The 72,089-nt window shown below is 41.0% G+C and overlaps 1 protein-coding gene across 1 annotated transcript; it reads right to left on the minus strand.

Annotated features, from left to right (window-relative positions):
• Nucleotides 1-35,133: 35,133 nt before the first annotated feature.
• Nucleotides 35,134-50,845, minus strand: GDF6 (growth differentiation factor 6). The gene is made up of 2 exons (XM_075272090.1): nucleotides 50,491-50,845; nucleotides 35,134-36,328 (listed from the first exon to the last, which is right to left on the minus strand). Exons 1-2 carry the CDS (start codon nucleotides 50,843-50,845, stop codon nucleotides 35,454-35,456), a joined length of 1,230 nt encoding a protein of 409 aa, XP_075128191.1. The 3' UTR covers nucleotides 35,134-35,453.
• Between the last annotated feature and the right edge of the window lie 21,244 nt (nucleotides 50,846-72,089).

The raw sequence follows: 72,089 nt of genomic DNA on the forward strand, positions 1-72,089 counted from the left end.
CCGCACCCAAAAACCATTTTAATTTTTGAAATTTTCCAGCAGCTGCTGCATTTCCCCCCTCGGCTTATACTTGAGTCAATAAGTTTTCCCAGTTTTTTGTGGTAAAATTAGGAGGGTCGGCTTATACTTGGGTCGGCTTATACTCGAGTATATATGATATATTGAATGTGGTTCTAAAAAATAAATAGATTTTATATATTTTTATCTCCAGTTGGAAGTGATATCCAAAGTAGCTTTTTATAGCATGCTCCTGGCCTATTTGTTACCAATAAAAGTGGAGAGTGTAGCTGGGATATGAAAATTATTAGACATGTGTCTTTTAAGAAATCAGGCATAGTTCCAATTGTAAACCTTGTAAAGAAAGATAGAATAAATATAAGAATTTTTCTTACATCTTCTCACCCTAATGTCTTCCATCTATAACCATTGGATCTATTAGACATGCTTTGAAAATAAAGGATCTGACAGTGGTATGATCGAATATTGGCAGCCATAGTTCATAGATTATGGATATTATGTTAATATAAGGGTTTCCCTGTAATATTCTTTAAACAAATGCTCAGACTGGAATAAGAAAAGAAATTAAGTGATCCGCACCCCACCAATCCCCACCAAATGTGTTGCAAATTTTCCCAAACATCTCAGCTTCAATTAAACCTGAAATTTTTGGAGATCGCCAGCCATGGGTCTTTATTATACTCTAGGGCAGGGGTCAGCAACTGGCTCTCCAGCTGCTGTGAAACTACAACTCCCAAAATGCTCCATTCACTTCCACGGGAGTTCCAAGAACAGCAGTACAAGTATGCATGCTGGGAGTTGTAGTTTTACAACAGCTGGAGTGCCGAAGGTTGCCTACCCTGATATAGGGTCTCTTTGGTCCCTGGAGTATAATATGTGGTGGCCCAGTGCTGATACCGCCCTTCTCTCACCTCTTCTGGGCTCCCTTGCATGTCCAGTGCTACTTCATGGGTGTCTTGACGTCTGTGTACCACACCCGATCACTAAGATGATACCCATGTGTCGTCCATGCCCTTCACGGACCCATTTAATGTACTGAGCCTGCAGCAATCCAATGGAGTCAATCCAGAGGATGGGATTAGTGGCAAAAACAAATGCTAGGTCCACACTAGCGTTCAGGTTTCCATTCTTTGGATCCACTTGGGGACCCAAAAACAGAAACCCTACCTGTTTAAAAAGTAGCAAGCTTAGTCCTCAAAATGGACATGAGTAGGACCTGTCCTGAGTTTTATACTCGGGCTCACGGAACCCTACTTGGACCCTTGATAATACACAGGCAGACAAAACAATGGGTCAGGGTACAAGCTGTGTTTTTAACGTTCATTAGGGTTGAGCAATCGGGATTGGGAAAGATCGGATCCCGACCTGCGATCGAGCAAATTTCATGATCATGATCAGGATCGGCTGGAAAATTATTGGAAAAAGGATTTCAAAATCTCAAGATCCCTAAACGTGAAAATCTCAACCCTAAAAGTGACTTTTCCCATAGAGAAGCATTGACTAGTGTTGAGCGATCGGGATTGGGATAGATCGGATCCCAATTGGTGATTGAGCAAATTTCACGATCGGGATCGGATGAAAAATGATCGGAAATCGGATTTTAAAATCAATCCTGAAATATCAAGATCGGCTCAACCCTAACGGTCATATGAATGGAGCCTTAGGCTGAGGCACACATTGCGAAAAAAAAAGCATTTTTTTATTGCATTTTTTTTAAGGCAAAGCCATCCTTTTTGAAGCTACACAAGATGCTGCTTTTATAGGTGTATTATGGTGAGACATAAAAACATGTCAGATAGTATTACCAAACCACAGAACACATGTACGAGATCCGCACACTCTCGAGCTCTCCATTCTGCCCATTGAGATGAATTACTGATATTACCTTCACCTTTTCATTCACATGTGCAGGTAATAAAACCTAATAGTATGAGAAACTAGGCCAGTGGACTGAAGCCAAGACAATATATTACAATGAAGACCACTACGGGGTAATTTATAACGCTAACGTGTCTTCTACTATCTATATTATCTTGCTAAGGACGTGTTATGATAAGTTACTTAAGATTCTTAGACTCCCAGAAGGTTCTACATCAATATTATTGGATAAAGGATATCATCGACTATCATACCTTAAGTATTCTAAACATGAGAAGTCTTTTTGTTTCTGTGATGTCATTGAACCTGTCTATGATTATGAGGTTAGAAGGATTTGCTGATATCTCCTCAACTCCTAGAGACTTAAAACCTCAGGATCCCTACATAGGAACCTGCCTCATTGAGGTGTTAGATAAATTATGTTACATTATACTAAATCCATCAACAGGTAAAATGATATTAAAAACAAAAACCCAAAAGTTTTCCATCTTTAGGTTGTGATATTATAACTTAATATAAATTGAAATTAATTTTTTTTTCATGTTTATAAAAGTTTCACCAAAAAAAGTCTTGTTTTGTAATTGAAGTTTATAGGATACTAGCTGTTAGCCACACCTTCGTCCACGGAACCCCAACCCCCTGTGGGACCCACCTGGAGCGGTGCGCAGGCTTGTTACTTTGCCTTGTGTTTGCAGCAGGCCCTTCCTACACCTGTGGGTCCATGGCTCTCGGGGCCCACCCTGCGGCCCGCTGGAACTGTTTACCTCCTCTCCCTCCTGGCGCCCACCACCCCCCTTTCTCCCTACCCGCCTCCCCATGTGGTCACTCCTTCCTTCTACCCTGTTCCCCTTTGGCCCCCAGGAACGTGCCCCCTTCCCCCCCTAACCCCATGCCCCCTTCTCCCGTGTTACCTACTCCGTGCCCCCTTTGTCCCCTTCCCCCATGCCCCCCACCCTGCGGCCCGCTGGAACTCTTTACCTGGTCTCCCTCCTGGCACCCGCCATCCCCCTTTGTCCCTACCCGCTTCCCAATGTGGTCACTCCTTCCTCCTACCAAATTCCCCCTTCCCCCGTCTTACCTACCCCGTGCCCCCTTTTCCCCCCACCAGACCCTGGCGACCGTGTGTCCCCTTTCCCCCTACCAACCTGTGGCCCCGTCCTCACCAAACCCTGGGCTTCCCGTGCACCGATGTTCTGACTTGTAGTGTCCAGAGACGGCAGACGCTGAAGGACAGCTGGCCGAACCGGCATTCCAGAGCATGTGCAGGGGACCCCCTGTCCGGCCGCGGCAGAGTACTGCGGTCCCGTGGTGAGGCCACACAGGTGGGGCAGCATATGGACTTGTCGCTGCCCCAGAGTAGAGGACCTTGTGCAGGACGCTCCGGACCTTTTAGAGACGCCATGTTGGTGTGGACGGCGGCCGGACGATAACTCAGCCCACATAGCGAAGCGGCACCCAATGAGGTGAGCTGCTAAAAGGCCAGGTCCTGCAGCGAATTTAACCGTGAGAAGCACCGGGCATGGGAGTGAATTGCGGTGGTGTACAGGAATTCCATGTAGCCTATCGTTCAATCCGGGACCCAAGGTATGTATGTGCGCATTTTCAGACAAATCCGTTCGCCCGTGTAGGTGTGATTGAGGAACAAACATCCAAACACACATTCTTTCACCTTTATAATATTAGTAGGAAACATATTTTTACAGAATTTTTTTTAAAGGGATTCTACCATTAAAATCGAATTTTTTGTCCCTAACACATAGGAATAGCCTTAAGAAAGGCCATTCGTCTCCTACCTTTAGATGTCTTCTCCGCGCCGCCGTTCCGTAGAAATCCCAGTTTTCACCGGTATGCAAATGAGTTCCCTTGCAGCACTGGGGGTATCCCCAATGCTGCGAGAGAACTCTCCAGTGCCGTCTCCATCTTCTTCAGGAATGGGTCTTCTTCAGGGGGTTGGTTTCAAACTTTTTAGGCTACCTTGACATGGGGGTCTTCACATGGCAAATCTACCAAGCAACACCGCCATACTGAATATCATGTACTCATATATGCTCATAAGTTTGGTTTTAGTTTTGAGTTTTTTAGATTTTGGTATTGGCTTTATTAATAGTGATGATTTCCCATTGACATCTTGTTCATTCCTTGCAGAAAAAAATAAGTAGATGGAAAAAAAGTTTTAAAAAAATCAACAAAAACAAATTTTCCTAAAGTATTCCTTTCTGCTAAGACTTCAAGGAAACTTGTCAATGTTAATCTGTTTTGCGAACCCAATTATAATGAACCATGCCCTTCTAAGTGCTTTACGCTAGTCACATGGTGTCTTTTAGGACTAGCAGGTTTCTCATCACCTGTGTATATTACCCATCACGTACTGCTGTGATTCAGAATTTTTTATGGTTAGAAGTTAAAATATTTCCATTTTTATGACTTACCCAATTGGAAAAGTTTACAAATTCCCAGTTTGCTTTGTCCATTCACTTATCTACGACATTATCTTCAACACGGTAATTCAGAAAATCCAGAGGAAAATTGTGCCAAAAACAGATTCCATAATTTTCTACCATTTGGTACAGCACTTGTGAGAGACGGTGCTGGGCCAGTCCATGAACCATATTCTAAAAAAGTTACCAGAAGCAATTTTCTTTCTAGTTTCTTACCGATTGGGGTTAGTGTCTGTAAGATCTGATGGATGGTGGGTGACTCCATTCTCCCATCAGTTTTCCTCTGTACAATGGAGGTGGTGTACATATGTGAACATTCCCTGACTTTGCTATAGAGATGTCTCATTCAGAATTTTTGATAGAACCAACCTCATTGATCAACTGACTGTTTCCTGTGATGAAATCTTGAAATCACTGCAAGAACTTGAATCTGGCCATAGATTTCCTCTACAGAGACCACTACAGGCCAAATGTAAAATTACATACAGGTCATGTCCATCAGAACTACAGTGCCTCTTTTTTGTTAGCAACCCTCGGCTTTAGCTATCTCAGTGGACTTTTGGAAGTGTACCCCCTTTCTTTATGACCTTTAGGCGCCATTCACACAACAGACTTCCATCTCAACTTCCTCTCTATATTTTGACCATTGGCTTCCCCCAGTCGAGATTTGGCTTTCTGCTGATAATGTCAGAAATGAATTGAGCTCAGATGAATGGGAGTGGGTTCCGTGGGAAGATCACCTGTGGAATCCATGGTAAGAGTGAGCAGGACACCTAATTTTCAGCTTCCTCCTTTGATCCAGATCCAGATCCAAGGTGGGATTTGGTGCTGATTGAGGCAAATGTCATCAAATTGTGTGAAAATACCCCAAATCCGAATAGTTACTGGATGGGGCTTAGCTTTATAACATCACCTCCTCTAATATTTCCAAATGTTTGGGAAGAAAATACTAAAATAATATAAGGAATAGGATCGTAGAGTTGACCTAAGGTGACGATCCACTTGGACCAGTTGGGGAAAGGATGTTCTACTGGTCTAAGAAAATGCTTTACTGACATATAAACACAATTGTAAAATGATGACTTATAACTTTGCGTTACAATGTGCCCTTAAATTTTCAAAACTGAACCCAAATAGAGAGACAACAGTCATTAGGTACCAGCTGACATGTGCTTATTGTTTTAAGGAGCTCTTGACATACATTTTACTATACAAAACACTCCGTTCCTTAGATGTGACGTTTGCAACATACATATATCAAAATGTTTATAGAAAGTATATTTTCTAAAATATCTCTGCAGAATAAAGCAACGCGCTGGAGCTAAGAGACCTTTAAATTGGAACATATGTCTATTGTAAATCACAGTTGTGACCACATGTTTAACAGGAGGAAATGGGTAGGGCTTTGTCAAAGCCGTAGAAAATACTAAGTATATTTTAATTATCTGGACTCCGCAAAGAAAGTTTGGGGATGTGACAGTATGCAAGTAGGGCCGGAATAACTCACCTATGTACTAGGAGATACTCCGATGGGTTTGGGTTCCAAGGGTCCATAGGAGCTGACTCTGCCACCAATTGATTCTAAGGGGACTATTTCTTATGGAATGATTCACAATTATGTAGTGTTGGGTGGACCATGAGAGATTCATCTCGCAAATATTCTCAAGGTTCATGGGGCAGTTTGGCTCAGTTCAAACCGGAACTGCCATCATGGTGTCAGCACTCATTGGTCCCATCACAAACCTCAGTGGTTCCCTGGAGAAGCTGACACCATTCCGGAGACCAGAAGAGCCCAAAAGTGGACACCAAGAGACCACCAGATGCCAGGAAGGGTGAGTAAGACTATTTGTTATGTTTACTCACCTCCCCATGGTCTCTACTTAGGAGTCAAAAGAGACCGCGGAGTATAATAATAATTTGAGGTAGGTTAACCCCAAAGATATTGGGTTCAAGTGAACCCAAGATTTTTGGGAAATTTGTAAGTAATCCAGCTTGTTACTAAACAGTTCACTCATCCTTACAAATAATCTATCGGACCTTATTGACATGTGTACAATACCAGGCAACCTTAGGTCATCAATAGTATGCTGGAAAATTCCTTTAAACTGGGGTCATACAGGGATCAATCACGGCAGGTTGTCAGGGTATATTCCCCTGTGTTATACAGTACCATAATACCAATATTTCTTCCAGATACTGTAATGAAAATCCACTTTGCAAAGTGACCTGTCAAGAATTGCTGCAGGTTTTACCCACTGCTTTCAACCTTTGCAATAAAAATCCTGTAGGTAGGTCACACCAAAAAATCAACCCATTTCTGGTAGTTTTTTCCCAAATGGCTTTCAGATGAACAGTTTTCTGAATTTTCTTCATGGAAATTCAGCAGTGTTCCTGTCCTGTTTGGCTCCAGTATTCACCACAATCTATAAAATGCAATAATCCACAGTCTGCTGCCGACTGTTCCAGTTTTCATCAGTTTAATGTTCTACTCTAGTTGTCCCTATTTTAATGTCCTCCTCCAAATACCACTGGTTTAATGTCCCCTTCCATCTGCTCCTAGTATAATGTCCCCTCCATCTGTCCCCATTTTAATGACCTTCTTCATCTGCCTCCACAGTTTAATGCCCCCTCCATCTGCCCTCAGTTTAATATCCTTCTTCCTCTGTCCCATGCCTGTTGCTCCCCTTTATCTGCCCCCAAAGTTTAATGTCTCCCTCATGCCCCCCAGTTTAATGTCCCTCTTCATGTGCCCCCAATTTAGTATCCCCCTTCATATGGCCCCCAATTTAATGTCCCCCTCATATGTCCCCCAGTTTATTCTCCCCCTCTCCATCTGCCCCCACAGTTTAATGTCCCTCTTCATCTGCCAAAGTTTAACATAAAAAACTCTGATATTTACTTCACCTCGCTCCCCTGCTGCGTAGTCTGCAGTCTCTTGTCCTTGAGTGTTCAGGGAGCTGCAAGCATGATGTGAGTGATGTCATCACATCGCGCCTACAGCTCACGGAGCTGGAGCATAAAGGGCGGCAGCTGTCCTCTCCTGTTTCAACACTGCATTCAACTCATCTGCATCCTCTCTAGATGCAGATGAGTTTAATCTGGGACATACCTCCTACTGACCGGGACTTTGGGACAGAACCCGAAATCCGGGACTGTCCTGCTGAAACCAGGATGGTTGGGAGCAGTGCCGCACCTCCCATGAGGCGACCTGAAGCGAGCGCTTCAGGCGGCACTATGCCAGGGCCTCAGGGAGGGCGGCATTTTTGCTTCCCTAAGCCAGTCCAGGACAAGCTGTCCTGGACTGGCTTATCACTGAGCGGTGGTTTGGGGAGGCCACTGGAGCAGCGCTGCTCCAGCAGCCTCCCCTCACGCTCAGGCAGAGAGCAGGCAGTCTCCGGGCCTACTCTCTGCCGGCGAACGGCGCTAAGCACCGCCCCTTCACTCGTCTACGCCCCCGACTCACAGGCCACGCCCCCGATCCGCCCCCTACTCCCGGCGGGGGGGGGGGGGCAGCTTTCTGCAGTTAGCCTCGGGCGGCGAAAGGAGCAGGCTCACCCCTGGTTGGGAGGTATGCATTACTCTGTATTTTCCCCGATGCAGGTTCTATCTGTAGTTTTCTTTTCTCCCTGAGCAGTTGGGTGGATACTATCTTCCATATACTGATCACAGTGATCAGAACATGCTGCATAACAGTCCCCAGATGATGCAGGACATATATAGAGCAGTACTAACATGTACTGATGTGGATAAAGCACTTTGATTGTGACTTAAAGCTCCAGTTTAGCTCCAGAATCAGACTTAACCTGTGTTTTTGCAGCTTTCTCTTTCTCTTTGCTCACTCCTCTCCCCTCTCCTCTGCATATACTTCTATAGACATGTGCAAACCGAATGTGTGAACTTCAGTCATAGGAGCTTTTCAGAGTGAATGTCAGTTTAGCAGTATGAGGGGGTCAAGAAACAGTTAGAGGAGAAAGAAGCATTTTTCTCTGATGAGATATATTACAAAGTTTCTTATAATCGCCTGTAATATTGATTTCTGAAAAGTTTGTGACCATTTCAATACAATTGATAAACCATTCCAGAGGAAGTAAACTCTTATACAGATTCATCTGCCTTACGTCTGCATAGGATAGTCTTCTTACTACATTTGCACAGTAATGTATGTTTCCACTTAAAAACCTTCTTCGAGATATTGATCCGGAACATGTGTGATGAATATTAGAGTTATCAAAGTGATTTCGACCCATTTTTTTGGCTGCAAGACGTGAAATTTGTAGACACAACACAGAGAATTGAACAGCTGTGAGAAGGTTATTATATATTACAGGGACATAGCCTTATGTTCTGTTTTCAGACGATACTGTAGAATGTATAGCTGCTGGTGCCAAGACGTGGACGAGATGTCCTTCACAAATTAAAGAAGATGCATTAACCATCGCTGTGGGGATATCACACACCCCAATCTGGCATGGAGTCTTATTGATTGGAATATCAATCAGAGCCAAGGTGGAATGTCCAATATCTGCTGGCTCAGCCGGTAACCCTGTAGAGAGGAACGCTCAAAGATACCTCCATCTACCATGAGGTTTAATCTTCTCATTTGTACACAATCTTGCTAAGTATAAGCAATGTGTTGGACAGTAAGTGCAATAAACATTACCCCCTGTGAGTACGCTCTAAAAACATTAGAACACCAAATGGAAGAGGATTTTTTTTCGTAATATGGACCTGAAATGAAAATTATCGCCCAAGGAAAATCTGTCCAACTGGTGAATCATAGGATGGATTTAGCTAAACCATTGCAGATAATTGCTCTGAGACTATAATGCTGACTATTGGTCAGCTTACTCCAATTATACAAGGACTTATGTGTCCTAATAAGTAGATGGGCTCATACTCAACTAGTTCAACCTTCAATGGAAAAGCTGAAATGTATCAACTCAGCCCTGAAGATAGATAGGTTAGGGTCATCTGAATCCAAGTGTTTTCCCCAGGGAATCGGTGGATCCCTTGCCAAGATATCCCCAATTTTGTCAATATGAAAATGAGCTCTTTGGAGGAACAAGAGTGTTGCTGCAGAATGACAAAAACAGCCATCAGAAACGCCCTTCTGACACTTCTATGGTACCGGCACCGATAGCTCTTCACCGGGGAGACCGAATGGGAAAGCCAATAGTGCACTAAATGCAAAGTAGAACAAATTTAAAATGGTGTGAACTGAATTTTGGTGCATGGGCAGTGGAGACAGATATTTTGTAACCTTGAAAAAAACAAGCCAGAATTTTAGTACATGGGATAGTGAGTCAGACTTTTGTCATGCCAGAAAGCAAGACAGATTTACAACAGATTTATAAATATGTCTAACACTGCAAACAGGATACACAGCTTTAGGCCGGGTCCCATGTTGCATAGAATGCAGTATTTGACAGTACCTGCAAAATGGATGGAATTCTGGCTAATCCCATCCACACACTGCAGAAAAATATCAACAATGGAAATGCTGTGATTTCAAAAAACGTTGCATTTTTGTAAATCGTAGCATGCCAATTATATCTAAGGAAACACTGGCGTTCTCCTATAGTCATAATAGAAGCAGAAAGACCCCAGAGGAAACCTCTCCTTCCTATGAAAAGTGCTGCGGGAAAGGCTATGTTGCGTTTCCATCGTGATCTTTTCATGGTGTTTTTTGGCAGCAATTCGCTATGTGGGGTTCTAGCCTTAGACAGTATTGATAAATGTGATCTATGGAAAAATCTGGTGCCACATGGGATGCAAAGTGGCCAAGAATTAGATATGATTGTGTTAATAAAGCCAAAGTATGAACACTAAGGCCTCCTTCACATCTGCGTTCGGTATTCCATCTGGGGGAGCCTGCATAAGGACCCCCCCCCGAACAGAATACCGAACGCAACTGCAAGCAGTGTGCCGGTGAAAGCACACGGACCCCATAAACTATAATGGGGTCCATGTGCTTGCTGCAGGAAAGTAGTTCACAATCTACTTTCCTGTCCGTATGATTCGTGTGGGCAGCGTGCGGCCAGCACGCAGACCCCATTATAGTCTATGGGGTTCGTGTGCTTTTACTGCACACCACTTGCAGTTGCGTTCGGTATTCTGTTTCGGAGGTCCTCATGCGGATTCCCCAAACGGAATACCGAACGAAGATGTGAATGAAGGGTAAGACTAGAGCTACAAAGTAACTTTGACCTGCGCTCAGAGGACCAAAGACCACAACCAAAGATCCCCAGTGATGTGACATTTTTTGACTATCCTGTAGTGATTATACTGTGGTACCAATTGGGCAAGGACAACATGGTGGTCTTGGCACATGGCCAAAGGTCACAGTGTCTCCCTCTATGAGATGCATGCAGGATAGCTCTGTGGTGTTTGGATTTGACCTATTCACCGGCCATTCACTGTCATTCTCGCCTTAGTGTTCGTACTTTGACTTCATTAAGTCTTAGTTGATTCGCATCCCACCAATGGTCAGAAACCTCCATCGAAGTGGCACGTCTTATTCTAGGTCTGTAATGGCCCAAACCTTTTAATAATACTGGTTCCATATCATACAGGACCTTAGATCCCCCACATCCACCAGGGCGCAGGTGCAACTGATACATCTACATTAGAGATGAGCGAGTACTGTTCGGATCAGCCGATCCGAACAGCACGCTCCATAGAAATGAATGGAAGCACCTGGTACTTCCGCTTTGACGGCGGCCGGCCGCTTAACCCCCCGCGTGCCGGCTACGTCCATTCATTTCTATACGAGCGTACTGTTCGGATCGGCTGATCCGAACAATACTCGCTCATCTCTAATCTACATCTCTTATCTCTATTTTCCTGGGCATGAAGCCCCCGCTTGTTTCCTAGCCGCTCCCTTCCACCACTGAGACTACCGTAACACATCTCAGACCAACAAGTCTACATATGAAGTGACATGGATGCGGTCATGAATTCGGAGTGAGTTCATTGCATTCCCCTGGCTTCAGATGAGAGGAGCAGCACGTTACTTCTAACACGAAACCATTTTATACATCACCGTCCAAGTGTGAACTCAGCCTGGGCCGATTCATGACTTGCTAGAGATCAATGATAGAGGCTGAACTACTGAGGTAATCCGGCCGCCCTACTTTCAGGGGTGTAGTTCTCCTTTAATTCGTTTCGAATGTTCCGTCTCAACAATCTCAGGAACATATTTCTTTGTACTTGCAAAGGAAGGGGAAAAATAGTTTATGTCTCCTTAGTCATATCTGCTTAATGTTCAGATTCCTAAACCAGGTTGTGTCAGTGATCTCTTTGCTTCATTGTTTAGCTGCAGACCACACACACGGGCTGCGTTTAGATAGAGCCGGTTATGGAGGCCTGTGGGACGCAAACCTTTGCAATTGAAAGGGACGTTGATTGATCTTTACCTAGGAAAGGGTTAGTAATATGTCAACCCCTATTAATGATATTGAAAGCTTGGAGGACGCCTGCATTTCCCAGGATCGACTTTTTTCAAGACCTGAATTCAGAATGTATCACGTTCCAGCCCCTACTATAATATATTATTAGGGATAGGGTTATGCCTCTGCCTTTACGTATTTACAGTGAGTGGCGATCATCTATGGAGGGACAGGCATGGGTTTCTAGTTTTCCTCTTAATTGTCAAACTACAGGTAACAAAGTGATTTACATATGCTGTAGCTAAGATTTTTTTCATCTAAGGCAACCATTCAGATTGCTGCCTGAGCCCAAGGGTATATGGAGTTCAGAGGTCACAGATACAATCAGTTGTTGGTGTATCAGAGTGATATTCTGCCATCTAGTCGGTATTATAAATGGTACATGATACCTTCGAGTTCAGTACTTTGCACCTGTTAATACATGTTTCCAGCACAGTTGGAATTTTCTCTCTAGTCCCCGCCATTCCTGAGCAACAAGCTTGGCTATCATGTAGTGATTATAGTACCAATTGGGCAAATATACCGCAGTTAGTTTTGGTGCCTAATGTGCTATTTAAGCTCTGTAATGTCAGAAGGGCAGTGTCAGGCAGGGGGTGTGATTCAGAGCTCCAATCAGAGGCAGCCATTATCAGAGCTCAGAATCACAGCCCTTGTCTGCTCCTGCCTGACACCGCTCACCTGACATTACAGAGACTATATAGTATATAACAGCAAAACTAACAGCACTAATTGCTCATGAATTGCTCAGAAAAAAATCCAACTGTACCAGGATCAGTGGAGCAGTGACTATCCAATGATGTAAAGAACTGGAATTGGAGCTGGTCAAAGGGCCTCTTTAAGTCTCTGCTGTAGACCATTATTTTAACACCTTGGTGTAGTCATATATCTTAAAAACTAAAGTGGTTTGCTGACACTAGCACCCTTGGCATCTAAGATGCCAGTCTCAACACACATCAGCACCTCAGTTGTTGACTATTACTTGTACTGTCATATCTTTGTCTCTTCTCAGGCCTGACCTTGCCTGCCTAAATATCAGACTATGAAGCCCCAGCCCATCTCTGACCAGTACCAAGCAAGACACATACAAAGAAAAATAAGTAAAAGAAAAAAGCAACTTTTGGTATAAAATACAGTATTGAGCCAAAAATTGAAACCGAAGAATTTCCCCTACAGTGAATACTGAATTCCCTTCATGCTTTGGAATTACCAACTCACATACAAGGACCAGCTGTAACTGTGGACTAAGTCTAAGGGGAAATGGATCCTTAGTAGAGATGAGCGAACACTATTCAAAACGGCCGTTTCGAATAGCACTGCTCTACATTATTATATTAATCCCATGGTGCTGTACATTATTATATTATTTCCATGGTGCTCTGTACATTATTATATTAATTCCATGGTGCTGTACATTATTATATTAATTCCATGGTGCTGTACATTATTATATTAATTCCATGGTGCTGTACATTATTATATTAATCCCATGGTGCTGTACATTATTATATTATTTCCATGGTGCTGTACATTATTATATTATTTCCATTGTGCTCTGTACATTATTATATTAATTCCATAATGCTGTAAATTATTATATGAATTTCATGGTGCTGGACGTTATTGTATTATTTCCATGTGCTTTACATTATTATATTAATTAAATGGCACTCTGTACATTATTATTGTAATTCCATTGTCCTAGATATTATAATATTAATTCCATGGTGCTATGAATTATTATAAGAATTTCATGGTGCTGGACGTTATTATATTATTTCCATGGTGCTGTACATTAATATATTAATTCCATGGTGCTCTGCACATTATTATATTAATTCCATGGTGCTGTACATTATTATATTATTTCCATGGTGCTGTACATTATTATATTAATTCCATGGTGCTCTGCACATTATTATATTAATTCTGTATATTATTATATTAATTCCATGGTGCTGTACATTATTGTATTAATTCCATAGTGCTGTATATTAGTATATTAATTCCATGGTGCTGTACATTATTGTATTAACGCCATGGTGCTCTGTACATTATTGTATTAATTCCATAGTGCTGTATATTATTATATTAATTCCATGGTGCTGTACATTATTGTATTAACGCCATGGTGCTCTGTACATTATTGTATTAATTCCATGGTGCTGTACATTTGAGTATTTACATAGAGTACACAAAATATGCAAAACAGGTACAATACTAACAGTGACCACATCATAAAACATCACAGTGAACATCACAGATTGCTACATTGTTGCCAGACATGGAACATAAGAGGACTAATGCCTTTTTCAGATGACTTGATCACCCATGCGCTGTTTTTTTATGGATCAAAATCAAAATAGATCCAAGGCCAACACTCCCTTGGCCCCATGAATATAACCTTATAAAGAGCCACCAATAGTAGACCTCAATACCAAGGCACCATCTCCTAGCACCTGCACTGTCACCACCTTAAACATTCCCATTTGCACTTTCCCAGGGTCTCTTATTCATTCTCTAGTTATGTATTTTGCATACTTCTGCCATTAGTCATTTTGACAATAAGGAAATATAAACCCAGATGTGAAAACAGATAGTGTAGACTTGCATGTGTTGATATTCTTCAAGGCTTATGATAAAATAGAATGCCAAATGATCTGGTTTACTTGGAACCAGTCACAATGAAGAATTTAGGTTTGATGCGGTGCCCATCCTAAGCTGGCCATACACGGATATCGCTGTTACAGCTCGTTCTCCCATTCCTCCTATAAATGGTCCAGATATGCATATTTGTTTCAACAAGGACAGAGGAATAAAGCTGACCATACACTAGAGATAGCTGTCAGCCGGCTTCACTATAAACACTAAGGTTCAGCTCAATGGACTTGAATGTTTCTACAATGATGAAAGGGTAATAAGTTACTGCCAGATTCTGGCTTATTTCAACATGCCTGATCTTACGTATCCCCAACATCTACCTTCAGCCATATCATCACTTCCAGGATCACACCAAATATTGATGGGATTTACATTTCTCTTTTCTTCAGTCACTTCATTTTGTTAATTGACAAAAATAAACTATTAACCCTTCTATTTCTGATTTTTTTTTTACATCTATATAAAACTCGATCTATTGACCAGCTAACCAGGTTCAGGTTGTTTAATACATCTGACCTTTCACATAACTATAAGTTAGAAGTCATAATCACATATACTGCAAATAGTAGGTATGATACCGACATGCAAACATTATTAGTCAGGGCAAACATACACATAAAAATACAAGAGTCAATAGAACGGCTTACAAACCATGGTATATTGTTCCCATTGTTCCTAAATAAATGTTTGATCCAAGGGTCATTGCAGGACCACCACCTGTAATCACACCCTTAGGTTCCCTATAGAAGTAGAGGAAGCATGTTTCATAGGAGAACATCATGATATACCATAAGGCTAGATATGAGGATAGTTTCATACAAACAAGCAGCATTTTCCTTTTCACAGGAACATGAAAACATTTATATTTGTAGACAATTAAAAGTTAACATTTTTGTAAATATTTAAAAATATGCAGAATTTTAAAGATTTCCTCTAACCATCTTACTGGGGACATCTTTTGTTTTGATCAGTTTTCAATGGATATGACCATGAACGCAGGAACTTTTTATGGTCTGGGACCCAGCCATGATGTCCTTATTGTGTCCGGGTTATCTTCTCATACATATAGTGTCCTCCTGATAACCAGACATGATGTCCTTATTGTGGTCGGATTATCTTCTCATACATGTAGTGTCCTCCTGGTAACCAGCCATGATGTCCTTATGTGGTCGGGTTATCTTCTCATACATGTAGTGTCCTCCCGCTAACCAGCCATGATGTCCTTATTGAGGTTGGGTTATCTTCTCATACATGCGGTGTCCTCCCGATAACCAGACATGATGTCCTTATTGTGTCCGGGTTATCTCCTCATATATGTAGTGTCCTCGTGATAACCAGCCAAGATGTCCTTATTGTGGTCTGGTTATCTTCTCATACATGTAGTGTCCTCTTGATAACCAGCCATGATGTCCTTATTGTGTCCGGGTTATCTTCTCATACATGTAGTGACCTCCTGATAACCAGCCATGATATCCTTATTGTGTCCGGGTTATATTCTCATACATTGTAGTGTCCTCCTGATAACCAGCCATGATGTCCTTATTGTGTCCGGGTTATCTTCTCATACATGTAGTGACCTCCTGATAACCAGCCATGATGTCCTTATTGTGGTCGGGTTATCTTCTCATACATGTAGTGTCCTCCTGATAACCAGCTATGATGTCCTTATTGTGGTCAGGTTATCTTCTCATACATGTAGTGTCCTCCTGATAACCAGCCATGATGTCCTTATTGTGGTCGGGTTATCTTCTCATACATGTAGTGTCCTACTGATAACCAGCTATGAGGTCCTTATTGACTTTTCCTATAGAGAAGTATTGACTGGGGTTGAGTGATCAGGATTGAGAAAGATCGGATCCAAGTCGGTGATTGAGCAAATTTCACGATTGGAATCGGGATCGGCTGGAAAATGATCGGAAATCGGATTTTAAAATCAATCCTGAAATCTCAAGATCGGCTCAATCCTAGAAAACACAGAGGTTAATAATCTATAATCTATCAATAAATGGCTTCAACCAACCACTAACCATGATTGGAGAAAAAGTTTGTGTTATTCATATTCTCTGAAAAAAGGCCAAAAAAACTAAAATTGTGCAGGAGTTTGTAAAATTTTTAGCACAACTGTACTTAGAGATTTTCACCAAATTTTCCAATATGGTTCAATTTGATCCAAATTCACTTAGGCTGCAAAAGATTCCTATTGGCACCCTCAATCTCTCCCTATGGGGAGTTTCAAGGGGGACATGCAGCATGGCGGGACCCCTTGAATGCCACGGTCATGTTGCTGTGCTCCAACCAGGGATTATGCTCCCGATGCTGTGGGCGGTCGTGAAGGTGTTAAATGGCTGTGACATCACATGGCTGGCTGGCTGCTGATTGGCTGCACGCATAGCATTGTGGGTGATCTCACATTCCCAGAGTTCCTTGCCTCATGTCCTAACAAATGTAGCAGTCATTTTATGAAAAAATGACTTTTGTTACCACGAAGCATGAGGAAATCGGATTCAATGCAAATCGACTATCTCCTGAAATTCTGTTCGAATTCCACTTCGTCAGCTTTGATTCGCTCATCATTAGCCATATCCTATGGCAACAGATCACGACAACAGATGTCGCCACTAAGATGGTTAGAGAAAATCTTTAGAACTCTGCAAAATATTTATAATGATTTTATAATTGCAAAAATATTTAACTTTTAATTGTTTACAAATGTATCTATGGTCCTGTTCCCTGGAAAATCCCTTTGAGGGCGGGTTCACACCTACGCCCGGTCTCCGCTGTGCAGGTTTCCGTCTTCTTCCTGAGAAACTGGACAGGAGATGGAAACCGGCAGTCAATTTTCAAACCCATTCACTTGAAGAGCGTCCTCTGCCTCTCCGTGATGAAACCGTTCGTTTTGACCGGACAAAAAGTCGGACATGCAGGACTTTGTGTCCGGTTAAAAAAAAACGGTTTAGCCGCGGAGATCAGAAGACGCTCACGGGCACTTACGGGCGGACACTGACTGCCAGGTTTCCGTCTCCTTTTCAGTTTCTCGGGCAGAAGACGGAAACCCAAAAAGCGGAAACCAGGTGCAGATGTGAACCCACCCTAAGGCTGGAGCCCCACGAGCCGGCAACGCTGGGTGGAAATAAAGCGGATAAAATCACAGCTTTTTACAGTAGCTGCAAAGCAGATGGGATTTCTGCGAATCCCATGCCAACTTTGCAGTAAAAAATAGAGATGAGCGAACACTAAAATGTCCGAGGTTTGAAATCCGATTCGAACAGCCGCACACTGTTCGACTGTTCGAACGGATTTCGAACCCCATTATAGTCTATGGGGGGAAATGCTCGTTTCAGGAGTAGGCAAAATTCAATAAAATTATACTTACCAAGTCCGCGAGTGACGGACCGGGCTGGATTCTCCTTGAAGTCTTCTCCCGGGGCAGCGCCCCCGCGTCTTTTTCCGACTGGAATTCACTCTGCTTAAGCATAGGGGCCTAGGCAGAGCCGACTGCGCATGCGCGGTCGGCTTTGCCCGGCCCGACGCCTGAGCAGAGCTGACTGCACATGCGATTGCATGCCTGCGCATGCGCAGTCGGCTCTGCCTAGGCCGGATGCCTAGCAGAGTGAATTCCAGCCAGAAGACGCCGCGGGGACGCTGCACGGAGAAGACTTCTAAAGGTAATAGAAGAACCAGCGCTGATTGGCAGAATGTGTAGCATTCCGCCAATCAACGCTGCTTCTGCATCGAACCTTAAAGGGGCTCTATCAGCAAAATCATGCTGCTAGAGCCCCACATATGCGTGCATAGCCTTTAAAAAGGCTATTCAGGCAGCGGTAAAGTTATATTAAACTACCCCCCCGTTTTAAAATAATAACCTAAAAAAGAATGTGCTCTACTTACGGATCGTGCACGCTGGGCGGGCATTCAGGGTGTATCTTCATCTTCTTCCACTCTTCTTCTTCCTCCGATGTCCTCCGGTCCTGTCTTCCTCCAGCGCTCGCAAACGGACAGTGATAGCCTGGGCGCATGCGCAGTAGCTGTAGTAGAAGCCGCATGCTACTGCGCATGCGCCCAGGCCGTTCTTTTATTTCAGTGTCCGCGAGCGCGCGCCGGGGGAGGACGGGACCGGAGGACATCGGAGGAAGAAGATGAAGACACACCCTGAATGCCCGCCCAGCCTGCACGATCCGTAAGTAGATAACATTCTTTTTTAGGTTATTATTTTAAAACGGGGAGGTAGTTTAATATAACTTTTACGGTGCCTGAATAGCCTTTTTAAAGGCTATTCACGCATATGTGGGGCTCTAGCAGCATGATTTTGCTGATAGAGCCCCTTTAAACTTCGAACAGCTAGTAGTGTTCGATCGAGTACGAGTATTTAGAATACCGTAGTATTCGATCGAACACCTACTCGATCGAACACTACCCGCTCATCTCTAGTAAAATACGCTGTTGGACACACTGCGATTTCCCAAACCAATGCGGTTTTGTAAATCACAGCATGTCAATTAAATCTACGGAACGCAGACGTCTTCCCCATAGATAATATAGTTGTAATAGAAAGTCCGCGGAGGAAAACTGTGCGAACTTTCTATTTAAAGCTCAATGTATTTCCGCCGCGTTTTTTCCCGCAGAGCTTTATAGCTGCAAATCGTCCTGTGGGGCCTTAGCCTAAATGTCTATGTTATTCCATAAATTAAGAAAATTCTAAGGCCGCTAACAGGCCACCAAGGAGTTGTGGGCCGTTTATAAATGTAAGTCAGTAAAATACGGCTTTCTATATAAGTATCATTTCCTGCAGATTCTAAATGATTCCCATGGCCATGTTAATAGTTTACTCTCTCCATATTGATTATGAACATAGAAAGCCAAGTCATGTGCGTTTTGTAATAAATGTACCTATGTAAACCACGGCTTCAATTCAAGTTACATAATTTCGAGATGACCCAATATGGAGATTGACTAATCTGAACAAAGCACACAGTGTCATCGAGCTGCTCAAAATATTGAGACCATCTGCAAACATCCCTTAAGAAATGTGTAGACTGGAGGAAAGCTGCAGGGTGTGGTTCCCTGAAATTGTAATATGCTCTGGCACAGATCGGCCCATCTGGCAGAATTTACTCCGTGAAAAAAATCTGTGCACTGAATACAGCAACAGGTCACAATTCAGGTGCACGGACAGATACATTGTAGTCGTGTTGGAACATCTGTTTCGCCTGTGCTCGACTGACCAAGATTATTTGCCTACAAGAGTTACAACTTTTTAAGTGTACCCTAGAGAGTCAAATATTCTGGGGATATAGAATACAAAAACATACTGTACGGAATATCAAATTCTATCAGCTATTTGATTCAAAAGCTGACAGATCAGTATTTTCTCATCCCCCAGGCTAGGTCAAGTTCACCAATAAACATCTTACGCACATAACAAAAACTTTCCAACATTTGCCAAAAATAAATATTTCCAGTACGAATCATGCAGTTGAGGACTCACTTGGAGAATGTTAGATTTTGATCGATATAAATTTTGTTTTCAGCTTCTCATGTTTGTCAGCGCACCTGTGAACCACGCAAAGTTGTGTTTTTAGTCTTACTTAGCCTTAGGCAAGGTTACATGTAAAACATAACCGATCGGTTGGGACAATAAATCGAACCCAACATTTTTCCAAAAAATTTATGAAAACACAGAGATCAAGGTGAAAATATTGAGATGTAATTTTATCGATACTCCGACTGCTTGATCGTCTGTTATAATGCCCATCTGACAGATATTGAAGAACATCCGATGTCCGACACCTTCTCCACCTTCACACCTGAGTGAGTAAAGTTCTACCCAAATTTTAACCATGGATTGAAAATTTGTTTCTTGTATCTCCTCCAATAATCAGGAAGGAGATTTCTCTCCCTGGTAGTCAACAACAATGTTGACCTTGACGGGTCTCCCAAGATATGGATGCTAGGCAGGTCCGTATGGGTGAAATTTACTGATAATGTTACCCAAAATAATTATACTTAAAGATAAAAAGCCCAATGACATACATCATCTGATCGGGGCTGTCACCATGGGCATTTTGGTGTTTAGTTTATCTAAATCTGTTCAGCCGTTCCAAAGATATAAGCCCTTTTAGTGTTAATGTGGATTAGGGTCTAATAGACAGGTGGGTGGTAACACTGAATGACATAAACCAGACAGAGACCCTGCCCCCTAAAAAACCACAATGTTACCACACACTTTTCTAGTATACCTTGATATGCATCAACACTAGAAGGTCTTATATCTTTTGAATAACTGAACAGATTTGGATAAACAGGATAAACAAAAACCCCAAATACTCAGGGTGACCACGCCGATCAGATGAGGTATATCATTGGGCTTTTTGAACCTGGTGACAGTTAACTTGTTTTGAAATACAAGATGCAGCCAGTGATTGGCTGTGAAGTCACTTCCTGTTTGTCAAGAGGAAGTAGAGACTGAAAGGGAGGCATGGGAAGTGTAGGAATAGGAGTGACGAATGATCAGTAAGGTATGATTTATATTGTTATTTAACACCAAAATGTGCCTTAAAAAAATTACTGGATGGACAACCCCTTTAAATATTACCATGGAAAAGTTGGTGATTTGCACTTGGCAATCTCCAATCTGGAGTCGTGAAGGGCAATACCAAAAGGGGATCTAATGAATCTACTAATGAATAGTAGCAATTATTATGGATTCTACGCCAGCCTTGGATTTGGCCTTTATTGCCTATTAGAGATGAGCGAGTAGTATTTGATCGAGTAGGTATTTGGTATTTGATCGAATACTACAGTATTCGAAATACTCGTACTCGATCGAGTACCACTCGCTATTCGAATGTAAAAGTTCGATGCAGAACCAGCATTGATTGGCTGAATGCTATACAGTCGGCCAATCAACGCTGGTTCTTCTCCTACCTTTAGAAGTCTTCTCCGTGCAGCTTCCCCACGGTGTCTGAATTCACTCTGCCAGGCATCGGGCCTGGGCAGAGCCGACTGCGCGTGTCTGTTTGTAGTCCGGGCATGCACAGTCAGCTCTGCCCAGGCCCGATGCCTGGCAGAGTGAATGAAGAGCCGGAAGACGCCGCGGGGACGCTGCACGGACAAGACTTCTCAGAGGATCCAGCCTGACCCTCACTCGTGGACTTGGTAAGTATAATTTGATCGAATGTTGCCTACCCCTGAAACGAGCATTTTCCCCCCATAGACTATAATAGGGTTCGATATTCGATTCGAGTAGTCGAATATTGAGGGGCTACTCGAAACGAATATCGAACCTCGAACATTTTACTGTTCGCTCATCTCTATTGCCTATATCTAACCTCTACTTAATTTTTTTTTTTTTATTTCTATTTACTTCTATTTCTTTTGTATGAAAATATTCTTTCTCCGTGACTCGATACTCTTAGCTTTCCCATAACCCGTGCTGCAATCTAAAAATCTTAAAAAACTTTAAAGTGTCTGGAGCCTTTTAATTTTTTTTTTCTTCTCCTCCGTCTTCATCCTTTGTTGGGCTCTGTTTATTTAACCATCTGAGTCATTGTCTAATGGTGGAATCTATAGTTTTTTTTTCTGACTAATAAATCTTGAACATCGCACATAACATCGAACATAAGAGAGTTCCAAAACGGATGTCATATTCCCTCCGTTCCATGATTGGCAGAAGTTTCTTGACCTATTTTTCTCTAAAACATGTTTATACATATGAATCATCATTACAGTTCACGCACTTTCTAGCAACGATTGCAAAAAATTTGCCAGAATATGAGGACAAATCTGTAAATAAATTTTTTAAAAAATGATGGTGGATCCAAATGAATCCTTCATATTTAGGGATCATCGCTACAACTTGCGGAATTGTAAATGCAAATATTCGGTGACTAATTTTTTCCTATTGCCATGACTTATTTTGTCTTATAAATGGCTAAGTATATTAGAATTTTAGAAATGTAAGCGATCTTTAGTGGATAGATTGTGCGGATAAGTTGTGTATAAATTAAAGGCTTTGTCTCAAGGAGTCATTTATCATTTGGACAATTTCTCGCGCTCTTTTTGGTTTGTGCTTATTTATGCCTCAGCATTCCATGTGCCTAGTTTCATAAATTTTCTGCAAAATTTACCGAAATTTTTTGTGAATTCTTGCGATTCCAATACTCCTCCCCTCTCAAAAAGGAGATAGCGAACACAAGCTTAATAACTTTACTGGCTAGTTTGGGTAAGATCTTACTATTATTGTAAGTCTCTTTCAGCAGGGAGGAAGTAAAGGACTGTAGTAATAAAAATCTCCACCTACTCTACCCCACATGGAGTCCGTATGTGATTGACGCTACTAAAGTACGCATTGAACACTATAATACTCGATTATAAACTTACATGGGGTACAGATCTCAAGAAGATTTTTAAGTGGATCCCTTTAAAGCCCTTAGTAAAAAAAAAAAATTCCAAAACAAAAAAGAAAGAGCGTATCATTTACAATTAAAAATGACATAAGCATAAAGCATCCATAAACCGTAAAAACCATTAGCTTTGTGAGATCAAAGAAAGCATGATTGGAATGGGTGAAGCGAGCAGGAAGCGAGCGGATGAGTCAGTCATGAGAACTCCAGTGACATATCTGAGATAAAACAGCTTAGACCGGGCTCACACCCGAAACTGGGCAGGAGATGAAACCTGCAGGCATTTTTTAAACCCAATCATTTGAATGGGTTTGAAAAGTGTCCGGCCGTGAGTGGTGTGAGCGTTTTATTCTCTCCGCGGCGAAACTGGGTTTTTTTTAACCGGAAACAAAGTCGTACATGCAGGACTTTGTGTCCAGTTTTTAAAAAAAAAACGTTTCGCCGTGGAGAGCACAAAACGCTCACCGGCGCTCACGGCCGGACACTGTCGGGTTTCCGTCTTCTGTCTGCAGAAGACGAAAACCCAACAGACGGAGACCGGGCGCAGATGTGAACGAGCTGTGAGTCCGATCTATATGTGATGTAACATACAGGATGCTTAAAGAGAACCTTTCTCCTTCATCCTTCAATAGGTGTCCTACACAGTTGGAATGTATTCTCTTACTCTTTCCATTCCTGAGCAATCGTCTACTGTCAGGTGGGTTGTCCCTGACTATCTGTTCCAGTCTAGGACCGCCCATTTGACAGCAAATAGCTTAATCATAGATGATGCTGAAACTAACAGCAATGATTGCCCACAAAGGGTGGGAGCTAGAGAAAAAACTTCCAACTGCACCAGAATCAATGAAACAAGAGTTATTGAAGGATGCAAAGAGTTGGACTTGGTGGAGGTGGTGAAAGATCCTCTTGAAGGGTATGTTCACTTTGAGTTGACCTTTAAGAATACATATTTGGGAAATGCCGCTATAGCATTGGTAATAGTGTTATTGGATACATTGTTTTTATTGTTCTGCTCCCAACCAATAAAGAGGTTTTTCAAAAGTAAGAAAACCTTCTGAGAATCTCTTGAGACTGAAGTGAGAAGAATGTGGAGGGCCAAAGCTAGAATTTTTGCCCTTGGTGGTCAGAGCTCTTGTCGCCATCAACAAAGTATTCTAAAAAATCTTCAAGAACCTACAGGCCATCATAATGTGTAAGAGGTGCTGAAGATCGCACATATGGGCACCACATGCATTGGGTAAAGTTCCTATGTCCTTGGTCAGAACATGATCCACCCATGAGCTTCCAGCAGATAGCTGAGATATATGTATACCCTGAAGTATTCTGCATGGTGGGGTTCCAATGAGCCATTACTAATGGCCGCTTGACTCATTGACTGGTGACTGTATAATGTTGGTTTCCCAATAAATAACTGGAATCTTGTAAAAATATAATTAGAGGGAAATGTTTCTGGAGATGTCAGCGTGTTAAGTAAGCTTCTCCGCTATGATTAAAGGCCGGCGTGAGAAGTGTTCTCTACACAGCTGACAGCTGACTTGTTACATTTAACATATATGGAAGACAGGAAGCGAGTGCGTCTATATGTGACTGATTGTATCAATGCCTTGTAATTATCTCCATTCTCCGAGGCTGCTCGTCTGGGACAGATACAGTGATGTAATATAGTCTCTGATCATATAGTCTACTTGTGGTTTCCAGCAGTGTTGACAGATTCAGTTTTATCTTTGTTGCTTGTAGCAGGATATTCATATAATTGCTTGACGCGTGTTCACACAACCATCCCAATAACACATTACTGGAATGATCTTCTGAACTCTCAGTTGTTTATAGCCTCAACAGGACACCCAGAGATGTCTACAAGGCGAGAGTAGACGTCTACAAGCACACCTACAGCAAGTATCTATAGATCTTTAGTATAGAGCCTCCATGTACAGTTATACAAACTACATACACAGGCAGTGGCATAACCAGGAATGGCAGGACCCCTTGGTGAATTTTTGACTGTCCTATCCTAACATCTGGAAGAAGCCTACCCCTTCTCTATTTTGAAACCACACCCATGCTTAGCCAAACCCAGAGTGCACAAATATATGGGTGTTGGGTTGGATGTGTTTTCCCGTCAACTTTCTAAATTATACGGACAATAGGGTTCAGCAATCGGATCGGATCCCGAACGGCAATCAAATAAATTTCACGATCGTGATGGGTTCTGATCTCACTTAAAAAGGATATAGAATGGAATTCCAATCCCGATCGCTCAACTTACCTGCACAGAACCGTTGCCGCTGTCGCTCCCCATTGTTCTCGGTCCGGTCCTCTCTCAATAACATGCCTTCAGAGCGCCGTGCGCACCCCTGCCTCCCTAGGCTAGTGTTACAGATACTGGGAGAAGGTGGGGCTTGTGACTTAGAAGAGTGTTGGCGGGTACTGGGAGGGGAGACATGAGTGATGCACTCACATCTCCCTGCCCTGTACCCACCCACAGTCTCCTAAGCTACAACAAGCCCTACTCCTAGCATCAGTAGCACTAGCCTAGGGAGGCAGGAGCGCGCATGGCACTCTGAAGGCATGTTAATGAGAGAGGACTGGACCAAGAACAACAGAGAGCGGGAGTGGCAGTGGTTTTGTGCAGGTAAGCGGACAGCAGGGGGGGACTAAGTAGCCAGCGATTCTTTTAATCACTACACAGCGTGGAGTCCAAAAATTGAAGTGTTCAATTTTTGGACTCCACGCTGCATAGTGAATAGGATCCTTTTTAAAATCCGATTTTAGATCATTAAAAAATCCCATTGACTTGCATTAGGATCGAAATTGGGATCGGGATCGAGTTCGGATGGAAAATGATCGGAAATCGGATTTTAAAAACGATCCTGAAATCACAAGATCGGATCTACTCTAATGGTCAACCTTAGACCTTATTCACATTTTTGTGGGTCCATTTTTATCCTCTATTCACGTGACATGAAAAACATTCATGAGATGTCCATAACACATTATAAAACCCATGAAAGTATATGACTGTATTCGCACATCCATTTTTGTTTCTATCAAAACAAAGATAGAGCATGTTTGGGGTTTTTTGACAGACGTAAAAAGTTCAGTCAAAAAACTGACATGGCAGCATTAAATTCAATGTCGGTGAATGGGGCTATTCACCTGTCATGTCCTATTTTTGGCCATTTTCCCAGATCCCTTCATACACCCGAACGTATGGTAGATGCGTAAAAACTAACACCCCTTGGGTGCAAAACAGCCATGAAATATGGCACCTCAGTCATCTGAATGTAGCCTTAATCTTCTCCAATTTTTTGGACTCATTACCAGTTTGGGATTGGAGGAAAGGCACAGACAAACCATAGATGGACATTGTATCCAAATGTAGAAAAATTTTAGAATTCTGAATAAAGAAGTTAAACTCCAGATAAATTTCACAAAATCCTAAACAGAAGTGTATTTTTTCTCCATATCCCATAACAATTGCAATTTCTCAAAAAAAACGTCTGGAGAGTTTTGAGACCTTTCGAGACTCTTTGTTACTTTGGTAATGTTACCCACAAAAAAGCTTTTAAAGTGCCCTTGTTAGTTTCAGACTTCTGGTCCCAAGAATGTGTCCTAGTCCTTTAACCTCTACAGCTTATCACCCCCTAGAGATGCTTCTTCTCTAAAGTTGTTAATGATGTGGTTTATAAAGAACATTTACAGCACTCGGGATACCAGAAGGATTCCTGCTGCTCGTAGAAGCTGAGGACCTCTATGAGGTTGAGCATTCACCTACTGAATGGTACATAGCACTTAAATGTTATATTGATACAAACACTTACTTAGGATTATACTCTTTGTATGGAGTCAATTAGTGTCAATGAATCTCACAATGATGTCATTTATCTGTATACACACTACAAGGAAGATCCTAAATAGTCCTTTTCAGGAAGTCACAAAGGCAACCATGTTATACAAATTCCAAAGACTTTTTCTTCTTCTTCTTCCACCAAAGACTTCTGAGACAATTGTACAAAACGGAGGCTGAGAAAAAGAAACATAGCAGACTCTGGAGGTCTTCATATGCTTTCAATTCAAGACACCATTGACGGCTGTGTATATCAATGGACAGTCGGATTTTCACGTCCATATGACAACTACAAGATCCATATGGAAGGAACTTAGATCCTCATATAACTGTATGATAATCCGAAATTGGTTTAGTAGAAATGGATGGATGGTGCAAAGTTTATGGCTGAAGTATGGACGTTAAACTATGGTGTATTAAGGGTGGTCTGGGTCTGGGCTTAAAGGGGTTATCCAGGGAAATTAAAAGTTTCCTGGTGGCAAAGCCGTCGTAACAAAGAATGTGTCTATACTCACCCCTCCACTCTACAGCACTGTAGGATGATGCCACTGACCATTGGTGTAACTAACATCTTGTAGACCTCAGTGCAATGTTTTGTCCGGGCCCCCTACCTCATACCTACAACAAATTCTTGATACTGATGGTTACGGGTGCTGAGGAGTTTAATCCACCTTAGTGTGGTTAGGGGCTCTCCTTGACTTATGGGCCAGATGGAAGCTGCAATCTCAACACTGGTGCCAGTGCTTATGGGCCTCCTATGGATCCTGGGCCCTGGTGCGACTGCACCCCCTCAAGTTACGCCCCTGTATCAGGCCTGTGATTGGCTGAAGCCGCAGTTGATGATGTCATCCTGCCACTAAGTGAAGGAGGAGTGAGAAGAGGTGAGTATAGCCACTTTTTTTTTTGTTATAACTGTCCCTATGGCCAAACATCACAGTTGTTTGTCATCTATTCATTGAGATGACTGGTATTTCTCTAGACCCCCCCCCCAAAAAAAAATATATGTATACTCAGTGTGCATGCGTAGAGATGAGCGAACACTATTCGAAACAGCCGTTTCGAATAGCACACGCCCATAGAAATGAATGGGGGCAGCCGGCACGCAGGCCGTCCCCATTCATTTCTATGGGAGCGTGCTATTCGAAACGGCTGCTTCGAATAGTATTCGCTCATCTCTATTTAACTAAATTTAACTATTTAACTAAATTGCTACTAGACTCCTGTGAGCGCAAAGAGATCAGGCATGCTGAAATTGACATGAAGATTATAGATTTAGGTAGCCCGCTCCTAATATTAAGACCTTTGGCTTACTGATACTAAATGACATTCAATTTGCTCCCTACATTCAACAGGTTAACAAAAAACCGTAAACAGAATGTAGAACCAGACTACACAGGGTTTGCTTGTAGTCATTTACCATGGAAACACATAGGAACGTATCGAAGCTGTAGATGCAAAATGGTAGGACAATTTTTGACCAAGACTATAGAAAGAACAAAAATGGAGACAAATAATAGGAAAACTCTTTACATCAAAGAAGACTTTAATAATATGGTAATAATTTGAGTAGCATCCAGTAAAATGTATCGTAAAATGGTTTTGAATATGAATTCACCTCAGAAAACCTTTCATCTGGTAGATACTTGGCATACAGTATATTGAGGTAGACAGTTACACTTGGATCCCAAAGTGGCACAGGAAGCATAAAAGTTATATTATTTACTGAAGACGTAACACTAAGAAATAATGCGGAACCCTGTACATTTCAAATATAATTTTTCAAAAAAAAAAAAAAAAAAATTACAAAATTTAACCGTTTGAGTGCATATTAATATTATTATTATTTATAACTATAATAAATTTACAATAGCCCTTTAGCTGACGAGGACCCCGTGGAGTTTTACGGAGACCGTCAGTAAGGTTTTCCTTACGATGGAACGTCGTTGTTCATTTCCACTTCTCCTAAAGGATTTTATTTAAATAAAGAAATATTTACAACAACAGTGCATTAATAGAAAGTATGTGCATTTACATTATTGCCTTTACCATTCATATCCTATGGACGTCTATTACATAGCACATGCACCAACCCAAAACATTTACAGGTGGGAATGGACCAATGTACGTGACAGACATGGTGGTTGGGATTTTAAGATATGTTAAAGCTGGTCATAGACATTAGAAGAGAGTTGACCATTTGTTTGGCCAACAGTCCCACTGAAATTTCATTTAATTCAACGCGGCAAAATTTTTCCAAAAATTTTAATGACATGTTCAACCTCAAAAAGTATGGCCTCACCATTTCATCTTGACGAATCTACTTTTATATAGATATATTTTGCCTCTTGGACTTAATCAAGGTCCCTTGTCCCAAAATGTTACCCTTTATTTTTCTCAGCCTGATGAAACTGCTTGTCCTGGCCAACTATACTCTAAAAGTCTACTTCCCGCTGTATTCACAAGTGCACTTGATGGGGGACAGGGAGGGTAATCTTTGATCAAAACACTTTTTTTAGTGATTATTATATCAGCTTAGAAGTGAACTTAATGTGAACCTGTCGCCTGTTTTGATACCCCCTATTTATAGATATCACAAGGAGAACTAAGGCTTGGTTCGCATCTGCGTTTGGGTCATTCTGTTCCCCGCTCCGCATGAAAAATACAAAGAGAAAAGTGCTGCAAGAAGTACTTTTCCCTCTGTATATTTCATACGGAAACCACATGGACCCCATTATAGTATATGGCATCAAGAAACTTCTTAGGGTAACTGGTTTCTTATGTGGATTAGGTGTCCATTCAGGGAGTCCCCAAGTGGACTCCTGGAACAGAAACCCATGCACAGATGTGAACCAGGCCTGAGTTTTAATCACCCCCAAGCCAAGACACTGTCTGGAGAGCAAGCTAATGTTCCAGCTTTCCTCCCAACCCCTCACATTTGGTTTATTTGTCTTTAAACTCTATTTTCCTTGTGAAACCAGGAGCATGGTTAGCAAAAAAGGTATCTATAGCTCCATTAGCATTTTAAGCGGGGATCAAAACATATGACCGATTAATTTATGAGTATGAAAAACTGATCCACTGAACTATGCCAAGTGCGGAACTTTTGGGGGCGTGGCATGACTCTGAGGTTCTAGAACACTTGATAGATGTTATGCTCCTCCCCCTCTGCCCTGCAAAGGATGTAAGCAATGTTTCCTGGCGTGTTTTCTTTCTTCTATATCAATTCATAAACTGATCAATTTTCTAAACAGTCCCTACTAAAGTAGAAATAACTATATATCATATAAAGATATTCTAGATAAATTGGGTCATTCCAATATGGAGAAAGGCAGGATTGAGAGGTCAGCAGTTTAGACACAAGGCTATTGATTTACTAAGTCTCCAAACTTGGCAGATCTGTTCATACCCCGCTGTCCTATTTTATTAGAAGAAGAAAAATGTGAAAACTGTCCTCGCTTTTGGTATGTGAACTCAGATTGTCTAAACTGGGGAAAAGTCATGCCTTTGATAGACAGCTCCATTACTATTGTAGTCACGCTACTAGTGCCCCAATTGATTTAGATAAATACAAGCCAATTGTAAGGAAAAAGCAAAAATCAGCCCTTACTTCCTCAAGGACCTTTAGGCAGAAAACCCAAGGGTACGGGTCAGGTTTTAACCCTGTCATGTGATCAGACCACCACTTGGCCCCTAAGTCACTCCATTTCCTCCTTCCTATCCCATGTTCACAGTTAAAGCCAGCCCCAACATCCACATAGGAAAGGAAGGAGAAGGTGGAGGGACTCAGGGGACAGGTGTCGGTTCTGTTTCCGTGACCCAGGGTCTGAGCCAGCCTGCAGCCCCTTAGTTTACCACTTAACAGCCCTGGACGAAGTAAATATCCACAGGTTCCTTGGAAAACCCATTTCATTTTGGAAGAATGTGCATCTTCTCTACGCTCAGCCGGATGCACTTGCTAAATTGTTTCAGAACATGCGGCAAGCTCAAGGGTCAATAGCGGTAGAGAAGCCAAAACCTAAGGTAACCATTCACCTTAAATGCATAGAAGTCAAAGTTGGCAATTGTTCTTGGACTGGTCAACTATCTATGAGATTAACTTGAAGGCAAAGGTCAATAAAAAGGAAAGGTGAATTTTAACACACTCAATCCTTTTGTTCCAAGTGGAGATAAGTCACCCCAAGAGGTCTATGGCAGTGGCTTAATCGCCTCTCCCAACTGAGCAAAGTATATATGTGTGTGGTCCGAATAGATGTTAGGCCGACAGCTATCTAAAGTGTATGGCATCTTGTACTCTGCTTTCCACGACTACTACTACTGGTGTTGGCGGCTTTTGCAACTAGTTTAATATATGATACATTGCTTTGTTTGAAGATTCTTTAGACCAAGACTTAGGATCCACCTAACCAGTAATTATCATCTTTTCTGTGCCCGAGGCTATTTCAGGCTGGTAATCTTATAGGAATGTTGAGAAAGCTAGAGATTCATTTTATGATCCATAAGAACATACATTATGGCTCATCGTCTACCTTCCACCATTGGTCTCACCCTCTTTAGTTCCTCTTTCTATGCTGCCTCTCCTCACCGTTTTGGTTGCACATGTGGTGGTCCTTCCATAATGGGCGCTGTATGTTTAATTCATCTCAATGTGAAGAGTAAAGCTGGTTATAGACTAAAGACCCCCTCCATACACATTAGAGCAAAGTTGGTTGAATCCATCAATCTTGGCAATATTACTTGAATGGGATTGCATTCTTATTGATGCCTTCATAATCTGACATCAGTTTATCCATGCGTAGGAGTCAGGTTAGACGGCTTGAGACCAATGATGACTATCTCATGGGCATGACCGGCTTCAGAGGATAGTATGAGAGCCCCAACAAGCAGACTCAGTCAGTGGATACCAACAGTGGCATTAAACTGGTTGAAAATAATTTCAATAATGAAGCAACACGTTTGGTCTTAATGTAATCGATTGAAATTTATCCATGGATTGTAGAAAATCTATAGTTAAATCTACAATCATCCTCTTCAAGATGATCCGTAACAGACCATAGACAATTTTCTCAAAAAGATGGTGTTTGGGGGAATTTCGCTGTATTAAAAATGGTTCTCCAGGACGTCTATTTGTTACTTATTTTTTTGGCTACTTCCTCCAGGGGAATTAACCAGACCCAGCCCCCGATTCCCAGATTGCTCCACCTCCTCTCCTGATTTCACCGCTAGTTACCTACGCTATGAGGCCGGCTTTCTTATCGTCTACCAGCCCCATGGAATGTAAAAACAGGAGAGGAGGGAGGAGGCACAGCGCCCCAGGGAGCCCAGTGCGGGTGCGGTCACATGACCTAGTGTCGGAACCAGCCCAGAAGCCCTAACGACAACATTTAAAACCACCAAGAAGGAAGGAAGTAAAAAAAAAACTTCTTATTAATTAGAGGTGATGAATAATACTTCACTGTAAGACACATTGAACATATAAATATACATACGAATAGTAGTCCAAGTAAGGGGCAAATATTAACAACTAATGGAACTATAGGTGGACAATACTTTGACTAAAGGAAATACAAATGTTCCAGTTGCATTCCCAGACATTATAAATTTAGGGGCCCCTAAGGGGTCCCTTATCACAAAACAGAACACTGGCACAATCAGTTGCCCAACCAATATTCCACTGAAAAAAACGAAAGGACAAATTTACTAAGCTAAACGTGCCAGAATTCAGGCCAAGAAACCGGCCTACATCTTGTGCACCTCATTTATATTGTGTTTAAAACTGAGGCTCCACATGGCCTTTTATAGTCCCTGCAAAGTGGATGGGATTCTAGCGAATTGCATTGCAAAAAAAGTACATGCAGTGGAAATGTTGCGATTTCCAAAACAGTTGTATTTTTGGAAATGTGAGCATGACAATTATACCTGCTGAAATGCTGCAATCCTCTCCGTGGGGCCTTAGCCTTAGACACTTTTTCTCAACACTGGTGGGTCTACTGGGAAGGCATGTGTCCTCCATTATGGTTTTTTTAAGTTGAAGTAAATGGGGCCAACTTATTAAAGGGAGTCTGTCGCCAGAACCCAGTTTATCAACTAAACCCCGCAGATAGATAGGTTAGGAGGACCTGAATCAATCTGTAGAACAAGGGGATAACACTGTATGAGTCAGGTGACTCTAACCTATCTATCTGCAGGGTTTAGTTGATAAGGTGGGTTCTGGTGACCGTAACCTATCTATCTGCAGGGCTGGGGTGATATGCTGGTTCTGGTGACACTAGCCTATCTATCTTCAGGACTGGGGTGATATGCTGGTTCTGATGATACTAACCTATCCTTCTGCAGGGCTGGGGTGATATGCTGGTTCTGGTGACCCTAGCCTATCTATCTGCAGGGCTGGGGTGATATGTTGGGTCTGGTGACACTAACCTATCTATCTGCAGGGCTGGGGTGATATGCTGGTTCTGGTGACATTAACCTATCTATCTGCTGGGCTGGGTTGATAAACTAGGTTCTGGTGACCCTAAACTATCTATCTGCAGGGCTGGATTGATAAGATGGGTTTTGATGACCCTAACCTATCTGTCTGCTGGGCTGGAGTGATATGCTGGTTCTGGTGAGCCTAACCTATCTATCTGCAGGGCTGGGTTGATAAGCTGGGTTCTGTGATAGATGCCCATTAAAATTGGATCTTTGCGTTTTGGTCTACTTTTGTGCATTGTGTAAGATGTGCGTTAGCCCTTTAATAATTCAGTCCCATATTGGGAGGTCCCAAGGGAGAACGATGCCCAAATTGAAAAAAACAGTCACAAACTGTAGCACAAGGCCTGATAAATCTACCTCAAACAAGGATGGATTGTACAATTGATGCAATAAATATCCAATATGTTCATTGTCTTACAGTGAAATATCATAAACAATTCCAAAATACATAAAATTATGATACAAATTGACCCATGCAATACAAGATTATAATACATATGTGTAACAGATATCAGTTAGTTAGAAAATTCATTCATTGTGTTAGATTCCACAGTGTTGACCTGATCATAGGCTACTTAGCTACTAGTAACCCTGTAAACCCCTAAGCGTAGCCTATTAATTTCATGTGAACCTGCAATTCTTCATTTAACCTGTGGGGGTGCTGTGGGGGAATTGAAGACTTGCTGGCAGCAAGTCTTCAATTCCCCCACAGCACCCCTACAGGATAAATGAAGAATTGCAGGTTCACATGAAATCAATAGGCTACGCTTAGGGTGCAACATGGCCAGTGCATGGCAGTATACCTAAAATATCAAAATATTGGCTTAGACGATACCTGCATCCTATTACGTATTATGCTAGGTATTTGCAGGCGGAGAACCATGCATATACTGTAGTGTGCTGGAAAAAAGTTTGAGTGAGGGTACACCCCTATGGGTGTGGATGTGCCCCCTTCTAGACATTACTGCAAACCCTCAAATGTGACTTAAATGCCCTTTTTGGGCATGTTCTGCTCATAAAATGACGTGTTTGGGGGATTTGTCGACCCCTTTTTTTTCGAAAACCCAGTTAGTAAGCATAATATATAATATAAGCTAATGTATTGCCCGAAAGCGATATTGAAATCATAATCTGCCAATGAAAATCTAACAATATTGGAATTATCTTGCAATTATTGGAAAATCACAAAAAGTTGTATTATCTTTTCTATGTAATATTTTGGATTTTTGCCGTATTCCGATGTGACTTTAACACTTCTCCCATACAATCCTTCCTTACGAGATCACATCACACATGACCGCATACGTTTGTCCACTCTGTGGGTTGTGAATGCATCTAATAACACTAAAAACAAGACGGCACGGTATGTGCTAGCCTATGAATGTAAAGCCTATACTATAGCAAGAGCTCGTAACATTTCCTAACTTGACCCCTTCCATCCTTTCTCATTCTCTTCACCTCTCCCTTTTTTTTTTCCTTTTGGTGTTGTTATTGTGCGATGTTATTGGAGCAATTCAGACCCTTAGATAGCTCTAGGTGATAAGACAGGTGGTTAAAATTAAAGAATAAAAAAACTTTATGGGCCCCCTACTTCTATTACTCTTCGCATGCCAGCCCATGAAAGGAACAGACTATTGCTTTCCTGTAATCTTAAATGGACTCAGTTTGAACAGGTGCCTGTCACAGCAACTTGTGTACACTCCAAAAATCAACAGCAACATAATCCTCTGCTATCCAGACGTGACTCCCCCTCCACTGGGTCTGGATGGCGCTAGTTCCATCAGATTTGAAGAAGAAGGGAGGGGGGAAGGGGGTTAACAAAGTGCCACCATAATACACCCTTCCTCCACCTCCTCCTCTTGTGTAGTCCTCACGACCAGGTCTGGAAGATCGTACTTACATCAATCTGGACCTAAGCTATAGCATATGCAGTGGCCAAGTCTTCTTCTGTCTGATGTTGCCAAAATGCCTTCTCTGTCCAATCCACCATCTCATCAGTGGAACGCTAAAGTGATGACCTACCATAAGACGAATGTAGTTTTTATTGCTAACCCAGTTGGCACATTGGTGTGGCTCTGCTTATAAGATGTCCACACAAAGCCACCACTGACCTGCGCCGGTTATACATGGTGCAAGAAGAAAGGCTGCACCAGACTCTTGAAACCACAATCCCTTCACTTATTGAAGTTGTATAGACAAAACTCCGTCCTGGGCCAGCCCTCTCTTGTCCATGAGTTGTCTTTACCTCCCTTCATATCAGCTATGAGGATACTGAGAACATCCAAAGCAACTGCTACCTGCAGCCGCAAGACTCTACCACCATGTCTTCATACTGTTTGTATACCACGTTATTACCTGCATCAATGTACAAAATACTGATAGGAGTCAATTTTGTAGGGACACAACAACTTGGCGGAGTAGACCCTGGATCCATAGAGTTCATCAAGGTCTGGATAATGGCGTGATTGGTTGGCTCTAGATGAGACCTCAAGGGGAAGTCACAAACTCCCTCGCAATGATAGGCTTCATATTCTAAGGGAGCAATGATCCAGTCGTCCCATCCTAGCTCCTTAAAGTTCACATGAAGTGGCTTTTTGCTACACCTTAGACGCGATTTCTTACCATGTCTTTTGCCATGCCGACTATTAAATGCTGTCCTTCTCTTTCGTTTAGTCTTAAATTGTAACCTGGCTTCTTTCTCCAGGCCTTTGGCGGAGTGAACTTGCTCCTTCAACTCGTTGTAAAGGTTCTTCTTCTTGGATTTGGTAAAAGACACTAGTAGAGCCTTCTCCTGTTGAGATTTGGGTTTTCTCGACATGCCTAGACTTCGTAGACTCACCTCCAAACCAGAAGTGGTGGAGGTGGCTCTTAGCTCCAAGCAGACTTGCTTTCTGGGCTTGCTGAAACTGTTGAAGATTTTCCATACATCAAACACTTCCCATCCTGGAACTACAGTGTCCCTCAAGTCCAGAGTCCTGGAATCCAGCGGAGTTTGGGATGAGCAGGACAAGACCTGCAGGTGGTACAACCCCAAAGGGGCTTTCAATAACTCCATAGGAGAATTCCTAAAGATCCTTAGCTCTGCTCCCACCAGCTCTTCTTTGTCAGACAGGGTGGACACATCAAACAAATACCTCTGTCTTCTAGTAGGAGAGTGAGCGAGATCGTCTGCAAGATAAAAGAAAAATTGCTGTCAATTTCACTTATACTGTAGCAGACTGGAAAATATCCTGTCTACCTGATGTGAGGAAGGAGAACTGCAGATGCACAGACCAGTCCTGGAATCGCGTTTCAAGGCAAATTTAGGCAAATATGTTAAAGCAAAAATGGAGTTCATGTAAAAACTGGATAAAACGGGGCTGATTTATTAAGATTTGCGCGTCCCATATCAGTCTTAGTCATTGACAGAGCGGACGTAAGAGGAATATTTTTAGCCCATCTCAGGGTGTCTGAAATCCATTCCAGTTCGGAACGGACGTAGAATTCTCCTATTTACCAGATTTCTGGGATATTTGTCAGACCATGAAGGTCCATATGTCTTTAACCAAAGTGGAGAGTGGGCAAACAGGGAAAAAGTGGCAATTTTTTGTGCAAATTTGGCTTGGTTACTTCTCTGACATAGAATCAATTATAAATTTCCCTGTATGTATATAATATTATAATATTCTGCTACACAACACACAGTACATGCTGGTAGTTGTAGTCCTGTTAGTCTTTGGGTTTGTCTCTTAGGTTGAGACCCCACGTTGCAGAAACGCAGTTTTTTTGTTGCCTATTTTGCGTCTTTCTGAGCCATAGCAAAGAATGGCTACAAAGAAATGACAAATATATAGGAAGTTCTTCTGAAGTTCTTACTTCTCCCTTCTGCTCAGTCCATCCCTGTTCTTGGCTCAGAAATCCACAGCAAAATCAGCAACAAAAAAAGCTGCGTATCTGCAACGTGAGGCCTCAGCCTTAGAGGATTTCCACATGGTATCTTTACATTGTTACTAAGTGATGCTGAAAAGTAAGGATGGCAGCATCTAAATTTTTTGTGGACGTGAAAAGGAGATTGTGAGACATGAACGGCACATGGATGATACCTGGATTGGACACGAATGGTGCATGGATCAATCACAGAAATACAAAAATTGAGGCAGAAAATCTGCAGAGGAAAACTGTGTGGACTTTGTGAAAATTGCCGCGGACAAAACCATGATCTTTTCCGCCTTGTTTTTTGGCTGCGGCTCGCTAACTCAGGCCTTGGCCTAAAGGGGTTAACCAGGACCATGATACTGAGGTCTACTTCTCCTTCTCAGGATGTGACATTGTATCTGGCCATTCTATAGCTCAGCTCCATTTGTTTGGGACTGATCTGCAGCACGACCATGTGATCAACGGACTTGGCGACACATGGGGTGAATTCACAAGTAGATAGCTGTGCAGATTCACCGGCGGATAACCCCCTGCCCTGTACAGTAGCAATGTAATAAATGGGATTTAAGCCCCATCCACATACTGTAGAAACAAATCTGCAATCTGGCAGACTCCATCTTTAGCAATGCAAAGCTTGAAAGTTGGGAAAATTAGGAATGGTAGGTTCTATCTGGTGGGGCCTATGTTTTTGTTTTGTTTTGTTTTTTGCAAATCCACGATCACCTAGAGATACAATGCCGATAGTTTTTTGCAGACAGTTCTGTGCATGAAGTCCTTTCTGTATATCTCCCATCATTTGAATCCACTTCTAGTTGTGGTCCGAAAAACTACATAAAAAATTGTTACAAAAATGTGCAAAAGAAATCTACGTGTGAAACCTCCATTCAATGCAGACATTTCTGTAGAACAAAAAAAAGTCACTTGTCCTCAGTACACACCATAAACCCGGCCGCTCTTTCACCTTTGTTGACATTGCCATCCTCTGACTACACATTCCCTTTTGACATTAAATATTTAGGGCACATAAAATGGACTCAGCAGTGTGAACAGAGGAGCGCAGGCCTGAAAAAAGCACAAAAGCACACACTATTCCCGATGGGGAAAGGGGGTCTATAGAAGGAGGTCTATGGAGGGGGGGGGGGGGGGGGCTCCCAGCATCCACATGTTTACATCCCACAATATACAAATAACATACAGTAATATATAACCAGCAGCAGGGCCAAGTCTATGGAAGAAGAGACAGTAAACACAGCGCACAATTCATCTTCCAAGAATGTGGCTGAGTCTACAGGATGTCAACTAAGATTAATTAATGCATGGCGGAAAACCGAGAGTTAACCATTCCAGTGCCGCACACAAAGGGTTAAGGCAAACTTCTATGGAAATAGCCCTTGTGAGGCTTCTTAGAAGCAACAAAAGGGAAGATACAAGAAAGTCATTGGTGATAGATGAAAAATAACATTCCTTACTATATATATATATATATATATATATATATATATATATATATATATATATATATATACAGCCTTATCTTTATTACCATTATTGTTTTATTATTATATGAAAAAATCTTATTATTGTTGTTGATCTATTGTTATTTATTGTTACATTTTTTATTCCTTGAAATATTTTGGGATTTATCAATCGGTTGTATTATTACTATTACTTTATTATTTCCCTATTTATTGATGCATTTAATAATATAATATTGAAAAATCATGAATATATTTATTATTATTACTAGCAATATTGTTGGTATTCAACCGTTAACCTAACAATCATTATCATGATGCTAATACTATTTTTTATCAATATATTTATTATTCTTATTGGGAGGTATTATACTAATATTATCTGGAAAGCTACATAAATAATAAAATCTACAACTTGTATGTATAATATTAAGAGTAATTATTCTTTTCATTTATTTTGCTTTATTGTACAGTGCTTTACAGATATTGTATTACTGCTAATGTAGTAAAAATGATTATCTTAATAGCATTAATTATTATCCTTGATTTATGATTGTTGATATTGGTTATTAGTAATGGTTTAATTGTTATGAAGCAATATTTATTATATTGTTATTATTTTTATTCACATATTGATAATTAGATCAAATAATAATGTTATTTTTTTATTATATTATGTATTATTATATTAGTAGTAGTATTATATTATTAGTACTATATTATGTATTATTGTTGTTGTTATTATTATTATGTTCTGTATTATTTGTACTATTATTATATTCTATATTAGTAGCAGTAGTAGTAGTAGTAGTAGTAGTAGTAGTATATTATTAGTGCGATATTATGTATTATTGTTGTTATTATTATGCCTGTATTATTTATGCTATTATTATGTTCTGTATTATTATTATTATTATTATTATTATTATTGTTATTATGTTCTGTATTATTTATACTATTAAATTATGTATTAGTGGTATATTATTATTATTATTATTATTATTTTCTGTATTATTTATACTATTATATTATGTATTAGTGGTTTTTTATTATTATTATTAATAATAATAATAATAATAAATATTAGTAGTATTTATACTATTATTATATTATTATATATTAGAATGTTGTTGTTATTATTATTATTAGTTGTATTTTTATACTATTTTTATACTATTATTATATTATTATTAGTAGTAATATGTTCTGTGTTATTTATATTATTATTATTATTATTATTATTATTATTAATGTGTTATGTATTAGTAGTAATAATATGTTCTGTATTATTATTATTATTATTATTATTATTATTATTATTATTATTATTATTATTATTATTATGTTCTGTAGTATTATTATTCTTTTACACACAGCAATATTTGGAAAAACGCTGCGGTTTTTGAAGCAGCCTTTTTGAGCCTATAGCAGAATTGAATGGAGGAGGCAGTATAAGACCTTCCTTTACATTTCCCAATTAACGACAGAGTTTTTCAAAAAAAAAAAAAAAAAACACTTCTGAATAATCATCTCTCCAGCTTTATCCAAACTCCAGAGAGCCCCAAGCAGCGGTACCGCACCCTGAGACTGCACATACAAATCCTCTGTGGCCATTTCTGAAGCCGCACTAGAAAAGACGTCACACACAAAAAAATCCAATAAATAAAAAACCTCAGACAAATGTTCAGGCTTTAACTTCTGCTCCCTCCGATCTCGTTAAATTTACATGTATTCAATATAAACCAAAGATCTTCCAAGACAACCCTTAAACTTTCTGAGGGGGGAAATCATAAAAGAAACTCTCCATTTTTATAGCTTTGACCTATTTTTGCCACAGGAAGCTAATAAATAGTCACGCCTGAATAACTGTATTTAAATGGATTTTATTACCTACAATGGACAGAAATTTCGAGTCATAAATGAAGCAACATAAGAATAAAGACAAGGAAAAATATAGAAGGCGAATAAAAATAATGATAAAAAATAATAAATGAATATTAACTGTTAAAAATGCTAAATTTTACGTAATAAAAATAGATCAAAACTAAATAAAAGTAAAAAAATAAATTACAAAATATTCTAAATCAAAATTCTAAATCTAATAAACTTAAAAAAAAAAAAAAATTAAAAAAAAAATACGTAACGAAAACGACTCCCCCCTGTCCCCTGACAAGTCCCTGTACTACTCATATCCATTAGATTTAGTGGGGGCTCCTGTAAAGCTCAGGTCACTTCATGAAGACCCCTCCCCTTGTGCTGGAAATCCATTCATTTAATAAGGTTCCTGCTGATCGCCGCATTCACACTGAGGGGAGCTGGGTGGAAAATCGCTTTATGTTTAGTCATTTTCAGACAAGTCTACAACAATTCCCTGTAACTAAATCCAGATGCAAAGTATTTCCCCACCACCCTTAAAAGTACCTAAAATGTGGACTTTTTAAACGATAGATGCCATGATATCTCCTAATGTTGTCGTAGTCGGGATTGTTTTTGTGGTGTTGTATTATTGTTGAACTTGTATTACCTTTTTTTTTAATAATTGTTCTTATTGTATTATTATTATTATTATTATTATTATTATTATTATTATTATTAATATTATTATGAGAATTTATACTATTTTACAATAATTATTTAATTACATTTTTATTTGCATTATTATGTTGTCGTAGTCGGGATCGTTTTCGTTGTGTTGTATTATTCTTGAACGTGTATTACTTGTTTTTAATAATTGTTCTTATTGTACTGTAATTATGAGAATTTATACTGTTTGTAAATGATTATTTCATTACATTGTATTTGCATTATTATGTTGTCGTAGTCGGGATCGTTTTTGTTATGTTGTATTACTGTTGAATTTGTATTACCTTTTTTTATTATAAATGTTCTTATTGTACTATTATTATGTGAATTGTTTATCATATTTTTTAAATTATTATTTCATTAGATATTATAGTCGTATTAGTATGTATGTTGTCGTAGTCGGGCTTGTTTTTGTTGTGTTGTATTATTGTTGAACTTGTATTACCTGTTTTTTATAATTGTTCTTGTACTGAGATTATGAGAATGGCTTGTACTATTTTTGAATTACTATTTCATTACCTTTTATATGTGTCGTATTGTGTTGTCGTAGTCGGGATCGTTTTTGTTGCTATATTATGTTATATTACTATATTTTATTATTTTTAGGATGTTATTGTTGTCAGTGCTTTGGTTGCACTATTGCTGTGTATTATTATTTCCTCTATGTGTCCTAAGGGCACAATACTGACAGCTAAATTGCCGACTACAGGTGCCAAATGCCACCTCATTTCTGGCCTGTTCATGAGAGTGTTATGCAACCCGGCTGTTTCCAGCAGGACCTGATGAATGGTGGAGAGCAGTCCCCTGCCCTGAAGAGCAGCAGCACATCACTGGAGCCTTTCTTGTCCCTACAATGCCAGTAATCATGCATGTGATTTGTGCCCCCAGTAATGGGCGACTTCCCTGCATCATATCCTGAGAAAAGACCCATCAGCACAATAATGGCAACCAGCAACCTCCCCTATATACAGTGCACCTGTTAGAGGTGAAGATATCTAGCAGGGTTCCTCACTGCCTCCTACCATGCACGGCTGTGATCCTGCAATGAGGTGACCTGGATACTCCAGAGATCTCAGCTAATGGTAACAGTGAATAGAAGGAATCCATCTAACTGCCCCCTCTTTAAGATCCCCTTGTAATAAAATAGGTAAGAAGAATCACAATGTAACAAGATCAAATACAATACATAAATACTGGACAAACGAGAGACCTCCCTGGTTACATTAGGCAAATGAATTATATAGTAAGATGCTAGGATATCCTGATAGACCTGACAATAAATGCACAGCAGATACATTGTATAAGATTAGAGAATAGAGATCTCCAATACAACAGATAGAAGTAGGAGAAAAGGAAGAGGATAACAACTCCTGGTCACACAGCTGGAGCAGGGTTTCATCATCACTGCCTAGAATATATATGTATTTATTTATTAGGATATCCATCTATATCTTTCATGTCATACACATATACATCAATGTATCTATCGTTTATCTGTCTATAATCTATCTAAGATCTTCTAATGTATCAATATACTATCTATACATCTATCGTCTATCTATCATCTATATATTATCTATGGAGAATCTATTTATATACCAATATATTATTTATTTATAGTTTATTTGTCAATTATCTATTATTTAATTATCTACCAAAATAGTATCTACCTATCGTTTATCTTTCTATTGTGTCTATGATCTATTTATCAATATATATTTTATCTATCATTTATCTATTATCTATGTATTATCTATCTATCTATCTATCTATCTATCTATCAATGTATTAGCTATCATTTATCTGTCTATTATCTCTCTATCTATCTATTGTTGTATTATCTTAAATATATACAGTATATATATATATATATATATATATATATATATATATACAGTATATATATATATATATAGAGAGAGAGAGAGAGAGAGAGAGAGAGTTTATTTACGTTAGTTATCTATTTGATCTACCTAAAACAAAAAAAAGCAGTAACAGTCAGAAATAATGGACTCAATGCAAACTTCTAGTTGCAGTATCTATCTATCTATCTATCTATCTATCTATCTATCTATCTGTCTGTCTGTCTGTCTGTCTGTCTGTCTGTCTATCTGTCTGTCTATCAATCTATCTATCTATCTATCTATCTATCTATCTATCATCTATCTATCTATCTATCTATCTATCTATCTATCTATCATCTATCTATCTATCTATCTATCTATCTCCTATCTATCTATCTATCTATCTATCTATCTATCTATATATCATCTATCTATCTATCTATCTCTCTTTCTCTCTCTCTCTCTCTCTCTCTCTCTCTCTCTCTCTCTCTCTATTCCATATCTATTTATCTATTATCTCTCACGCTATATTTATGTTCATTCTATACTACATATAATATTATTTTCCATGCTGTGGCCAGTGATCACATGGGTGTTGTGCAGAAGCCGCAGGGTTGCAGTGTGGATGGGGCTGCAGTCACATCAGGTACCGGGCTTCCAGCCAACTCATCAGTGTTCAAATCTTAAACTCACATTATTCCAAAACCGCACAGTGAGGATAATGTGCCAGGAGAGGAAGCTGTTCCCAACCACATGTGAAGAACCTGAGCAGAATACTGGTGTTAACAGCCCATGTGAACAATGAGCCCAGCACTGGCCCCAATAAATCCCCACAAGGAAATCAGCAGCTATCTCTGCGACCAAGGCTAGGGATATAATGTAATATAAATAATATAATATTTAATACCTCAGAACGTATAAGGACAGTACCCCAGAGAACAGTGACTGTCCATCAGCTGCTGTGGTACTACAAGTCCCAGCAAAGCTAGTCCCTAACCTGCGACTGTCACAACATGAGTTGTGGGGAGCCACATGGAGAAGACCAGTAAAGTCTACACAGACTGCAACTTATATAAACCTCTATATCCTAGGAATACCTAAGTAAAGGCTGGCTAATATAGAAGAGGGACTCTGCTCTACAGGAGGAGGGGGGCTAGATTTTGGCAAGGAGGTTGGAAGAAGAAAGATTTATAGCTAAGCAAACCTACAGCAGCAATGAGCAGCACTAGCAGTACATGGAGATACGGATACAAGACTCGGACAAGTGCCCATAAGTCCTCACTATAGGTCTGCAGAAGAAAGCAAGTACCTGTGAGGAGCCTCTGTACTGTCACTCCCGGCTGTCAAGCACATTTATAACTCTGGGACTCAATGAGCCCGAAAATTCGGAGTCAGGCAGCACAAAATAAAGCTACAGTGTGTGTGTGTGTGTGTGTGTGTGTGTGTGTGTGTGTGTGTGTGTGTGTGTGTGTGTGTGTGTGTGTATGTGTGTGCAGCAACTACACAGCATCAGCATTATGTTGTCATATCTCATAGAAACATTATAGATAGTTGGCATTTTTATATTTTTTATTTATCTTGAAATCTGGAACTAAATTGAAGTTGTAATGCAACAGATTGTAAAGGAATAATACAATACCTACTGAGAACCACAGAAAGCAGTGTGTGTCTATCTATCTACAGTATCTATCTATCTGTATTTATCTGGGTCTTTCTGTAGATATCTATCTATCGATCTATCTATCTATGTCTATGTATCTCTCTATGTTATCTATCTCATCTATCTATCTATTTATCTATCATCTATCTATATCTCTATATTATCTATCTATCTATCTATCTATCTATCTATCTATCTATCTATCTATCTATCTATCTATCATCTATCTATATCTCTATATTATCTATCTATCTATCTATCTATCGATCGATCTATCTATCTATGTCTATGTATCTCTCTATGTTATCTATCTCATCTATCTATCTATTTATCTATCATCTATCTATATCTCTATATTATCTATCTATCTATCTATCTATCTATCTATCTATCTATCTATCTATCTATCTATCTATCTATCTATCATCTATCTATATCTCTATATTATCTATCTATCTATCTATCTATCTATCTATCTATCTATCTATCTATCTATCTATCTCACCACTGATAACCTGATCTTAGAAAAAGTAATACTCTTCAGTATGATGCAATGAGCTACAATGTGTATATACTGCAGCCCATGTGTATATAGATATGTAAGAAAACATTTGGAAAGTTTCCTCCCAGGCTGCAGCTCCAGAATCAGATCTCTATAAGGAGAAGCCTCCAGTGTATTCCTCTCCTTCCCTCAGTCTGTTCTGCATTAGTCTTCCTATAAAGACTCAAACAAACCGAATAGAAGGTCACCGAATCACTACCAGTAGACTATTCCCTTCTCTCCCATTAACATACTTCCCTCACATATTTCATTCTGTCTCTGCCAACCACAACAATTCTGGGGCACAACTACTGGATAGTCCGAGCTGCCCCCTCTGCTCTCTGTACAGTCATTAGAATGGTTCCTCTATATATATATATACAGATGCATATACATAGTGACTACAGTCAATCACATACATACATGCAAAGTCAGCATATCAGTAACAGTTTACAAATGAATCATATGCAAATAGTAGAATAAAAGAGGAGGCAAAGTCAGATATAAAATTATATGTAAATGTTCGATAATGTATCAATAATGAATATAGATGTATTGTATATGTATTGTATATGTACAGTATCAATAATGTATATAGATGTATTGTATATGTATTGTATATGTACAGTATCAATAATGTATATAGATGTATTGCATTAATATTATTATTGTTATATTTGACTACTAGAATATAATATCTACTGTATGCTTCATGTATATGCACAATGTATGATCAGAGGATATAGATTATCACAATAATGTCTAGAGGACCCTTATGTTTGTCCAGTCAGACCCTAATTGTCCACTTTTGCAGCCCCATTGCTGAGGGTCCTGGGGCCAGCAGGCACCATCTGCGTTTTAATGAGTTACTTCATGTGCCAACAGTAATTTTCCTACAATAAGAGAAGTCCTGTCTGATCCTGCCAGTAGAAACCCAAACTAATGTAAGGGGGAGGTCAGTGATGTTTGTACAAACATCACTGACCTCCCCCTCCCCTTCTTTTGCTATAGCATACTACATAAAATCACTAAGGAACACTACAACCTTCCAAAAAGATCTCATGAACATCTACACCAATTGGCTTCACAAAGGCCCACAAAGCTGGTTGGGATCTCTGGTTGGGTGTGGATCCAGATCTCTCCTGTATCCATTGAATAATGTTCTCCATGTTGTCCCATGTCCACAGACTCACTATAGATTCAGAAAGTGCAAGCAAGTCCAAGACAAAATGTGTGGCCAAGGTTGCAGAAGGCTTTGAAGAAACCTTATGTGATACATTGTTTTTTTGTCAATTAGATAACTTTCACATTCAACTGACCCATTTCCATCCATACAGAAAAGAATGTTCTTTCAGGCAGTAAAGTCTTTTATCTCCTCCTGAAAAAACGAAACCTATCTAATTGAGAGGTTTTTTTGGAAGCTAATCTGTCTACAAACGGATTGACAGCAAGCTTTTCTGTGTGAGCTGACATCTAGAGAGGAGGCACCAATTATCTGGGAGGTAGGAGGACATCACAGGAGCGGAAGTCCTCTTGAAGTTCTTGGGGATGTGCCATAGGCTGGTCCCCCTTCATTATGGAAGACTAGACAATATTTGATATGTTATGACATGAACACTCAATTAGATCATGAGTTCAAATAGTCCAATCAGTGGCTTGATGCTAAGCAAAACTCAGAAGGTCCAGGAAGAGGTCACAGCCTGTGACACATCACATCAAAATCAAGCTGGAAAGTGAGGCTTTGGATTAAGGGACCAGCAAGTCCAAGGGGGTCTCCTTAAGAGCAAAAGCTGCCATGCAGTGCAAGGAATGTCTCTCAGTAAAGCAAAAGTTCTAGAACAGTGCTAAAAGTTCTACAAGAAGATTCCTCAAGGCTGTAAAGTTCTAACCATGAAATAAAAGTTCTAAAGAAATTCTCAAGGTTCTCCTAGGGGGTTTCTCAAGGTGGTAAAGTTGTACCAACAAAGTTAAAGATTCGGAACAATTCTCAAGGTTCTACAAGGAGGTTCCCTTAAGGTTATAAAGTTCTATCAATGAATCAAAAGCTCTAAAACAATTTTCAAAGTTCTGCAAGAAGGTTTCTCAAGGTTGAAAAGTTCGATCCAGGAAGCAAACGTTCTACCACAGTTCTCAAGGTTCTGTAAGAAGGTTTCTCAAGGTGGTAAAGTTGTAGCAATGAAGCAAAAGTTGAAGAACAATTCTCAAGGTCCTATAAGGAGGCTCCCCTTAGGTTATAAAGTTCTATTGATGAAGGAAAAGCAATTCTCAAAGTTCTACAAGAAGGTTTCTCAAGGTTGAGAAGTTTCATCAATGAAGTAAACCTTCTAGAACAATTGTCAAGGTTCAATAAGGTTGTAAAGTTCTATAAATGAAGTAAAAATTCTAGAATAAATCTCAAGGTTCTGTAAGGAAGCTCCCCTTAGGTTACAAAGTTCTATCAATGAAGCAAAAGGTCTAGAGCAATTCTCAAGGTTCTGTAAGAAGGTTCCTCAAAGTGATAGAGTCCAATCAATGAAGTAAACATTCTAGTACAAATCTGAAGGTTCTACAAGAAGGTTTCTTAAGGTTGAAAAGTTCTATCCAGGAAGCAAAAGTTCTACAACAATTCTTAAGGTTCTGTAAGGTTCCTCAAGGTGATAAAGTACTATCAATGACGTAAATGTTGTACAACAAATCTCAAGGTTCTATAAGGAGGCTCCCTTAGGTTATAAAGTTCTATCAATGAAGCAAAAATTCTAGAACAATTGTCAAAGTTCTACAAAAGGGTTTTTCAAGGTTGAAGATTTCTATTTAGAAAGCAAAAGTTCTACAACAATTCTCAAGGTTTTCTAAAAAGGTTTCTCAAGGTTGTAAAGTTCTCACCAGAGCTGTCTATTGATGGAGGCAGCAGAAAAGCTCCCTAAAAATGTACAGGGCACAATGCCTTTGATTCCAGCACCAAATACACTCATTATTGTAGCCCCTTAGCAAGATAATGGCTGTCTTGTAGCAAGATCACAAAACAAGCCCTATGGGCAAACACATCTTAAGTGAGTTTTTTTATGGAAACTGAGCCTAAATAACCAGCTCATATAACTACAAAGAGACCATGGGGCTTTTCAAAGAAGAAGTTTTGTCCTAAAATCCACATAATATATAGTAAGTTGATTTGCTCTCCAATGTCCCCCACTGACACAGCTCAGCTTGTGCACCTTCTGCAGGCAGGTTGTACAGGGGCAGCTCCCATGGTGGTGCTGAGGGGAGGGGGCGATGGTGGGGGGCAGTGAAAGAATTTACAACACTCTGTTAATTAATCAGTCTATAATGAGGTACAAGAAAAAGAAAATACATAGAAATGGCCCTACAGTATCACATTTTATGGCCGGGATTAGGGGATCATAAAATGGAATCACTGGCAGAATTAATTTTTGATACTCTATAAGCCCCAGACTGCAAAACTCAAGTCACACAGGGGGGATAAAGAAAGCCAAAATCTAGCCTGGGGTGAGAAGGGAGTCATTGTGGTGACACTCATGCTCATCCATTATGTTATACATCACCACAAAGGGTTAACAATGTATCTGCAGCATGATCATACAAGGCTTAGTGCACACATATGCGGTTCTTTATCAGACCCCCGGATATAGGGGCTTTATACAATGATTTAGCGCTGCTTCTTCTGGCTGCTCTTATAGCAGGCAATCTAGATGAAGGGAGCTGGGCTGATAAGATACAGTCAGCTTGGTAAATGTTTGTCCATATTCAGATTGTACTGCGGTATTGACTTTAAAGCTGGACTAGATAAAAATAAACCTAAAATAGGATAAGATAGAAAGACTAAACAAACAGCTTGTCCCCCCTCCCCCCAAAACTCATTGTACTGTTATCTGTACCCGAACAGAAAGATTCAGAGAGTTTCACTGCGACATCTGTGCTCATGAGGACATATAGTCAGTGCAGTGCACATATGTGTGTATATGTATGTATGTATGTATGTATGTATGTATGTATGTGTGAGTGTGTATATATGTGTGTCATATAGAATATATATATATATATATATATATATATATATATATATATATATATATATACACACACACACACACACATATATAGGAGGAAAAGTGAGCATGAAGGGATTGTACAGTCACAATAGAACTGGATTTATGATGAATATAAGCGAAAAATCAGTTCTTGTGTACTGTTTGGAGATAGACATTGTAGCTAGATAGATAAGTATGGGATAGATAGATAGATAGATAGATAGATAGATAGATAGATAGATAGGAGATAGATTTAAAGTGAGAATAATATGAAATAAATAAATATGAAAGATATGAATGGGTAAATAGATAAATTGCTTTATCTAATAAATACATTAATAGATAGAATAATAGATACATAATTGAGAAATAGTTACGATATAGACAGAAGATACATAGATATGAGATTAGATAGAGAACTGCTATATAACTATATATGGGATAGTATGGAGAATGTATGTATGTAAATATGGGCTAGACATAGATGGTTAATAGAGATAAACAGATAGAAATGATATAAATATGAGTTAGACTAAATAATTAGATTGATAGACAATTAGATAAGAAAATATGAGATTAGGAAGAAAGATAGATAGCTATCTACGAGATAGAGAGAGATAATAGACAGATGTGTAGATAGATGTAAGATAAATAGACAAGTAGATGTTTTAGATTAGGTTTGTAGACTGATAGATAATTAGATAAATAGATGATATATATGAGATGAGATTAGTAGATATAGATATGATACACAGATAGATAATTAGATTATTGATGTGGTAGATAGATAGATAGATAGATAGATAGATAGGAGATAGATAGGAGATAGATAGATAGATAGATAGATAGGAGATAGATAGATAGATAGATAGATAGATAGATAGATAGATAGATAGATGGATGGATAGATAGATAGATAGATAGATAGATAGATAGATAGGAGATAGATAGATAGATAGATAGGAGATAGATAGATAGATAATAGATAGATAGATAGATAGATAGATAGATAGATAGATAGATAGATAGATAGATAGGAGATAGATAGATGATACATAGGAGATAGATAGATAGAAGATAGATAATAGATAGATAGATGATAGATAGGAGATAGATAGATAGATAGATAGATAGATAGATAGATAGATAGATAGATAGATAGATGATATAGATTCTAGTACTTATAGCTCTTCTACACACAGGCAGCCATCAGATAATTGGACTGTGTACACACTAGACAGTACCGCACTGCAGGTCCCTGATGGCACAGTTCACACTGTAGCTTACCCCAGTATCTGTCCACAAAGCTGGTGATGGTGTTGGCAGACTTGGAGGACGGAAAGAAGCTGGCATTGATCCCAAGTTTTTCAGCCGTGGAGAAAGTTTTGTAAATGGACATCATGTACTCGTGGGGCACGACTGGCAGTGGCCGGGGCAGCTCCGGGGTGACTGCGGGGGGCAGTGTGCCCTCTCGGGGCAGCTCCCGGGTGACTGCGGGGGGCAGTGTGCCCTCTCGGGGCTCCCTCCTCAGTGCCCGGCCTTCCCGGGTGGCAGGGATGGATGCCTGCTGGGCACCAGGTAGATCCCAGAGTAAGCAGCAGAGCAGGAGGGCTGCAGGCAGGGGGCTGCTGTGTGTATCCATGGCAGGAGAGTGCTCGGGGGGCTGAGCTGTGTGACTGAGCGCGGCGCCTCTGCAGTCAGTCTCACCCGGGCTGAGGCTGAGCAGCCCCTCACACCGGCGCGGGCACGCCCCCTAGTGCACGCCCTGTGCTCTGTCAGCAGCACTAGCGGGGAGTCAGCGGGCACTGCCCAAGTCCAGGTGCTCAGAGCAGGGTCTTATCTGTACCTATAGGGGCAGGCACATATACAGGATGCATAACATTGCCTTATGTCTGACACATTGCAGCAATGTAGTGATGTATAGGAGGAGGTATGCCCAGGCTGGAGACAACTGCACCAGATCTTCAGCAATGAATATTTCTGGCTAGGTTTTAAACCTCTGGATTTAAGAACAAAAACAGATTTGCAGGATTTTTATGCAAAAAATAAAATAAAATTAGCAGTGTACATATGGGGGCAGTTTCAGGGTTGCTGATGACTCAGTGACCTGTCATCAGTCAGATAGAAGGGCTCATTGGTTTTGACAAGGCCCTGGGGTGAGCGGTGAGTATGATTCCCAGTATGTGCTGCTCCTAGGACTCACTACCGTGTTTGTGCATCAGCATTGCTTTGACGTAGGCGCTAGGGCTATAAAAGAAAAAGTGGGCGTCCTCAGAGTGGTTTGTAGTAAGAATAATACTTACCGCCCTATACTGTGTGGGCTTGGGAATCTGTGGGCACCATGGTGTGTGGGACCTGGGGAGCGTTATACTGTGTGGGACCTGGTAGCATTATACTACACGCGGGCACTTAGGGAACACTATGTGGGTGGAACTAGCCCACCCAAGCGGGAGGGAGTGGTGAATCGGTTGGTCGAGGTCTTCAAGGGGGAAGGCCAAAAGTCCACCCATTTAAAATTGCTCTGCACCCCCCTAAACCATCCCCTCTATAAAACCATGTGCATACCCTACTTCAACCAATCGGTAGCCCCAGTCATTTGCTATACTACTAGCCTCACGGTACACCTGAATAGGTCAAAAGTTTCTGATCTGTGGGGAGTCCAACAGCCAAACTCCGCACAGATCCGGCTGAGCAGGAGCCGGGATTGGTATATGGGACCACGAGCCTGCAAACCCAACAAACACTATCATTATACTCGGGAGGTCTTTTCAGGCTCCGGAGTATAAGAATCGGTGGGCTGAGAGGCGAGGGAGCATAAAAAACAGTGTTACTTACCTCTCCTGGCTCCATAAGGCTTCAGGCCTACTTGTGTGACGTCCTAGAAATCATGTGGGCCAGGGCTTGCATCCTTATGCGTTGTGGCATAGGATGGGCTCAAGTGACGTCTCTTCCATCATTGAAGATGGCTGACATCTGCCAGGACTGCTCTGGAGCCAGGGAGTGGTAAGTAATAGTGTTTTATGTTTGTATCCTCCCCTGGGTCTCCGATTATTATACCTCAAAGTATAATACTGTGTACAGGGAATACTATGGGGCATAATAGTGCATGCAGGAATGTGGGAGGGGGTGGGGGAATCGGTCGGTCGGGGGGGGGGGGGGTTGGTGGTCGGGGGGAGCGGTCGGAGATGGAAGGCAGTTGGGGTGGAAGCTGTTTGGTGGGGGGCCCATGTCAAAAGTTTGCCACAGATTACGGCATTCCTAGTTATGCCACTGCACAGCCCCGTCCACTGTATAGCGGTAGTTTGGGGGAATTGCAGTGCCGATCCTATTACTTGAATTAGAGCAGAGCTTCTCATCTACTGTAATAGCTTCTGTCACCTAGAGGCTGCTGGTACAGCTGATTTGTGCTGCGTTCGGGTGCTGGACTCCCACATATAACATATGACCTCTCCTGTAGATTCTTTTTTTATTTTAGAACATTTGCAACTGTTTTACAGATGCTTTATTACTCGACATTGGATATCCCCTTTAAGTTTTTAACATGTAGCATTTTGCTGAGGCTATCCTTACTAGTCAGGTGAACATTTGACAAGGGGCTCCCCCAGCCCCCTCAAACCCCCTCTCCCCACACAAACCGCATTCCTGCATACACTATAATGTCCCATAGTGGCCACTGTACACAGTATTATGCCCCATAGTGGTCCCTGCACACAGTATTATACCCCATAGTGGCCCCTGTATACAGTATTATCCCCCATAGTGGCCCCTGCACACAGTATTATACCCCATAGTGGCCCCTGAACCCAGTATTATCCCTCATAGTGGCCCCTGCACACAGTATTATACCCCATAGTGGCCCCTGCACACACAGTATTATCCCCCATAGTGTCCCCTGTACATAGAATTATGACCCATAGAGACCCCTATACACAGTATTATGCTCCATTGTGGACTACCCATAAACAATTTTTATACGGAGCAAGAAAAAACAAAGTCCACAACCCAATATATTTAAAGTGCAAGGAATATGAAATAATCCTGGTCCTCTTGCTGCACGAACAAAACACCTCCCGGTATAGGCAAGTTGCAAACACATGAATAAAGACAAAGTCCAGCAACAGATGGTCTGGGTTAAAATTAAAACTTAGCTTTTAATAAAATTGGTAAAAATCCATATGGGTAGCAGCAGATACAAAAGTACAAAATGTATGGATGAGAAGACTTACAGAGCTAAGTTTTAATTTTAACCTGGACCATCTGTTGCTGGACTTTGCCTCTTTTCATGTGTAAACAATTATTATATTCTGGGATGTTTTCAGACTCCAGAGTATAATAATTGGAGTTGCAGGGGAGGATACAAACAGAAAACACACTGCTACTTACCTCTCCTGGGCTCTGGCGCACTCCCCACAGATATCTTCAATGTTGGCCCAGATGTCACCTGACCCAGGCCGACGTCGCAACGCATAATGATGCTGGCATGGGTCACGTCTGTGACATCACCAAATAGGCCCGAAGCCTGCTGGAATGCAGAAGAGGTAAGTAACAGTGTTTTTTACATTCCCTCACCTCCCCTGGCCCAGTGATCATTATATTCCGGGGTCTGAAAAGACCCCAGAGCATAATGATAGCATTGTTTGTGGGGTTCGTGGGCCCGCAGCCTCAATAAGCGATCCCAACGCGATCACCCACGCCAAGGTGACCTCTGTTAAGTGGGTCACTACACCAAAATGACTCACCTCTCTTAGGGTCTTGGTCTCCTATAAATTAAGGGTTAATCTTCCCAGAATAGAGGCAATGTGGCTGCAGAGTGTATGCAGTATAAACAAAACCCAGAAGAAACTGGTGCAAATGTGCTTTTTTTTCCTAAATTCCCACCATTCAGAATTTTTTTGCATCTTCCCAGTACATTGTACAGAATATTAAATGGAACCACTATGAAGTACAATCTGTCCTGCAAAAAATAAGACCTCGAACATCTCTATAAACAGAAAAAATGAAAATGGGAACAGTCGTAAAATGGAATTTCATCTAAGTTATGGAGCAGAGGTTTGGGTCCAAAAAAGAAAGGCCAATGAAATCCATTTTTGTTAACAGGCCATTACAGACAAATGCAAAATGGATGTCACTCCGCCATCAAAAACAGAACAAATGCAACAAGGCCATTAAAAATGGACTGATTTGTCTGTCTTTCTTGGATCAAAAACGGACATGGTTGTATGAATACAGCCCTACTCTCCTCTCCTTTCAGAACACAAGCTGGCAAGCTGTAAAAGCTCAATGGGGTCATGGGTTTCCAATTGTCCATCCATCAGACCTTATACAAATATCTCTCTGCAGAGTATTCCTTTAAAGAGGATCTTTCACCACTTCCACCCACTCAAATACTGTTAATAGATGCCGCTCCACTGATTCCAGCACAGTTGGATTTTTTTTTTCTTTAGTCCCCACAGTTCCTGAGCAGCAAGTGCAGGTAGTTTTGGTGCCTGATGTGTAAGAAGGGCGAGGTCAGGCAGTTGCGTGTGATTTAGAGCTCCAATCAGAGGCAGTCAGTGTCAGGACTCAGACTCACATCCCTTGTCCGCTCCTTCCTGACACCACCCTCCTGATAGTGGAAACTAAACAGCTTATCAGGTAGCAAAACTAACAGCATTGATTGCTCAGGAATGGTGGGGGGCTAGAGAAAAAAATCCAGCTGTGCTGGAATCGGTGAGGTAGCGACTATTAATTGATGTAAAAAGCTGGACATGTTGGTGGTGGGGAAAGGTTCTTATTAAATACATTTATGCTACATGTATTCGTGATTAGAAGGTATATGACCCCCCAAACGTCTTTTGAGATGTTTCATGTAAAGAACGTGTGACATCTTTTTCCTTAGAACAGTGATGGTGAATAACAACAGGTAATATCTGGTGTTGTTCAGTAGGATGGGCTGTAAACCCAAAAGACATGCCCTACCGTATATTGTGGAATACAATGTACACTATTCCATTCCACCATTTATACAATACATAATCTTTGGGGGCCACACGGTGGCTCAGTGGTTAGCACTGCAGCCTTGCAGTGCTGGAGTCCTTGGTTCAAATCCCGCTAAGGGCAAAAAACCATCTGCAAGGAGTTTGTATGCTCTCCCCGTTTTTGCATGGATTTCCATCCCATACTCCAAAGACATACTGATAGGAAAAAATATACATAGCAGTCCATTATACCAGAACAACTGGCACTCAAGATGTCAGAAAAGGCTATTCACCACTGGTAGAGGTGTAACTTAAAACTCCTTAGCCTCTATCTAAATTTTAAATGGCGCCCCCTACCTACTGTGTATCATTTACAATAGTTGTATATCTTATATGCGAAAGAGACCTTTGGGTTCCAAGGATTCAAGGCTTGGTATTGAGTCTTACCTCTGCACTTCATATAGTTATGCCCATGACCCTAGACAGGGGCGGAAATACTGCAATAATAGCCGTATCGGCTACTATGGGCCCACAACATAAGGCTTTTTTTAACAGGCTGTTACCTGATGGATTAAATCCCAATGCTCAACAGTATAATATACAGCATCACCTGGAAGCCTGGAGGTGACCATGAAAAGGAGCAGGAATGGGTAAGTGAGAATAATCCATTACCTGCTAGTGGCCTAAAATACCCCTGTGGGGGCCAGCATAGGGAGGCAGTCTATTACATGGGGGCTGTAAGGGGCACTTACTGTATGGAGGCCTGTAACAGGGGCTCTTAGTTTTGGGGGGCCTGTGACAGGAGTGCTTACTATATAGGGGACTTTAGTGGGAACATTATACCGAATGGGGGGGCTGGAGGGGACCCAGTCAACCACTTGCTATGTGACCCTGTCTTTCCTCATTAGGCCGGGTTCACGCGGAGTATTTTGGTTCGTAATGTGGAACGTAGCCGCAAAATAGCGCCGCGTATATGGTACCGGCTCCCATTGAAAACAATGGAAGCGTATACGGCCCGCAAAAGCTCCCGCAGCGTCTACGTTCCACATTACGAACCAAAATACTCTGTGTGAACCCGGCCTTACTCTCCAGACCATAGCATGCTGCTGTGGTTAGATACATTAGGTGAAAATTGCTGCTATACAGACACCTTGCTCCATAGCTGTTTAGTTTCTAATTCAAGCCCTTGACTATCTCATTGCTGCAGGTACGTTGCTATGAACCATTTTTTATTCCAACAGGTTGTACAAACTCGAATTGAAGTGCCCCAAATCTAACAAGCGGGTCCACCAATCACTAGTATTAAGTAAACATTTCTACCCAATTGACATTACATAGAGAGCCTAAAGCAACTTGGCATACAAACAAGCAACGACCATAGATTTTGCACTTGATTGATGGAGGTCTGTCTGTTAAGACCCCCACTGGGCCTGAAGATTGTCCACCCCCCCCCCCTTCCCTGGGAATTCAGCCTGACCGCAGCCGCGCTGAATATCGGTATGTCGCTTGGTGGATGGACGAACCATGACCTCCATGGCAGTGCCAAAGATAGTTGTTAATGCCACGATGTTGACCTGATACTGAAGTAATACAGTAAGAAGAATTCTCAAAAACTATTTTATAACTTTGTGTATATTGTGCGAAGCTAGTAGCATGTAAACGCTTTATTATTATTTTTTTTTTTTACATTTTTTGGTGTTGGGGTGTCTTTCAATAATACGTCTCAGGCAGCAAAGAGGCTAGGTTCACCATTGTATGAAACCTTGAGATAGATAGGTTAGAGTCCGAATTAAACAGTGTTTTCCCCTTGTGAATTGGTGCCCCCTATGCTGATATCATTGGTTTTGGCTCTTTGGAGCTATGACAATGCTATTGTTGCTCCAAAGAGATCATACTGACTTAAAAAGGCTGGGGTGATATTTTGGGTTTTGGTGACCTTAACGTATCTATCTGCAGGGCTGGGGTGATATGCTGGTTCTGGTGACCCTAACCTATCTATCTGCAGGACTGGGGTGATATGCTGGTTCTGGTGACACTAACCTATCTATCTGCGGGGCTGGGGTGATATACTGGTTCTGGTGACACTAACCTATCTATCTACAGGGCTGGGGTGATATGCTGGTTCTGGTGACACTAACCTATCTATCTGCAGGGCTGGGGTGATATGCTGGTTCTGGTGACACTATCCTATCTATCTGCAGGACTGGGGTGATATGCTGGTTCTGGTGACACTAACCTATCTATCTGCAGGGCTGGGGTGATATGCTGGTTCTGGTGACACTAACCTATCTATCTGCAGGACTGGGGTGATATGCTGGTTCTGGTGACACTAACCTATCTATCTGCAGGGCTGGGGTGATATGCTGGTTCTGGTGACACTAACCTATCTATCTTCAGGACTGGGGTGATATGCTGGTTCTGGTGACACTAACCTATCTATCTGCAGGACTGGGGTGATATGCTGGTTCTGGTGACACTATCCTATCTATCTGCAGGACTGGGGTGATATGCTGGTTCTGGTGACACTAACCTATCTATCTGCAGGGCTGGGGTGATATGCTGGTTCTGGTGACACTAACCTATCTATCTGCAGGACTGGGGTGATATGCTGGTTCTGGTGACACTAACCTATCTATCTTCAGGACTGGGGTGATATGCTGGTTCTGGTGACACTAACCTATCTATCTGCAGGACTGGGGTGATATGCTGGTTCTGGTGACACTAACCTATCTATCTGCAGGGCTGGGGTGATATGCTGGTTCTGGTGACACTAACCTATCTATCTGCAGGACTGGGGTGATATGCTGGTTCTGGTGACACTAACCTATCTATCTGCAGGACTGGGGTGATATGCTGGTTCTGGTGATCCTAACCTATCTATCTGCAGGGCCGGGGTGATATGCTGGTTCTGGTGACACTAACCTATCTATCTGCAGGGCTGGGGTGATATACTGGTTCTGGTGATCCTAACCTATCTATCTGCGGGGCTGGGGTGATATGCTGGTTCTGGTGACACTAACCTATCTATCTGCAGGGCTGGGGTGATATGCTGGTTCTGGTGACACTAACCTATCTATCTGCAGGGCTGGGGTGATATACTGGTTCTGGTGATCCTAACCTATCTATCTGCGGGGCTGGGGTGATATGCTGGTTCTGGTGACACTAACCTATCTATCTACTGGGCTGGGGTGATATGCTGGTTCTGGTGACCATAACCTATCTATCTGCGGGGCTGGGGTGATATGCTGGTTCTGGTGACAATAACCTATCTATCTGCAGGGCTGAGTTGATATGCTGGTTCTGGTGATACTAACCTATCTATATAGCAGGACTGGGGTGATATCCTGGTTCTGGTGATAGAGTCCCTTTATATCTGCCACTCAATGGTCACTGTGGGCAACAAAAATATCTTTCCTGTGAGGCATTTCTTTCACTGTGTTGTGTTAGCTTTCAGTGGCGGTTTTACAGCGTATATATAGTCCGTAATAATCTAATACATATCAAAAGATACATACAGTCATTGTTATAGACTGTGTTATAGATTTTTCATTTGGCCTAGGTGCTTTTACTATGGCCTGAGCAAATTTATCTCAACCTCATAGACAATTTCATCTGATATTTGTCGCCATGTGGAAAATATTTTCCTACATGCAGATCTGTAGGCAATGCTGCCTCCATATATCTCTTCAATACCCGGAGTACCAAAAATATCCAGTATGGTGACCATACATAACATACGGTCACACATAAAGACACCTAAATGTATGGTCACACATGGGCGCAAATGTTTGTTTTGGTGCAAAGACTTCTTGTCTGAGTTTGATGTCTTCCCTGAAGAGTCTATGCAAGATTTGATTCATTACACATAATGGCCATGTATAAAGCCAGTATTTGAGGTATTTTAGGCATTCTAGTATGATCCACTTGGTATTTTAGAATTTGTTATTATATAGGCCATACTGAGAGAGATTTATAACGCCAGTCTTCATAACCCCATCGGCAGCCGAGAGTCCGCCTCATATATGACCGGGCACATATCTCCTCATAGATGAGGACACTGGCATACATTGGTATACATGGCATAATAAGGCTTCTTCTCCGTGTCTAAGACTACTGTACTTTCACATGTGTTGCTTGTATATGACTTACTGTACAGTATAATAAAGATTAGTGTTGGAGATATACGTATTTTGATTTTGTATAGATATATTGGTTTAATACAGGGCCAGCGCTGCAATCTAAATCAATGCCCTACACAATATATAGGGCACTATCAATGCCCTACACAACATATAGGGCACTATCAATGCCCTACACAATATATAGGGCACTATCAATGCCATACACAATATATAGGGCACTATCAATGCCCTACACAATATATAGGGCACTATCAATGCTCTACACAATATATAGGGCACCATCAATGCTCTACACAATATATAGGGCACTATCAATGCCCTACACAATATATAGGGCACTATCAATGCCCTACACAATATATAGGGCGCTATCAATGCCTTACACAATATATAGGGCACTATCAATGCCCTACACAATATATAGGGCACTATCAATGCCCTACACAATATATAGGGCACTATCAATGCCCTACACAATATATAGGGCGCTATCAATGCCCTACACAATATATAGGGCACTATCAATGCCCTACACAATATATAGGGCGCTATCAATGCCTTACACAATATATAGGGCACCATCAATGCTCTACACAATATATAGGGCACTATCAATGCCATACACAATATATAGGGCACTATCAATGCCCTACACAATATATAGGGCACTATCAATGCTCTACACAATATATAGGGCACCATCAATGCTCTACACAATATATAGGGCACCATCAATGCCCTAAACAATATATAGGGCACTATCAATGCCCTACACAATATATAGGGCACTATCAATGCCCTACACAATATATAGGGTGCTATCAATGCCTTACACAATATATAGGGCACTATCAATGCCCTACACAATATATAGGGCACTATCAATGCCCTACACAATATATAGGGCACCATCAATGCTCTACACAATATATAGGGCACTATCAATGCCCTACACAATATATAGGGCGCTATCAATGCTCTACACAATATATAGGGCACTATCAATGCCCTACACAATATATAGGGCGCTATCAATGCCTTACACAATATATAGGGCACCATCAATGCTCTACACAATATATAGGGCACTATCAATGCCCTACACAATATATAGGGCGCTATCAATGCCTTACACAATATATAGGGCACCATCAATGCTCTACACAATATATAGGGCGCTATCAATGCCTTACACAATATATAGGGCACCATCAATGCTCTACACAATATATAGGGCACTATCAATGCCATACACAATATATAGGGCACTATCAATGCCCTACACAATATATAGGGCACTATCAATGCTCTACACAATATATAGGGCACCATCAATGCTCTACACAATATATAGGGCACCATCAATGCCCTAAACAATATATAGGGCACTATCAATGCCCTACACAATATATAGGGCACTATCAATGCCCTACACAATATATAGGGTGCTATCAATGCCTTACACAATATATAGGGCACTATCAATGCCCTACACAATATATAGGGCACTATCAATGCCCTACACAATATATAGGGCACCATCAATGCTCTACACAATATATAGGGCACTATCAATGCCCTACACAATATATAGGGCGCTATCAATGCTCTACACAATATATAGGGCACTATCAATGCCCTACACAATATATAGGGCGCTATCAATGCCTTACACAATATATAGGGCACCATCAATGCTCTACACAATATATAGGGCACTATCAATGCCCTACACAATATATAGGGCGCTATCAATGCCTTACACAATATATAGGGCACCATCAATGCTCTACACAATATATAGGGCGCTATCAATGCCTTACACAATATATAGGGCACCATCAATGCTCTACACAATATATAGGGCACTATCAATGCCATACACAATATATAGGGCACTATCAATGCCCTACACAATATATAGGGCACTATCAATGCTCTACACAATATATAGGGCACCATCAATGCTCTACACAATATATAGGGCACCATCAATGCCCTAAACAATATATAGGGCACTATCAATGCCCTACACAATATATAGGGCACTATCAATGCCCTACACAATATATAGGGTGCTATCAATGCCTTACACAATATATAGGGCACTATCAATGCCCTACACAATATATAGGGCACTATCAATGCCCTACACAATATATAGGGCACCATCAATGCTCTACACAATATATAGGGCACTATCAATGCCCTACACAATATATAGGGCGCTATCAATGCTCTACACAATATATAGGGCACTATCAATGCCCTACACAATATATAGGGCGCTATCAATGCCTTACACAATATATAGGGCACCATCAATGCTCTACACAATATATAGGGCACTATCAATGCCCTACACAATATATAGGGCGCTATCAATGCCTTACACAATATATAGGGCACCATCAATGCTCTACACAATATATAGGGCGCTATCAATGCCTTACACAATATATAGGGCACCATCAATGCTCTACACAATATATAGGGCACTATCAATGCCATACACAATATATAGGGCACTATCAATGCTCTACACAATATATAGGGCACCATCAATGCTCTACACAATATATAGGGCACTATCAATGCCATACACAATATATAGGGCACTATCAATGCCCTACACAATATATAGGGCACTATCCATGGGGCACATTTACTGTAATGGTTTAAAACCAAAACTGTCTTAGTTGTCCATAGCAACCAATCACAGCTCAGCTTTCACTTTGTATTCTGTTCCTGAAAAATGAAAGCTGCATTGTGATTGGTTGTTATGGGGAACTAAGGCACTTTTGGTTTTAAACCTTTTATATAAATTTGCCCAATTCTCCCATTGATAGCAACTCTCTGGGATGTTATAAAACTAAGAGAGACCACCGCTGCTCCTGTACTGTGATATTACTGTGTGCATTATCCTTGTAGCAGTAGTGTAACCATATCTCCCAACTTTCAAAGAACAGAAAGAGTGACAAAATGAGCGCCATGGAAATATTTAGCTCCACCCATTTCTATGTTGACCACACCCATTCTCATCCATTTTTCTTTGTGCCCCCATACAGTATAATGCTCCTACAGTCACCCCAACATTATAATGTTCCTCTCCAATTTCCCCACAGTAAGAAGTCGCTCTCTTCGTGCCCTAGTTTAAACTGGGGGCAAATGGGGGAGGATATTAAACTGGGGCAGCTGGAGGGGGACATTGAACAGTTGGAGGGAACCAATAAATTAATGGCAGTTGGAGTGGGATATTAAGCTGGGGGCAACTAGAGGGGGAGATTAAACTGGGGTAGATGGAACCATAAACCATAGGGGTAGCTAGAGAATGATATTAAACTGGAGGCAACTAGAGGTGAACATGTTTTCCCCAGTTTAATGTCCCTTTCCAATTGCCTCCAGCTTAATGTCTCCATCCAGTGACCCCCATTTTTTAATGTCCCCTTCCAGCTGTCCCCAATTTAATGTCCCTCTTAATCTTCCCCTATTTAATGTCCCTACCCTCTCCATTTGCCACCAGTTTAATACCCCCCTTCATCTGTTCCCAGTTTAATAACTCCCCTCCATTTGCTACCAGTTTAATGTTCCCCCTCCATTACTGCCACCAGTTTCATGCCCCCCTGCATCTGTCCCCGGATTATTTTTACTCTGATGCCTTCCTATGGATCACCTTGGTAGGTTTATAGGTTGGACTTGATGAACTTCGCCCAACCTTATCTAGCTTGTTACTATTATTCTGATATTGTGACATACTGTGTGCATTATCTGTAATTTCACGTGTTTTATCCCTGTATGGGATAGACTATAGTAATTGTACACTATAGTGCAAGTTCTGAACCTTCTGCTTAAGCTGGTCATACTATAGTGGGGCCCAATGCAAATTTTGGTCTGTATTCCACTGAAAATATAATGCAAATATAACGTAATCTCCAAGGTCAGACTCGGCAGAATAGGGCTCCTTTTACATTTTCATATACTTTAGTGATAGTGTGAACAAGGTCTTTAGCGTATACCAGTGATTAAGGCTAAGGCCCTATGGTGCAGAAATACAGCTTCTTTTGTTGCAGATTTTGTTGCGTTTTTTTGAACCAAAGCCATGAATGGCTACAAAAGGAATGGGGGACTTATAGGAAGTTCTTACATGTCTCCCTTTTGCTTGATCCACTCAAAAAACGCAATAAAATCTGCAACAACAAAAAAACTGTGTTTCCACACTGTGGGGCTTTAGCCTAAATTGGAAAACATTTTAGGGGAACTCTAGAATAATTAATTCTTTTCAGACCCCAGAGTATAATTGGAGAACCAGGGGAGGATACAAATGTAAAAAACTGTGTTACTTACATCTCCTGGTCTGATGTTGGCCATTTTTAATGACAGAAGAGACGTCACTTGAGCCGGGCTTGCGTTGTGAGCGTGACGCATAAGGATGCAAACCCCAGCCCATGTGATGTCTGGGACGTCACCAAGTAGCCCTGAAGCCTTCCGGAGCCAAGAGAGGTAAGTAACAGTGTTTTTTATGTTCCGCTTCAGACACATTCGATGATTGAGGCTTTGATTTCTTTATAACGCTAAAAGACAGTTTGTAATTATTCCAAAATTGAGTTCCAGCACGTTCCGACCCAATTTAAGCTCTGCCTATACCCTAATAATAACTCATTGTTGCTTCTTTCCACAGCAAATCTTTATACCCAGCCTTATATGTAGATTATGAATCTGTGTATCCAGTCCATGGGTGGCATGTGGGGCTCTGTACGTGGAGGACTTTGATGGAAACAGGTTGGTAGAAGTGACTTCAGCAAGTTCTCCAGTTCACAAGTGGCTTTTGTGTTGACTTACGTCCATGAAAACCTTTCAGATGGTAATGAATTTCTTCTTCTGTGATCCTGCCCTGCCACAGATAGATTACAATGTCTCCTATCACAGTCAGATGCCGTTTTGGCTTCTTTCTAACCACCATTAGCTGATCTGTGACAGAAGACCATGCTCTGGTTTTCTTTAAGATCTGCCACTATTGTTTTCTTTATATACAGCCACCGGTAGGTTAAAGTGAGCCCGAGATGGATTCTAAGTGAAGGAACCTTTCAAAACAAATTCTTTGGAGTTAAACCACTGTCCACATGGGAAATAAGACATTTAAAGTATCAGGATGGAGCATAATTGAGTCTTGTGAGGTCCTCAGATGTCTGCTATACAGATGTCTGCGCTACAAAACATATTTACTACTTACACTATACTTCTAGTCTTTAACCCAAGAATAGTAACAAGAATCGACCCAAGGACGAAAAATCAGCAAAATAACAACAGTATTAAATATTATTATTTCTATTGTTACTGTAGGCAGATGAGATTATGATAAAAAATATATTATATTATAAATATATCATAATATTAATTTCTAAAAATGAATTAGAATAATGCAAATAATTATGATGATAATATCAATAGCATTTAATATGTAAATAATGATAGCAGCGAAATACTCAGAGCAATAACTCGAAGCCCCTGGACGACAACGCAAAATTAGTAACAGGGCCCGCATTTATGTACTATATATTATACTGATATTATAATAATAAATTTTATTTATATAGCGCCAACATATTCCACAGCACTGTACAATTTGTAGGGTTCAAATACAGACAGATACATAACAAAGAAATAGTCACTTCACACAATGGGACTGAGGGCCCTGCTCAAAAGAGCTTACAATCTATGAGATTGTAATTCTGATATCTACTTATGTTGTTCTTATGTTGCTTTTGGGTCTCCTGAGGCTCTTGGGCCCCGTAGCAATTGCCACCTCTGCATCCCCTATAGTTATGCTCCTGACTGTACTGATATAATAATAATGATGATGATGATGATGATAATAATAATAATAATAATAATATACTAAAATTTACTAGTTAAAAAAGCAAGACTTAAGTACAGAAGAATTTTATTAGGATTAATCACAATATTAATAAATATGTTGTATTAATTATATTAATAAATATCTATCGAATAATAATATGTATATAATAATATAATAATATTGAATAATGGCAGCAAACTCTGCAAACTGTAAAGAATAATAATCTAAATAATAATAATAATAATAATAATAATAAAAAGAGCAAGAAGAATATAAAATAATAATAATAATAATAATAATAATAATAATAATAATAATTAAAGGGATCCTATCATTAAGATCAACTTTTTGGCCCTAACATGTAGGAATAGCCTTAAGAAAGGCTATTTGTCTCTTACCTTTAGGTGTCTTCTCTGGGCTGCCGTTCCGTAGAAATCCCAGTTTTCGCCGGTATGCAAATGAGTTCTCTTGCAGCACTGGCGGTGTCCCCAATGCTGCGAGACAACTCTCCAGCGTTGTCTCCATCTAATTCAGGAACGGGTCTTCTTCATATCTTCTTCCGGGGGTTGGCTTCAAAATTCTAGGCCTCGAGCCTAAGGCAAAGCCGACTGCGCATGTCCGCCAGCAACAAGAAAATGACCGCTTATACAGTATTGTAAGCGGCCATTTTCTTGTAGCTGGTGGGCATACGCAGTCGGCTTTGCCCTAGGCCTGAGGCCTAGATGTTTGAAGCCAACCCCCGGAAGAAGACACGAAGAAGACCCGTTCCTGAAGAAGATGGAGGCAGCGCTGGAGATTTCTCTCACAGCTTTGGGGACATCCCAGTGCTGTTCGAGCGCTGAGGACCGCCCATAGTGCTGCGAGAGAACTCATTTGCATACCATTGAAGACTGGGATTTCTACGGAACAGCGACGCGGAGAAGACATCTAAAGGAAGGAGACAAATAGCCTTTCTTAAGACTATTCCTACGTGTTAGGGATAAAAAATTCGATTTTAATGATAGGATCCCTTTAAATGTTTTTCTATTATTCAAAATATCACCTTAAAGAGATATTCCCAGCCCCGACATTTGTGTCATCATATGCTATAAATGTCTGCTAGTTATGGGCCCACCTTTGAGACACATACTTATGTGAAGATGTAGGTGTAAGAAGAATGACGAGGTGACCCCCTATGTACATGGCTCTCTCCATTTATAATCTCCATCTCTCCATAATAATAATAATAATAATGATAAATTTTATTTATATAGCGCCAACATACTCCGCAGTGTGGTACAATTTGTAGGGTTCAAATACAGACAGAAAGATACATTACAAAGAAAGTCATTTCACACAATGGGACTGAGGGCCCTGCTCGCAAGAGCTTACAATCTACAAGATTTTCTTATATATGAGATACAGAAACAGTCCAGTAAACGTTGAATATTTAAAGACGACCTTTCACTATCTCCGCCAACTCCAAATCTTTATATCCTTTGACAGGCCCTGTTCTACTGATTCTGGCACCATGGGAATCTTTTCTCTAGCCCCCACCATTCCTGAGCAATCAGTGGTGTTAGTTTTATCACCCAATATGCTAATTAGGCTTTCTAATGTCAGCATATTGCTTGCGAAACTAACCACACCAATTGCTCAGTAAGAATAGGGGGTACAGACAAAAGTTTCCTACTGCTTTTCAGCAATGGTGCCTTTTGGATCTTGTATGGGACCCAGTGTTGTTACGTGCAACATACTGAGGAGCCCTATAAAAATACACAAAACAGATCCAAATCGTATAACCCTAATATCAGGATTTTTTTTTAAATATACCTATTTATAAATTTGTATAACTTATATAGAGATCATGCATCTTGTTTGTACAACCCAGACCTTGGGGCAATAAAACAGGACCAGGTCATATTCTGTGTGTTGTTTGACAATATAATGCAGCTTTCTCCCTTCCATATTGTAAGTTAGTGACAAAAGCCTGATGTCAGTGACATTCTATATACTGTATCTTATCTCTAGATTGCCAGCTTTGTTTGCTTTAATGACAGCTCACACAGCTTTCTCACGTCATTAACTATTTCAGCAGCTACAATTAATGGCGGCTTTACACGCTCCGATATGATTCAGCACTTATAGGGTGCTTGTTCGACTATAGTGTTCTCATATAGAGAGTGACAGCGACTGTTGGGAAATATATTATATTACCAATGGATTTAATATGCATATTCATCAAACAAAATAACGTAAGACTATTAGTATACGGCCAGGGAGGCTTTGAGCTCCTCCATTATAACTGTGTGACAGATACTGTCTCCTGATGAGGAGCTAGTGACAGACGATTAGGAACCTCTACATTAATTCCTATAGAGTTTATCTGGTCACATAATTCATGAAAAATGACTCTCTAAAATAGTGGCATTATATGTCGGTTACCCATTTTATCAGTGGGGGCATTTAATGATACAGCAGAGGGCATTTTAAGGCTAAGGCCCCACGGGCCGTATCCACAGCACTAAAGCGCTGCGGGAAGAACCGCTGCGTGAACACATTGCGGTTCTTTCCGCAGCGCTTTTAAGAGAAAGTTCACAGAGTTTTCCTCTGCGGATTTTCTCTTTTTTTTTTTTTATTTATTTTGTTTTTATTGAAGAATTTTTTTTATCAATATAATACATGAAATGGAAAAAAAAACGGAATGACAATGAGATGGACAAAGCGTGGTGCATGAAGAGCAAAAAACAGCTTAACAATACAATTTGTAAGGTATACTGAAAGGTAAATGTTAATAGTAAACATAGACATATGAAATATGTTAATGATTTCAAAGAGTTAAGTGGTTTGATTCCTAGGGGAGGGAGGGGAAGAGAAGGATTGAGGTAGGTATGGAGGGAGGGAAGTAGTATAAGAAGGGAGAATAGATTGGGGGGGGAGGGGGGGAGGCAAGAAAAGAGAAAGCAAGGAACGAGAAAGAGGGGTGTTGGCCCCGGGGGGGGGGGGGGGGCACGGGCATCCCGCCAACCGAAGCAGTCACGAGAATCGCCTTCTCCAGGGCGACCATAGTTTCACAAAGTTGTGATGAGATCTATGTTTCCAACTTGAAATTTCTTCAAATCTCGAGATTTGATTAACCTTCTCTATCCATTCTGCCTTTGTGGGGGGGTCTTGTGAAAGCCATTTGGTAGGGATCAAAGAGTTAGCTGCCAGGATTAGCAAGGATATTAAGTTTTTCCTAGAGGGTGTATATGAGGAAGAGGGAAGGGCTAGGAGAACCATGGAGTGTGTAAGATCAATATGTTGCGTGTAGAGGCCGGAGATCGTGTCCTGCACATCAGCCCAGAATGTAGTGATCTTGGGGCAGGACCACCATATGTGAGATAGGGTGCCATCATGTTGGTCACATCTCCAACATCTGTTGCAGTCTGAAAGTTTCCTATCGAACAACCACTGAGGCGTACGGTACCACCGTGTTAGAAGTTTATAGTGTGTTTCTTGCAAGCGAACACAAGGTGAGAATCCATGGGAGGTATTGAGAACTTGTTGCACTTGTTCTTCCGTCAGCGGAAGGTTTAATTCCCGCTCCCAGGCCACTAGGAAGGAAGGTTTCTGGATTTGCAGAGGACTTACAAAATTGGGGAGGACAAAAGCAGTTTTCTTTAAGCGTTTATTCTTGGCTAAGACAAAACGCTCAAAGTTGGTGAATTCCATTCTTATTTGGCCAAGGGCTATTGCCTGTCTAACAACTTCAGTTGTGTGTGCTTTATGTAAAAAGGATGGATGTGAATCATTTGGGAGTAAAGTAGAAAGGCCTTCCTCATCAGGCCTACGTTCTTGATTGACAACGTCCATGAGGCGGTGTGGGAGAAGTTTAGACCAGAGAGGGGGATTGATAGAGACTGATTTCCCCAGAAGTTCAGGAAGAATGCCTAGTGGAAGGATGGGTGAGGGATGGGGTGATAATGTGGACCTCAGGCCCTTCCAAACTTCACATGCCCCTCGGAGAAGGGAGGGTATATTAGAGGACTTATAGTTAGGAGTGCCATGTAGCCAAAGGGTCGCTACTGCAGATAGGCCAAAGGAGTCTAGTGTGAAATCTGCCAGGTGAGAGTCAGAGTCGAAAGTTGTAAGTTCAACCCATCTCTTAAGTTGGACTGCCTTATAATAATCTTGAACATCTGGAACCCCCAGGCCTCCTTCTTGTCTCTTTTTCATCATAAGCGACATTGCTAATCTAGGACATTTGTCTCTCCATAAAAAGGAGGAGAATAGTCGTTTAATCGTTTTGAAGAAAAGGGGCGGGATATGTACCGGGAGCATGTGAAGTCTGTACAAGATTTTAGGCATCGCATATGCTTTTAACAAATTTTTCCTGCCAAACCAGGAAAAGGGAATACCTTTATATGAAAGAATCATTTTCTTGATTTCTGCTAAGAGAGGTGGGAAGTTGGCACTGTAAATGCTATCGACAGTTGGGGTTAGGAATATTCCTAGGTACTTGATCTTCTCGCGGGCCCAGTGAAAAGGGGTGGAAGTGGCAAGTCGTGATGCCTTGTTACGAGGAAGGGATATATTGAGAACTTCCGACTTGTCTATATTAGCCTTGTATCCCGAGACTGAGCCATATTCTTGTAGGATCGATACTACGGCGGGGAGACCTATTTCGGGATTACTGACAAAAAGTAAGACATCATCAGCAAAGGCTGCTGACTGGAGGGTATGTCCGCCTATTTTTAAGCCCTGAATGTCTGCGTTATTTCTAATTGATTGGAGGAGGGGCTCCAGGGTCATGATGAAGAGGGAAGGGGAAAGAGGGCAGCCCTGGCGTGTGCCATTTGAGATTGTGAAGGTGGGAGATAGAGTGTTGTTGACTTTGAGTTTGGCATGTGGTTTATCGTATAGGGAGTATATTGCTTCAATGAACGTGGAAGGGAAATTGAACTTCTGCAACGTGGCTTTCATAAAATGCCAATCTACTCTATCGAACGCTTTTTCAGCGTCTAGTCCTAACAGGACTAAGTCGATGTTGTGTTTCCTAACATGGGAGATAGCATGGAGAATGCGATGCGCGTTGTCTTTCCCTTCTCTGCCTTTGACGAAACCTGTCTGTTCAATGTGAAGGAGTTTGGGAATGAGATCCCTGATACGGAAAGCGAGGACCTTCGCCCACACCTTAAGATCCACGTTGAGCAACGAAATAGGTCTATAACTCCCACACAATAACGGATTTTTACCGTCTTTAGGAAGCAAGGTTATATGTGCTTCCTGGGCCTGAAGAGGAAGTTTTTTGCCTGAAAGTAATGCATTACAAGAGTTGGAAAGATGGGGAACAAGAATGGATTGGAAAGTTTTATAATATTGTAATGGGAACCCGTCAGGGCCTGGACTCTTCCCTTTCGGGAAGCTGTTTAGGACTTGTTTGATCTCTGAGTGCGAGATGGGGTCTGTCAGAGAGGCTGACTCCACTTCTGAAAGGGAGGGCAGGGCAACGGACGATAAAAAGTTATCAATTTTATGGAGGTGAGCTACCGTGTCTGCTGGGGTGCGTTGGGGGGCCAAATTGTATAAATCAGAATAATATTTTTGGAAGGCGGAGGCAATGTTTTCTGTAAGTTTCTGAGATTGACCCCTATGATCCCTAACTTCTGAGATAAAACACTTAGATTGTCTTTGTCGAACGAGAGAAGTCATGAGTTTTCCACATTTATCCCCGTGTGCATAAATCCTGTGTTGAAAGTGAAGATACTGCTTGGCCGAGCGGGCGTTAATGTGATTTTTCAGTTTTTCTCGAAGGGAGCGTAACTCGTCATCCCTATTGTGTCTCAGAGTAGCTTTCCTTAGTCTCTCGATTCTTGTAATGTTCACTAAGAGTTCATCTAGCTCTTTTTGAGACTCCTTTTTAATCTTGGAAGCTAGGGATATGAAGATGCCTCTAATTACTGATTTGTGGGCCTCCCAAGTGATAGTGGGACAAGTATCAGGGTTTGCATTAATTTTAAAGTAAGAGTCTAACTGTTGAGAGATCTGTTCAGTCACTTCCTTTCTATCCAGTAGGGCTTCATTTAGTCTCCAGTTCCATTCTGGTCTGGGGAGTTGGGAAAATGAGAGACGTACCCAAGTCGGGGCATGGTCTGAGATTGTGATCGATTCGATCTTGGACCGGATGGATCTAGTGGCTAGATCTTTTGAGAGAAAAATGTAATCCAATCTTTGGTAAGATTTTCTCGGATTGGAATAAAAGGAGTAATCCTTCACAGAAGGGTTAAGGGTGCGCCAAATATCCATCAGGTTCAAGTCGGAAAAATCTTGTGAAATCTTACCTAGAGCTTTTTGGGAAGTGGAGGAAACACCAGAAGAGGAGTCTAAACGTGGGTCCATAGTTAGGTTTAGATCTCCAGCCAAGATAATGGAGCCTTCAGCAAAGAGTTCCAATTTTTTCAGTACCTCTGCAATCCAAGCAACCTGGTTGTGGTTTGGAGCGTATAGGTTTGCAAACGTGAATTTAGAGGAAGAGATGGTGCCTTTCAGGAATAGAAACCTACCCTCCGAGTCCTCATACAATTGGGTGCACTGGAATGGGATGCTATGATGGAACAGGATAGAGACGCCTCTCGAGGCTGCAGAAGGATTGGTGGCATGGAAGCTAAGAGAGAAGTATTTACTAGGTATACGTGGGATTCTCCCTGTCTTAAAATGCGTTTCTTGTAAGAAAGCAATTTGGGTTTTGAGTTTGCGTAGTAACGTAAAAGTCTGCGATCTTTTATTCGGAGAATTTAGACCGTGAGTATTGAAGGAGGTGACGGTAACTTCCGCCATTGCAGAGAGACCCGTGGCCCCCAGAGGCGGTCAGGAAAAGAAAAAGAATGAAAGGGAGATGGGGAGGCGAAGAGATAGAAGAGTCGAGGGTCAGGTGACAGGAGGAAAACAGGAGAGAAGGCTTGAGAAGTG

This window comes from Leptodactylus fuscus, chromosome 4 (assembly GCF_031893055.1).
Source record: "Leptodactylus fuscus isolate aLepFus1 chromosome 4, aLepFus1.hap2, whole genome shotgun sequence".
NCBI lineage: Eukaryota > Metazoa > Chordata > Amphibia > Anura > Leptodactylidae > Leptodactylus > Leptodactylus fuscus.

Coding starts and splice junctions, on each gene's coding strand:
- GDF6 (XM_075272090.1), bottom strand. CDS start 50,845: ATGGATACACACAGCAGCCCCCTGCCTGCAGCCCTCCTGCTCTGCTGC. Junction 36,329..50,490: donor CTTTGTGGACAGATACTGGG/GTAAGCTACAGT, acceptor TTTATCTTGCAG/ACGATCTCGCTCACTCTCCT.